The sequence below is a fragment of the Dipodomys merriami genome, unplaced genomic scaffold (genome assembly GCF_024711535.1).
Source record: "Dipodomys merriami isolate MVZ:Mamm:240054 unplaced genomic scaffold, mDipMer1.0.p SCAF_70, whole genome shotgun sequence".
Taxonomy (NCBI): Eukaryota; Metazoa; Chordata; class Mammalia; order Rodentia; family Heteromyidae; genus Dipodomys; species Dipodomys merriami.
In genome coordinates, this window is record NW_027206291.1 from 6,087,000 (window position 1) to 6,157,391 (window position 70,392).

General features: G+C 45.1%; 3 protein-coding genes and 1 pseudogene across 14 annotated transcripts; 2 read left to right on the forward strand and 2 right to left on the reverse strand.

The window, feature by feature from the left end:
- Positions 1-9,269: 9,269 nt before the first annotated feature.
- On the reverse strand, positions 9,270-20,635 carry LOC138817539 (patched domain-containing protein 3). The gene is made up of 4 exons (XM_070007991.1): positions 19,572-20,635; positions 18,270-18,391; positions 12,898-13,043; positions 9,270-11,233 (listed from the first exon to the last, which is right to left on the reverse strand). The coding sequence occupies exons 1-4, from the start codon at positions 20,562-20,564 to the stop codon at positions 9,738-9,740; spliced, it is 2,757 nt and encodes a 918-aa protein (XP_069864092.1). The 5' UTR covers positions 20,565-20,635; the 3' UTR covers positions 9,270-9,737.
- LOC138817560 (small ribosomal subunit protein eS8-like) lies at positions 14,171-17,084 on the forward strand (annotated as a pseudogene).
- A 6,990-nt stretch (positions 20,636-27,625) lies between the features above and the next one.
- On the forward strand, positions 27,626-33,238 carry Coprs (coordinator of PRMT5 and differentiation stimulator). Of its 5 annotated transcripts, none has more exons than XM_070007994.1 (4): positions 27,626-27,753; positions 28,413-28,471; positions 29,941-30,007; positions 32,874-32,892. In XM_070007994.1, exons 1-3 carry the CDS (start codon positions 27,655-27,657, stop codon positions 30,005-30,007), a joined length of 225 nt encoding a protein of 74 aa, XP_069864095.1. In that variant the 5' UTR covers positions 27,626-27,654; the 3' UTR covers positions 32,874-32,892. The 5 variants fall into 5 exon arrangements, 3 of the variants coding, with proteins under 3 accessions (XP_069864095.1, XP_069864094.1, XP_069864093.1); XM_070007993.1 differs by lacking the exon at positions 32,874-32,892 and adding an exon at positions 32,267-32,353; XR_011368893.1 differs by lacking the exons at positions 27,626-27,753; positions 32,874-32,892 and adding exons at positions 27,895-27,966; positions 32,267-32,353.
- Positions 33,239-34,796: 1,558 nt separating this feature from the next.
- Positions 34,797-54,207, reverse strand: Champ1 (chromosome alignment maintaining phosphoprotein 1). 8 transcript variants are annotated; one of them, XR_011368897.1, is made up of 6 exons: positions 54,121-54,207; positions 49,146-49,253; positions 41,522-43,981; positions 38,562-38,690; positions 37,759-37,813; positions 34,818-36,843 (listed from the first exon to the last, which is right to left on the reverse strand). XR_011368897.1 is itself a non-coding variant. In XM_070007995.1 (3 exons), exon 3 carries the CDS (start codon positions 43,930-43,932, stop codon positions 41,536-41,538), a length of 2,397 nt encoding a protein of 798 aa, XP_069864096.1. In that variant the 5' UTR covers positions 43,933-43,984; positions 49,146-49,253; positions 54,121-54,207; the 3' UTR covers positions 40,326-41,535. The 8 variants fall into 8 exon arrangements, 1 of the variants encoding a protein (XP_069864096.1); XR_011368894.1 differs by having other exon boundaries at positions 41,522-43,984; XR_011368898.1 differs by having other exon boundaries at positions 37,755-37,813; positions 41,522-43,984.
- Positions 54,208-70,392: the final 16,185 nt, after the last annotated feature.

Here is a 70,392-nt window from a genome sequence, read left to right on the forward strand (position 1 = left end):
CCACTTCTGGTTTTCTGGTGGTTAATTGGAGATAAGACTCTCATGGACTTTCCTGCCCTGGGCTGGCTTTGAACCATGATCCTCATATCTCAGCCTCCTGAAAAGCTAGGATTACAGGCATGAGCCACTGGTGCCTGGCTTCAAATTGCAATTACTATTCTTTTTTTTTTTTTTTTAATGGGAACTGCAAGGGCTCCTTTCTTTTTTTTTCTTTTTTTTATTGTAAAGATACTATACAGAGGGTTACAGTTACATGAGTGAGGTAATGAGTACACTTCCTCTTGAACATTGTTACCCCCTCCATTGTTTTCCCCCTACCATCCCCTCCCTCCCTCCCTTCCCCGAGGTTCTTTTTTTTTTTTTTTTTTGATTGTGATTAAGTGATTCCATAATTTCCGGAAATTCACAGTATTGTGGAATAATGATGCTCATTTAAAGTCACAAGTTCATTCTAACTTTCCTGGAGCAAATTGTCTATCACAGTCTGTAATATATAATGGTACTCACATGTTATATACCATATATGTGATCAGCAGCATGGGGATATTTAGTAGTGGTTCAACCAGATGAGTGGGAGTTCTTTGTTTCTTTTTTTTTTTTTTTTGTCGGCCGTGGGGCTTGAACTCTGGGCCTGGGCGCTGTCCCTCAGCTCTTCAGCTCAAGGCGAGCGCTCTACCACTTGAGCTACAGCGCCACTTCCGGTTTTCTGGTGGTTTATTGGAGATAGGAGTCTCACAGTCTCTCCTGCCCGGGCTGGCTTTGAACCGCGATCCTCAGATCTCAGCCTCCTGAGTAGCTAGGATTACAGGCGTGAGCCACCAGCGCCCGGCAGTTCTTTGTTTCTTAAGTCCTGTTAGTTTTGTCATATCACCTAACATGCAATTACTATTCTTATATTGACAGCCCGTGAAGTTGTAGATTTGGCAATGTTATTATTATTATTATTATTTTGCCACTTCTGGGGCTTGAACTCAGGGTCTAGACTCTGTCCTTGAGTCTCTCTGTGCTCAAGGCTAGCACTCTACCACTTGACCCACAGCGCCACTTCCAGCTTTTTTTGTGTATGTGGTACTGAGGAATCAAATGCAGGGCTTCATGCAAGCTAGGCAAGTGCTCTACCACTAAGCCACATTCCCAGCCCTGGCATTATTCTTATAATGTCAAATAACTTCAGCAGTCATTACCTGCAAAGCCTTAATCTCTGGCAATGCTAAAAATTATTCTCCTCATAAACATACAAATCTCTATAACTTGATATTCCAAAAGTCGTATGATCTGAAATTATTCTTCACCTACTAATTAATATGGAATGACTGTTCATCCTTACTCAGTATCATGAAAATTACTTTAAAAAATATATATTTCAATACTAATTCTATTTTAGTTATTATATAATTCTATATAATTATATCACATATAATTATAATCTATATAATATAATTATATATAATATATGTGATATAATTATACATAATATATAACGTGTTATATAATATATATAATTATATAACTTCTATATAATTATTCAGTTATTATATAATTCTATTCCTAGTTATTATTATAATACAACCATGGTATTCATTTCATTTTGTTTTATTTGAAGACACCCTAAATCTGACTATGATAATCATTTCCTGAGAATGGAGTCAGACAGAACAACTTAACCTGTGCACCTCAGCTTCAGGATGCCGTGACTCCATGTAGCCCATAGGACATGGTCTCCACATGTCTTCTATACCATGGGTCCTGAAGCAAGGAGAGCAGTGCACACATGCCTAGCATGCCCTCTGGTGGGAATCAGCCAGCGCCTACTGCATCCCAAGTCCTGAGGAGCGGATGGTGTGCATGTGCCTAGTGTGCCCTCTGGTTGGAAGCAGCACACGCTGCACCCTAGCTCCTGAGGATAGAGCCCATGCCTAGAGCACTGCCTGGCAGGAATCAGGGCAAATTGCACCCGGGTCCTGAGGAGGACCCTGCACACACCTAGTTCACCCTCTGGTGGGAATCAGGACTTCCTGCACCCTGGGCCCGGAGGAAAGGAAGCCAGTGGCCACACCTACAGTACCTTCTGGTGGGAATCAGCACTCTGCACCCTGGGTCCTGAGGAAAGGCAGTGTGCATGCCTAAAGCGCCCTCTGGCAGGAATCAGTACTCACTGCAACCTGGGGGCTGTGGAGAGGAGCATGGTGTGCATGGGCCTAGCACACCCTCTGGTGGGAAGCAGTACTCACTGCACCCCGAGTCCTGAGGAGGGCGATGTGTCAGAGCTACCCTAGGGAAATAACACATAAATGTACTGCTCTTTCCACATGCTCTCCAGACCATGGGCACCTCCCCCAAGGTCACCCAACAAGTTTTTATGGAAAGCAGGGCCCTTCACAGGACATAGCTACTACCAGGTGGTCACTTGAGTCTGTCTGGCATCCCTGGCCTCAGCTCTCTACCTCCTGGGACCAATGGGGAAATTAGGACAAGAAACAGAGGTATAACTTTCTGAAGCTGGTGAGCCTCTACCCTGCTGATGCTGGATCACAGGATCCCAGTGCTTGGGTCATCTGTACTTTGGAACAGCCAAGACATCCCTTGTAAACTCAGTGGGGAAAGTGACTCAGGAAGGTACGTGAAGAGGCTGTTCCAGCTGGTCATGGCATCTCATCTGTATCCACCGAGCCCAGGCTGGCCATTTAAAGGGGGAAGGGTAGAACAGGCAATGTATTCACACCCTTCTTAGAGAGGCCTAGGACAAAACCACAGGGGGAAAGAGAAGAAAGAGGCTGGGTGTCAGGATGCTAAAGGTAGGAACTCCTCCCCATGGGTCTGAGGGCTGACGAAGGGCCTCCTGCTCCATCAACATGAGGGCCTCTGAACAGTGTGAAGTGACTCTTTGCGGGATGCCCAGGCCCAGCAACAGCAGCAGGTGCTTTCATCCACTTTTCTCAATGTGCACATGAAGCAGCTGCCAAGTCAGAGTTCTAGAACTTTCAGGACAGCCTGCTTCCTGCCCAGAATGGGAGAGAGCCAAATGCCCTTTGAGTCCTCAAGCAGTCCATGCCTGCTGGGCCTCCAGGAGGACAGGCTGGCCTCACAGCCTCCTTGTAGGCTGTCCAAGTCAAGAAGGAGACGCTGCCGAGATGTGGCAGACAGTGCCTTATGCCATCCTTCTGAGTGCTTTCTTTGAGGGAGAAGGCAGGCCTACTGCAGCCAACATTCATTATCTGTCCAACATGTCTATGTAGACCATTGCTGAGCCCACTGAGTAAACCACAGCTCTCTTGCATTTTCAGTGATAATACACTTGGAATAGAGACCATAGGAGCTGTTGTGGCATTACATTGTTGCATTCCCAGTACCACCTCCTGTGGAGGCAAGAGGACTGCAAGTTCCAGTCCTCTCTGGGCTACGTAGTGAGTTAGAAGTCTGACCAGTCAACTTGACAAGACTGCTTCAGTTATGTAAAAAATGTTTGTAGCTCGGTGGCTGAGCACTTTGTCTAGCATGTGTGATGCCATGGATACCACTGCAGACAGACAGGCAGGCAGGCAGGCAGATAGATGATACACACGTACATTCCCTCTGATGGGAATCAGCATTCACTGCACCCCCGGTCTTGAGGAGAGGAGGACCACTGCACACCTAGAGCGCCCTCTGGCAGCAAACAGCACTCACTGCACCCCAGATCCTGAGGTTGGTGCACACACCTGGAGTACCATCTGGTGGCAATCAGCAGTCACTGCACCCCTGGTCCTACAGAGAGGAGGATGGTATGCCCTCTGGTGGATCCACGGGTCCTTAGGAAGACAGTGTGAAGTGCCTAGAGCACCCTCTGGCGGGAACCAGTACTGCACCCCCTGGTTTTGAGAGGACAGGTGAGCACGCCTAAAGCACCCTCTGATGGAAAGCAGCCCTCACTGAACCCCAGGTCCTGAGGAGGATGGTGTACACACCTAGAGCGCTCTCTGGTGGGAATCACTGCTCACTGCACCCTGGGTCCTGAAGAGAGGAGGATGGTGCCCATATCTGGAGCGCCCTCTGCTGGGAAGAGGCACTCACTGCACTCTGGGTCCTGAGGAGAAGAGCACGGTGCATGCTGCACTCTACAATAACTATTTTAAGAGCTGAAGTGATATCTAAAACTGTAACACAATCTGCATTGCATACTTTTACCATCTTCAAGATTCTGACATTGAAGCAAGTTTTGTTTTCCTCATTTTAACAGATACAGAAAGTGACGTTTTGAAAGATCACAAAGAGAAAGGAGAACTAAGAACTGCATGCTGCTCTTCTGACATCCCAGTGTCTTGACAAAGATAAGCAGGGTAAGACGAGCTTGTAACAAAGAAAGAGAAGACACTGGCATCAGAAAATGATTTCACTACTTATCTCAGGAGTTTTCTTTACCTCTTGTCAGCTACCAGCAAATGCCCCAGCATGAGAAGTGACCGGCACAGCACCTTGGGGTAACCCCTGACAGACTTCATCCTTCTGGGTATTTCTGACCGATCATGGCTGGAGCTCCGTCTTTGTGGTCCTCCTGGTGTCATACGTTCTGGCTGTGTTGGGAAACATTTCCATCATCCTGCTCTCCCGCCTGGATCCCCAACTCCACAGCCCTATGTACATCTTCCTCAGCCACCTGTCGTTCCTGGACCTCTGCTATACCACCACCATGGTACCCCCAGATACTGTTCAACATTGGCAGCTCCAAGAAGACCATCAGCTATGGAGGCTGCACAGTGCAGTGTGCAATTTTCCAATGGGGTGCACTGAATGCATTGTCTTGGCCACCATGGCTCTGGATCACTATGTGGCCATCTGTGAGCCCCTCCAGTATGCCATTATCATGCACCACTTTCTCTGCCAGCATCTGATGGCTGTGGCCTGGGCCCAGTGTTTTTGGCAACTCTCTTATTCAAGTGGTTCTGACTGTGGGCATCATGGGATAAACAACTTTTGTTGTTGGCTGTGGGACTTGAACTCTGGGCCTAGGCGCTGTCTCTGTACTTTTCAGCTCAAGGAGAGTGCTCTACTACTTGAGCCACAGCCCCACTTCTGGCTTTCTAGTGGTTTTTATTGGAGATAAGAATCTCATGGCCTTTCCTGCCCGGGCTGGTTTGAACCATGATCCTTAGACCTCAGCCTCCTGAATAGCTAGGATTACAGGCGTGAGCCACCGGTGCCCGGCTGATAAACAACATTTTCTGTGAGGTTGGTGGCCTTCTTTTCACTTGTCCCCCTAGTTCTCATCATAGCCCATGCTGTGTTCAGGATCCAGTGCTCCAAGGGAAGGCACAAGGCCTTTGGGACTTGTTCTTCCCACCTGGTCAGTCTCTCTCTTCTATGTATCTACCAATCAGCCCCCCTCCGGTTACTCCCAGGAGCAGGGCAAGTTTATTTCTCTTTTCTATTCCATAGTCACTCCACCCTGAATTCCTTCATACACCCTGAGCAATAAGGCTGTGAAAGGAACTCTCAGAAGACTTCTGGTAAGGATCTGGAGGCTCTGCGGATCCTGAAGATCTGAGGATGTGGCAATCGCCATCTATTCAAGAACATTGGGCAAGTGTATTATTTGCTCAGAAAAACTTATACTTACAGAATTAGTAGCTAAGCAGAAAGTATTTTGAGAGGCTTGAGAACCTCAAAAATCCTCTATCCCAACCATCTGACCCCCTCATATAATCACAGTGCCTGAGATTTGCAAGTTAAGGTGATTCTGAAACTGTAATTCCAATATGGCATATATTTTTATATATTTAAGTCACTCTGTTTATTAATTCACTTCTAATTTTCTGGCTCTTTTTTCTTTTTCCTATTTTTTCTTCTACCACTCCCCCTGAATTTGTCTCTTTTTAAGCTGCTTTCTTCCTTTTCAATTACTCCTACAGTTGAGTTATATGAAACTGAAACACACTTTTACACATTTTAGCCATAGATTTAAACTCTCCCTGAGTTTAATATGATGTTTTCAAAATATTATAAAAAAATGTATCTTTTGGGCTGGGAGGGTGGCTCAGTGGTAGAGCGTTTGCCTTGCATGCCTGGGTTCAATTCCTCAGCACCACATAAGCAAAAAGAAAAAAGCTGGAAGTAGCGCTGTGGCTCAAGTGGTAGAGCGCTAGCCTTGAGCTGAAAAGCTGAGGGACAGCGCACAGGCCCAGAGTTCAGGCCCCACAACTAGACCCCCCCCCAAAAAAAATGTATTTTTTTTCTCTTTTGTGATCAGAGATGACTTTTTTTTTCTCCTGAAATTCAAGTTTCCTCTTCCAGAAGTTTTTCTTTCCATTGACTGGGGACTATTTAGTGTAAATGTACCTATCTACATTCTCTTCTAAACAAATATACCTATTATAGAATTGAACATAGAAATTAGGTACAGTAAGGTAATAGCAACAGCCACCAATAATTTTTTTAAAGACAACCATAATAGCATGCCATAAGTTGTTTAAAATTTATACTATATATACACTGCAGTAGACAGCAGAGAAAAAGAAACTGAAAAGAACTGAAAAATAAAACTATTGGTAAGGGGAAAGTTACACATGAGTATATTCTAAATATCAGTAAAGAGACAAAACATAAAAACAAATGAAAATTGTAGAAACAAAAAGGACAATAACTGAAATACATACAAACAAGCTGCAGAAATTCAAAGGCACATTTCAGCAAACTATAGAAACAATCAGTAAACAAAGATGGACCAATAGAAACCAAAAAGTTGAAGAACAGACAAAAGCATTTCAGAAAAGTGATCAGTTGTAATGCCCTGTGGACACCATCAACCAGGGCAATATAGCAGTGCAGAAATACTGGGAGAGGAGAGGAAAGAGGGCAAGAAAACACTAAAGGAAATAATGGCATGAAATTTTCTGAGTTAATGAAGGACAATAAAAGAAGTACCCAAGAAACTCAACCTAAAAAACAGAGAAGATAAAGGAAACATACACCAAACACATGAAAATCACACAAAACAAATAAAAGATTTGACAAGCAAGAGCAAAGGGACCACCTGCAAGCAATCTTGAGTAAGGCTATGAGAAGACTTCATATCACAAACTTTCTTTGCTATCATGAAATAAGAAGTGTTGGCACATTGCAGGGTGCCAGATCCCAATGCCTGTAATCCTAGCAACTCAGGAGACCCTCAGGAAATCTGAGGATCACAGTTCAAAGCCAATCCAGACACAAAGGTTCCTGAGAATCTTATCATCAGTTGACCTCCAAGCCAGAAGTACATATGTGGCTCAACTGCTATAGCACTAGCCTTGGACAAAAAAAAGCTCAGGGATGACCAGGTGCCGTTGGTTCATGCCTGTAATCCTAGCTACTCAGAAGGCTGAGATCTGAGTATCACAGTTCAAAACCAGCCGAGGTAGGAAAGTCTGTGAGACTGTTATCTCCAATTAACCTCCAGAAAACCAGAAGTAAAGCTGAGGGTCAAAGTGGTAGAGTGCTAGCCTTGAGCAAAAAAGCTCAAGGACATGCCCAGGCACTGAGTTAAAGCCTCATGACCTATCAAAAAAATTCTCACTGCTGCACCCAGGCCCTGGACAGCATCTTCCTTGCAGACAAGGAACCTTAAATGCCATAGTGCAACCACTTATTAAAGGACTCAGAATATACGGTTTTACATATTGACATGGAAAGAGGATTGCTCTCTCTTGCTCACTTGGCTCTTTCTCACTCCCTGCCTCCCCCCCATTCCTCTCCCCTTGCCCCCGTCTCTCTCCCTCCCTCCTTCATTTTTTTGTGGTACAAAGTTTGAACCAGTGTGCTACCACCTGAGCCAAGCCCCCAACCCTTTTTGGTTTATTGTCTCAGATAAGTTCTTGACTCATTTTCCCCAACAGCCCTCAAATCTCAATCTTCCTGAAGTACACCTGTGGAATACCTGGGATTATAGCCTTTCACTACCATGCCAGGACTTTATACTTTCTGCTTTTTTTTTCTTTCCAGTAACAGAGTTTGAACTCAGGGCTTTCAGCCATCTGACAGCTCTCTTGCTCCTACATGGTAATCTGCCACTATGGGCACACCTACAGCCCAGCTTTTTGAAGGTTAATTGGAGATGGAGTCTCTCAGACTTTTCTGCCCAGGCTCACTTCCAAACACCATCCCTTTCAAATATCAACCTCCTGAGTTGATATTTGAAGGACTAAAGACATAAGCCACAGGCACCTGGCTTAAACACACATATCAACATATACTTTTAAAGCAAACATAAACACAAAGCCTAACTTCAAAGTGGCTGCCTTTGGCAGTTAGGTTAATTGAAATGGGAAGAGGGCTTCCATTTTCTCTGAATTCAAATTTTTTAGTACTAACATATATAGACCGAATGCCAAAGACAGGGTTATAGAAACAAAAACAAAAACAAAAAAAAACAAAACAAACACCTCAGGGATAGCACCCAAGCCCTGAGTTCAAGCCCAAAGAGCAGCACAAGAAAAAAAAAGAACATTGAGATATACCTTCCTGTCTAAATTATTGAGATATATCCAATCAAATTTGAGCTTAAATACCTTTTTATATTATTTCTAACTACCTTACTAATAATAGCAAAAGGAACTGTATCGTAATTCAACTAGGTATGTATTATGGGAAGAAAATGAAGCCCTGTCTTTATCTCTTAACAAATACAATAGTATGGGGTTCACTGACCTAAATGTAAAATTAAAACTATTAACACTTTGATAAAAAATGTAAATGGAGCTTTTCACAACCTTAAAGCTGTCAAAATATAAGACTAGAAAGTATTATTGAAAATATGATAAGCTGGGCACTGGTGGCTCACACCTGTAATCCTAGCTACTCAGGGGGCTAAGATCTGAGGATGGCAGTTTAAAACCAGCCCAGGCAGTATAGTCCCTATGAGACTTTTATCTCCAATTAACCACTCAAAAAACAGAAATGGAACTGTGGCTCAAAGTGATAGAGCATTAGTCTTGAGCAAAAGAGTTCAGGGACAGTGCTCAGGCCTTGAGTTTAAACCCCACAACTGACAAAAAAAATTTTAAGAACTTTTTAGAAAAGCTCAAACTGGGAAAATAAATAAGTTGTATTTTTACATCATAATGCATGTAGAAAGCATACTTAAAAATATTCTTCTATTATAGTATGAGTGACATATACTATTACTTGAATTTCTAGGAATAAATTCCCAATCATTAGAAAGTAACTGGAAAATTATACCATATACTGGCTCTAAGAGAAAATGATAAATATGACAATACTTTTTCATTTAGTAAAGGTAGTTTAATGTAAGACCAATTTTTTGAGCATATTTTTTAAAACAAGTAGAAGGATTTCTGAGTCATGGAAACATGTCTTAAAGATTAACAATTCTCTTTAAAAATTTTCTTTTTTATTATACATTGTGTGTTTATTCTTTTTATCAGTGTATATCAATTGTACAGAGTAACGGTTTTCATTGAGAAATTTTCACACGTTTATGATGTATCCTCCATTACCTTCTTTTAAAAAAATTTTAATTGATATTATAAAGGTGATGTACAGAGGGGTTACAATTACATAATCTATTACCTTCTTACTCCACCCTTCTCCTTCCCATTCTCATCAGTCTCCTTTCTCTTCCCCAGCAGTCCCTCTTTTATTTGCATGTCTCTTTTTTTTTCTGTTCCTCACAGTGCTCTCCCCTTTTTGTTAAACCAGACTGAATCAAGCAATAAACAATTCAATAACTGGTCTTTGATTTATTGATGGACATATTAAACAAATTATCAAAAAAAGGTTAAGAATACTGGAATAAAAATTAAACCATGAGCAGCTCCAAATAGCATAACAAGAAACATAATCTTAAAGAATGTCCTGAAGATGTACGCTTTAGCTGCAGCTAAAACACACACTCCTATTATTGTTGAGATGGCACTTTGTAGCACTGGATAACCTAACATATACAAAGCATCAGTTGCTTTTCCATTTACTGTGGTCTTGGAACTGGAAACAAATGCATAGGAGATGTGTGCAGAAAAATCAAAAGAAAATCCTATACAAATGACAAGATTAATCATGGATATGGAATCAAGATTAACTTTCCAGAATGCCATGAAACCTGTTACTCCCACAATCACAGAAGCAATGGCAAAAGTTACCCATATGGAGCACACCGGATGAGGAATTAACAGTAGGGAAACTATGAACATAGCTACTGATGCAACTATGACATTTCTAACAGTGTTTTCTAGTATGGCAGCAAACTGATCAAAGTATATGAATGCCTGGTTGTACACCATTAGGGGAACTTTACACTTGTCAGCTATGTCTCGTAATTGGAGTAACATTAGCTTCTTACTTTTGGAGGAAGAAACACTCATAACTTGAATGAAACCCCGGGAAGAAGTGATTTCATTTGATGAAGAAACATTAACATCATATGTAAAAATTGGAAATGTACTTAAAAAAACAGAAAGGTTGTCCATAAAAGTTTTCTTATTATTAATATCCTGACTGCTATTTTTCATATATTTTACATATTGCCGCAACCAAAACTCTGTGAGATTTTTATCTACATAGCTATTTTCTTCAAACTTTATCAGACATTTTTCTAATTCTTGCCTTACATCTTCATCCCAATAGTTAATACTTTCAGTAACAATAACCATAACCCTGGGACCATACTCTGAAAAATAATCTTGCTCTATGTTAAAATACGGTATGATATAGGAATCATCGCTTGCCAGATTTCGAAGGTCTAAACCCTCTTGCACATGGAAACACCCATATATGCTGCTTATGATGTACAAAATATATGTCAACACTACAAAAAGCTTGCACTTGGTGGTTGTGAGAAAAGGACCAAAATAGTCTCTAAAAAACAAATTCATTGGATGGTTATCAGCTCCATATTCATCAGGGACAGACCCAAGTGGGAAACAGCAGGTCTTTTTGAGTGAGGCATATTTGGGGTCTGGCTTTTTCACCCAGTGCAAGCATCCTACTTCTCTTCTTCCATCTAGAGCCATAACTGCCCCAAAACAGGTGATTTTGTAACAATAACAAAATACTAGGGTTGTTCCTGTATAGATGCAAAAGTACTGTACGGACCTGAAAGAGCTCATTATACCAGTATAGAAGGCGAGTACATTGGTGATGGTGGTAATTGTAATGGACACGGCCACCTTTGAATACACACTGGAAAGCCGTTCTCTTACGGTAACCAGGAGGCTGGTCTTCTGCCAGGCAGAAATCATGATAAACATGTCATCAACCCCAACTCCTGGGAAAATAAGAAACAAACTCATCATATATATTAATGTACATCAAGTGAATACATTGACCATTTTATTTTTCTATGTTAAGCCCTTACTTGTCTTCCCCAGTCTCTGCTTGAACACTGTCTTCCCTGTAATGTTCTCTCTGGTTGCTTCTAGATTCACAACAGAATTTGTCATTCCTTTCTCTGTTGTCAGTCTTTGCTCTGTACATGCTCCTATAATTTTACACATACCAAGACATACTCTAGTCCTCAGACGTTTTAGTAATTAGATCTGAAAACCAGGCTGATGGTTAGTTGAAACAGTATTAGCAGTATGTATCATTGATTCCACTAAATTCCATGAAAGATCACTTTTGTTCAGAAGTTCTTTCACGCTAATGTACAAACACATCCAGCCAAAATTCTCTTGCTTAAAATAAGCTGGATATATATACTTACAGTTAGTATCTGGCTATCTATGTGGTAAGATTTGAATGGTATCACATAGTTTATAGCATACACAGAGCTCATGCATGTTCACAAACATGGTTTTCTTACTGGCCTGTTTCTGAAACTTAGAATGTGATTATTCAAACTTCAATCTAGCAGGTTACATAAGGTATCAGCTCACTGCTCCAGAAGCTAGTAAGTACCCTGCTTCTTACTTTTTGTAGTGGTAGGGGTCAAACCCAAGTCTTCATACATGCTAGGCAAGTACTCTGCAACTGAGCTGTGCTGCCAGCCCTGAGTGCCCCTGAATCAGAAGCACTACCAAAATAAATCTTAAGAATCCTTGCAACAAAATAGAGGGACAAAGGGTAAACAAATGCAGCAGAGGTACTTATTCACTACACACTATGTTGAAAATAAACTAGGCAACTTGTAGGTGAGGGTGGGAGGGAAAAACTAGGAGAGCAAGGCCAAAGGGTGACATTGTCCAAAAAGAGATATACTCTACCTGATTTGTGTCACTGTAACCCAGTGCATATCACCTTTATAATAACAATTTTAAAAATTTTAAGAATCATATATGCCTGGTACTGATGGCTCACACCTGTAATCCTAACTACTCAGGAGGCTGAGATCTGAGTATCATGGTTCAAAGCCAGCCCAGGCAGGAAAGTATGTGAGACTCATCTCCATTAACCACTCAGAAAACCAGAAGTGGTGCTGTGGCTCAAGCAATAGAGTTCTAGCCTTGAGCTGAAGAGCTGAGGGACAGCACCCAGGCCCAGAGTTCAAGCCCCACGACTGACAAAAAAAAATTATATACTTCTGGCTTTTTCTGATTATGTGGTGCTGAGGAATCGAACTCAGGGCCTCATGCATATAAGGCAAGCACTCTACCAGTGAGCCACCTTCCCAGCCTGATTTCTCCATTTTTAACTTGCATCCTTGATTGAGAAGTCAAACACTGTTCTCATATTTTCAGTAATTTATATTTTGGGTTTATATATATCAACTGCTATCCATATTCCCTATTTATCTGCCCAAAAATGATGCTAGATTTTTTTCCAACTCTAAAGATACATAATTCATCTTGATTTTTCCTATTTACTATCTGAGATTCATGCTCCCTTTGGATCTATGCAGCTACCTACATAAAATGTATTTCCTTATCTACTCAGCACCTCTCTTCCCCCACACTCACATACATCGTACAGCCTCACATTTTATTTACTCACCTAGAATAAGAAACGGGGAATTGGCAACTATGATCACAAATGGCACACCAATGTGCAACATCAGGCCAAAGCCACTCACCACTGCCATGGCAACATTAAACACTCCAAAAACTGCAACTCCCATTTTGGTTCGTATACAGTTCAACCTGTAAATTTGGAATGAAAATAATCACAAAATCTGGGGTGGTGGCATACCTACTGAAATTCCACCAATTGATACCATTCTTTTTTTTTTTTTTTTTTTTTTTGGTCGGTCGTGGGGCTTGAACTCTGGGCCTGGGCGCTGTCCCTCAGCTCTTCAGCTCAAGGCGAGCGCTCTACCACTTGAGCTACAATGCCACTTCCGGTTTTCTGGTGGTTTATTGGAGATAGGAGTCTCATGGTCTCTCCTGCCCGGGCTGGCTTTGAACTGCGATCCTCAGATCTCAGCCTCCTGAGTAGCTAGGATTACAGGCGTGAGCCACCAGCACCCGGCTGATACCATTCTTTACTTGGATACCTACAGTCATAAGCCTTTGGACTAATAATGTATACGTGTGTCTGTTTGTCTGCTGGTATCTTGAAGCCTGCAAGCACTATACCATACCAACTGTCTAAAAAGAAAGAGGAGGAGGTAGGCTGGGAAGTGGTAGAGTGCTTGCCTTGCATGCATGAGGCTCTGGGTTTGATTCCTCAGCACCACATAAGCAGAAAAAGCTGGAAGCGGCCCTGTGGCTCAAGCTGTAGAGTGCTATCCTTGAGCTGAAGAGCTGAGGGACAGCACTCAGGCCCAGAGTTCAGGCCCCAGGACCAACAAAAAAAAAAAAAGAGAGAGAGAGAGAGAGAGAAGGAGGAGGAAGAGAAGGCGGCGGCAGAAGAGGAGGAAGGGGAGACAGAAAAGTAGGCAATCTGCGTATTTACTAAACTTTCTAGATGGTTCTTATGCAGCTAGCCAAGCACTACTCCACAGACTAATATTTCAGAATCATAAAGATTTACTGAAACTCTGCAGATGATTAATTTGATTAACTTTATATTGATAAGAAGAGGAATGTGGGCTGGGAAGGTGGCTCAGTGGTAGAGTGCTTGCCTTGCATGCCTGAGGCCCTGGGTTTGATTTCTCAACACCACATAAGCAAAAAGAAAAAAGCAGGAAGTGGCGCTGTGGCTCAAGTGGTAGAGTCCTTAGCCTTGAGCTGAAGAGCTGAGGGACAGTGCCCAGGCCCAGAGTTCAGGCCCCACGACCGGACCCCCCCCCCAAAAAAAGAGGAATGTGAGTTGGAATGCAGCAGTAATGGAGGGTGTCTTGATCCATTTTCTGTTCCTTAGCAAAATCCCTGAGGCTGGTAATTTGTAAAGAAACATAGTAGATGACATCATGGTAGGGGAGGAAGAGAGAGAGAAAGAGAGAGAGAGAAAGAGAGAGAGAGGAAGAAGAAGAAGGAGGAGGAGGAGGAGGGGGAAGAGGAAGAAGAGGAGGAGGAGGAGAAGGAAGGAAGAGAAGGAGAAGGAGGAGGAGGAGGAAGAGAAGGAGGAGGAAAGAGCGCTCAAGCAAGTCAGGAAAAGACTCAGAAGCCAAATTTCCTTAAAAAAAAAAAACAAAAAACAAACTTGTCACAGAAACTAACCAGGTCCCATGAGACCTATATTAATCCCTTCTGAAAGCTACAACCCAAAAACCTAACCATTTTACAAGCAGGCCCCATTTCATAGAATTTCATCACCTCTTAACACTATCACACCAGACCAACCTTGTTGCACACAAACAGTTGGGGACGCATTCTTATCCAGTTATCTTTCTACCCTACCTGTGATCCTTATTTAGCCATAATCACAGTATTATATAGCTCCTACAGTTCAAAGCTAGTATAATGTATACTGTGTTATGTAAAGTTTTTGTCTGTTACTCTTGTTCAGATTTTCACTTCATTTTAAATCACGTTTATGTCTATAACAATTTATGCATTTCACCTGTTATTGTTTATTAGCATACAGTTGTTCACAGCATTATTATTGTTCATAGTATTATTATCATAATTATGTCTCCCCTTTCATATCTGTTTATTTCCATCTGACCTCCTCTTTGTTTCTCTATACCAAATGTTGGGTTGGTTAAATGTTGTTGTTTAACTAGTCTACTTTATTTATCTCTTCTTGTACATTTTATTAGCACACAGCATGCCAAGTTTCACTGTTGTCTTTCTGCACATGCTCAGAATATACCCCTTTTTTACCCTACCTTTCTCAATCTCCCTTTAAGCATCTTTCTTACAATTTATTTTTAGTGGGCTTCATTAAGGCTTTTTCCCACATGCATTTAATGTCCTTTTCCCTCTTTTTCCCCCCTCCCACATCCCAATGACTCTCCCTTACAATGGACCCCCTCATTTGTGTTTGTGCCATTTTTTAAATCTAGACTATGCGTATCAGAGAATTCATGCAATATTTGTCTTTTTGAGTCTAACTTATTTTGCTTAACATGATGATCTCTATTTTTATTCATCTTCCTGCAAATGTCATTATTTCATTCTTCTTTATGGCTAAATAATAATTTTTTGTATGTATATTACATTTTCTTCATACACTCGGCTATTGAGAGGTACCCAGACTTATTTTAAACTTCACCATTGTCAATTATGTCACAATAAACACAAGTGTACAGAAAAATCTACTCTGTGCTGATACAACAGAGTACTATAATTTTAAATGTTTTAGTTTTGAGGAGCCTTCTATTGATTTACACAGTAGACAAACTGATTTACATTCCCAACAAAAATGTAAAGCCCCCCCCCTTGTCCCCACATCTTTTCAGCATTTGTTTTCTTTTTTTTCTTTTTTTGTATGCATGAGCGCGCGTGCGTGCGTGCGTGCGTGCGTGCGTGCGTGCGTGCGAGCGTGTGTGTGTGTGTGTGTGTGTGTGTGTGTGTGTGTGTGTGTGTGTACTGGAGCTTGAATTCAGGGCCTGGGCATTGTCCTTTAGCTTTTTCATTCAGAGCTATTTTTCTTCCACTCAAACCACAGTTCCACTTCTAGTGATTTGGTGGTTAGTGGAAGATAAAGAGTCTTGTGGACTTTACTGCTCAGACTGGCTTTAAACCATGATCCTAGGATCTCAGCTTTCTAAGTAGCAAGGGTTATAGGCACAAATATTAGTTTTATTTCTATACATGTGTTCAATCCAAAAGAGAAGAAATTTCATCTAAATAACTCTAAAAGAATAAAATATATAGGAATTCAACCAAGAAAGTGAAAGAAACTGAAGACCAAAATAAACATAAAGCTCTTTTAGTTAAGAAGAGTTATTATTGCTTAAAAATGGGCAATCCTGCACAAAATAATCTACATTTTCAACTTGGTCTCTGACCCCTCTCTCAAAATTCCAACTGCCTTTTTATTCAGAAATGAAAGTCACTGAAGCGGGTGAACTTCGGCCAAGTCCCAGTGGCTCAAGCTTGCATCCCTGCTCCATATACAGGCATCTCTCAAGATAACTGGCACAAGCACCGCAAAACCGGGGACAAAAGGAAGCCCTACCAAAGAAGTGGAAATATAAGCTGGGATGCCCTGCCACCAACACTAAGATTGGCCCACATTGCATATATACAGCCTGAGTTACAGGTGACAACAAGAAATACTGTGCTCTGAGGCTAGATGTGAGCAACTTTCCCTGGGGCTCTGAGTATAAAACAAGGATCACTGATGTCCTCTGCAATGCATCCAGTAACAAGCTGCTGGTGAAGAATTGCATTGTGCTCATGGACAGAACACTGTACTGGCTGTGGTATGAATCCTACTATACATGGCCCTTGGGCCGCAAGAAGGGGGCAAGCTGACTCCTGAAGAGGAAGAGATTTTTTTTTTTTTTTTTTTTGGTCGGTTGTGGGGCCTGAACTCTGGGCCTGGGCGCTGTCCCTCAGCTCTTCAGCTCAAGGCTAACGCTCTACCACTTGAGCTACAGCGCCACTTCCGGTTTTCTGGTGGTTTATTGGAGATACGAGTCTCACGGTCTCTCCTGCCCGGGGTTGGCTTTGAACCGCGATAAGAGGAAGAGATTTTAAACAAAAGCAATCCAAGAAAATTCACAAGAAATACGATGACAGGGAAAAGAATGCCAAAATCAAGCCAGTGTGGCCCAGCAGATGGCGATGCTAGAAGGCAAGAAGCTGTAATTCTATCTGAGGAAGATCAAGGCCTGGAAAGGCAAATAACATCGTCTACCATTCTCCCGCCCACCAAAAAAAAAATGAAATGAAAGAGTCAGCACTCAAAATCATATGGAGTTGCAAGAAGCCCTAACTGGACAAAAAATAATTTAGAAAAAGAACAAAATATGAGCACTCAATACTAGTCAGACATAAGAAGGAATGAAGCTCTGATACATGTTCCAACATGGATACTGAAAGCATGCTGAGTGGATTAAGCTAGCTACAAAAGGACAAGTTTCTAGAATAGGTAAGTAAATATGGATAGAAATTGATTAAAGGGGCTGGGAAGGGGGCTCAGTGGTAGAGTGTTTGCCTAGCATACATGAAACCCTGGGTTTGATTCTTCAGTACCATATAAACAAAAAAAGCCAGAAGTGGCACTGTGGCTCAAGTGGTAGAGCGCTAGTCTTGAGCAAAAGAAGTTCAGGGGCAGTGTCCAGGCCCTGAGTTCAAGCCCCAGGACTGGAAAAAAGTAAAAAGAAATTGATGAAAGCTTCACTAGGACTGAGGGAGAGGATTTTGAGGGTTAAAACAGTTATATAGCTTCACAACAGTGTAGGCATGAAAGCACTGAATTTATACTTAAAAAGTATAATGTGCTAGCCAGGCACCAGCGACTCACGCCTGTCATCCTACTCAGGAGGCTGAGATCTGAGGATTGCAGTTCAAAGACAGGAATGTCCATGAGACTCTTTATTTCACCTTGACTCACTTTGAGCTGAAGAGGGCAAGGACAGACAGCACCCAGGCCCAGAGTTCAAGCCCCATGACCAAAAAAAAAAAAAAAAGTATAATGTTAATTACATTATACTTATAATCTATTAATTACATTATACTTAAGAGTTATGTATATGTATTATGTACATATATGCATATTAAACACAATTTGTACTCACCTACAGTCTATCACAATTTTTTGGCACCATAAGAAGTGAAAATGTGAGGGGCTGGGAAGGTGGCTCAGTGGTAGAGCGCTTGCCTTGCATGCCTGAGGCCCTGGGTTCAATTCCTCAGCACCACATAAGCAAAAAGAAAAAAGCCAGAAGTGGAGCTGTGGCTCAAGTGGTAGAGCGCTAGCCTTGAGCTGAAGAGCTGAGGGACAGCACCCAGGCCCAGAGTTCAGGCCCCACAACCGGACCCCCCCCCCAAAAAAAAAAAAAAGAACAAGTGAAAATGTGAAACTCTTACCTGAAACATGATATGATTGCAAACAGTATGATTAAAACATATGCCATGTGAAACAAGGGGATCACTGTCATAGAAGTTGCCTCAAATTCCAGCTGTCTGGAAAGTGATGTAAAGTAGACCACCTGCAACAAACAAAGTTAGGAAAATAGTTTTCAATTCCAGTAATTGTTATGTTACACATTGTCTTGAAACACTTCAACTTATCAACAGAAACATGTTAAAAAAATGAAATATCGGGGTTGGGAAGGTGGCTCAGTTGTAGAATGCTTGCCTTGTATGCATGAGGCCCTGGGTTCAATTCCTCAGCACCATATAAACAGAAAAAGCCAGAAGTGGTGCTGTAGCTCAAACGGTAGAGCACTAGCCTTGATCTGAAGAGCTGAGGGACAGTGCCCAGGCCCAGAGTTCAGGCCCCAAAACTGACAAAAAAAAAAAAAAAAAGGAATATCAAGACTTGTGGAATTTTGGAACAGAGAAAAGTATGTAGGTCTGCTTCTTCTCACAAAATCTGTGCTGTACTTTGAAAGTTCTTTCAAAACCAAAAGTTGAAAATTAACACACCAGAATTAGATTTTACATGAAACTGAAAATTAATAACTGTGGAACTCGTGGCTTTCCTAAATTTTTAACTGATTGACATTTTAGTATTTTAATTGCATAAATATCATTTCACGATGGCCTGGTCTCCTCCATGGACTTTTTGCAGTAGCTCTTGCATTCCTCAGGTTTATTTATGACTATTAATAGTGTTGCTAGCTCCAAAATTTTTTTTGTCAGTTGTGGGGCCTGAACTCTGAGCCTGGGCACTGTCAGCTCTTCAGCTCAAGGAGAGCACTCTACCACTTGAGCCACGGCGCAACTTCCTGCTTATGTGGTGCTGAGGAATCGAACCAGGGCCTCCTGCGTGCGAGGCAATTTCTTAGCAGGTGTTGTGTCTCACACTACACAGGGCCTGCCTATAACTGGCCTGGCCCGGCTGCCTGGGGTCTGTGTCGGGTGGGTTGGTGGCAGGGCTCGGCCATTTCAGAGCCACTTGGTTAGAAATCAAATCCTGCTTCAGCAAGGAGCCGCTCTGCACGGATGTCTACGTCGCAGGTTTGGGTTTGCGCAGCGGCTTCGTGACACAGTCCCCGTCCGTTGTAGAAAGGTGGGCCGACTGCCAAGCACCACGCGAACGGCGGCTCGTGCCAGGTGCCGTCAAGTAGTTAGGGCGCCCTGGTCCCCTGTCCCGTGGCACCTTGTCCTCGCGGCCCCCCACCTCCAGTACCCCGCGGTCGCCCCCGAGCCTGACCCCGCATGCACCTTAATTGTCTGCAAGGCCAGTCTGCTCTGGAGGTCGTCAAACTGATCAAGGAAGTGCACCAGCCAGGCCTTGCTGCGCTGGTTCTGCTCGGGCTCCTCGGTCTGCAGGAAGTACAGTAGGTGCATGGCCTTGGATGCCACCAGCCGCCGGCTCGGGCCCAGCCACTCGCCCAGGGTGTTGCCTCCAAAGAAGCCAGCCAGGAAGATGGGGTGGCCTGAGAGGTCGAGGACGGGGAAGGTGACGCGGCCCAGGTCCAGAGCGGGGTTCCGCTGCCACAGGTACAGCAGCGGGTTGGGCGGAACGCAACCGGCCTTGAACTTGGCGCACACCTCGTGGTAGCGGACCTGGGAGCCGTTCTCCACTGCCGCCCGCAGGCCACGCACAGCCTGGTCCAGCCGGCTCACCTCCGCGAAGACCTCGGCGTCCAGCAGCGAGTCCGCGTCGCTCACCACCAGCACCGAGGCGAAGTTGGTCTCAGTGCTCATGCGGGAGGCGGAGAAGCGCCGCGCGTCGTCGGTGGAGAAGTGGGCCTGCACGAAGCGCCGTTCGGCCTTGGCGGGGCCGCCCACCGGCGTGTACTGCTCCTCCAGATTCTCCTCCTCTTCGGGCAGGAAGGCGAAGCCCGAGCCCAGCGCGGCCGTCAGTGCCATGGGCGCCAGCAGGAAGGCCCAGGGGTGCGTGGCCACGGCGCGGCCCAGCCGGCCGAACGAGCGCGAGAGCGGCCGCTCCACGCAGCTCGTGTGGCAGCGGCGGCGGCGCGGCGCCTCGCGCTCGGCGGGTGCCTCCTGCCCCAGCGGCTGCGGCCGCTCCGACGGCGGCCCCAGGGCCTCCGGCGCCGGCGCCCGGCGCTCTCGCTCCTCCGCGGGCCTGCGCGCCGGGGTCGTCGGCGGCGACGTGGGCCGCCCGCCCTCCTCCGGCTCCGACCCCGCCTCCGACCCCGCCGCCGCCTCGGGTGGCTCCCGTGGCGCCACCTTGGACGACCTGCGGCTCATCTCCCGGCCCCGACGGCGCCCGCACGCGTGCCGCCAGTCGAGGGCGCCCGGCAAGGCACCGACGCTGGCTCCGCAACCGACGCCCGGCCGGCGCCGCTCGCGCCAGGAGCCCGGCGGCGGGGGCAACTGTCGGCGCGCGCGGGCGGGCGGCGGCCCAACGGCGCCGGCCTCGCCAGGCCCCGCCGGCCACCCGCGTCCCCAAGCGCGGACCCAGCCCCGACGTCGCCTCTCCCCAGCGCTCCCGCCCGTCCTGTCCCCGCGGGACGTGGGCTCCGCGGTTCACTTGCGTCTCTCGGGCCTGAGGTCAGCGCGTCCGCCCAGCTGCCGGCTGGGGCGCGGGCACCGCGTGCGGGAGCGGTGGGGAAGAAAGAAGACACCAAACCCCGGCGGTTCCGCTAGAAACCCACCGAGCTCGCCCAGCCTACGGAGCCGAGCCCAGGACGGGAGGAGCACAACGCCCGCGAGAGCGGCGAACTCGGAGGTCCGAGGCTGGAGGGATGGGGCCTGCCTCCTCACACTATCCCCAGCCCTAACCGGCCACTCGGTCCGAGAGGTCCCTGGGTCCCAGGACCGCCCACACCCCGGGTCCCGTCTGGGTCCCAGGATCCTCCCTCCCCCCCCCCCCCCAAGCGCCCAGCTCTCGGCGCTTCCCACACACTTGGTGCGGTGTGACCGCCTATCATCCAAGTCGGTGCGCCAGCGGCAGCAAGGTGGTCTCCGCTCTGCTCACGTGGTCTCACTAGGGTGGTCTCCGCTCTGCTCACGTGGCCTCACGTCCACACTAGGGTCGCTGATTCCACAGGCCAGCCACACGGGTGTTGTGGATCTTCTTTGGATTTGGATCTTCTTTCTTTTTTACCTGAGTGCTCCCTAGTCAGCCTCCAAAGCTGTATTTAACAAATACGAAGAACGTCCACATCGTCCTTTCTTACAAGAAAAACTCAGTCTTTCACAATGCGTGTCATGTTGACTGTGATTTTTCCCGTTTTCTATTGTTTCAAAGTGGTTTTCTTAATTTATTGCTTGTAGTGTACTTTTATCATGAAAAGATGTTTGCTTTTGTCAAATGTTTTTTCTAATTGAAATTATTGTACCCTTTTTTACTTCCTATTAATGGAATGTATTGTGTTGATAAATTTACTTGTACATCGAACTATTCTTGCATTCCAGAAATAAATCCTACGTGGTCATGGTTTATCATTCTTTCAGCATATTGCTGATTCCATTGACTAGTATTCTGCTGACTTTTTTTCATCCTTGTTCAGAAGGGCAAGTTTCTGTAATTTTCTTGCAGTTTTTATCGGCTCTGGCATTAGGGTACAATCCCTAGATTACAGTAAGAAATTTTCCCTCTTCAGTATTTCAGAAGAGCTTGAGAAGAGTTGGTTCTTTTTCATATGTCATCGTCGTTACAGGGCTTTTCTTGTTAGTAGATGGTATGGTTTGGTTCGATAGTACTGGCGATTGAACTCCAAGCCTTGAACTTGTTAGGCAGGTGCTTTTGAGCCATGCCCCTAGCTTTTTTGCTTTGGCCATTTTTCAAGGTAGTATTTTGCTGTACGTTTGGTGGGACCCCCTAAGCTGTAATCTGCCTACTTGCGCTACTCTGTGTTGTTTGGGGATGGCAGCCATTATGCTTATTCCTACTTAAGTTAACAGGTACATAGCACCATGGCCAGCCATTGGTTAAGAAGGAGCCTCTATTATGCCCAGGTTGGCCTTGAACCATGATCCCCTGATCTCCTAAGTAGCTAGGATTGCAGGATGGTTCACCCATCTTTTGGTAGAGGTTTCTGATTACAGGTTCAATCTCTTCACTGGTGATATATTTATTCAAATTTTGTATTTCCTTATGGTTTAGTGTTGGTAGATTTTGCATTTGTCTTTCCATTTTTCATAATTAGTGAATATTTGTTAATTTCGTTGATCTTTTTAAAGAAAAACTGTTCCATTGAGTTAACTTTTTTTCTATGCTTTATTGGACTGATTTATGTTCTGATCTTTATTATGCCTTCCCTTCTACTAGCTTTGAATTAATTTTCTAGTTCCTTTAAATTATCAAGTTAGGCTGTTTAATTTGAAAACTTTCTTTCAGTGTGTGTGTGTGTGTGTGTGTGTGTGTGTGTGTGTGTGTGTGTGTGTGTGTGTGTGTGTGTGTGTGTGTGTGTGTGTGTGTGTGTGTGTGTGTGTGTGTGTGTGCGCGCTGTAGAGCTTGTACTCAGGGTCTGTGGGCTGTCCCTGAGCTTTTTTCCTCAATGGTATAGCAATCTACTACTTAAGCCACAGCTCCACTTCTTTTTTGTAGTTTAGTGGAGATGAGTCTCATAGACTTTCCTGCCCAGGATAGCTCCAAGTAGCTAGGATCACAGGAATGAGCCACCAGTGCCAAGCGCTTTTTTTTTTTTTTTGTCAGCTGTAGGGCTTGAACTCTGGCCTGGGCACTGTCCCTGAGCTCCTCAGCTCAAGGCAAGCACTCTACCATTTGAGCCACAGTACCACTTCCTGTTTTCTAGTGGTTAATTGGATTAAGAGTCTCACAGACTTTCCTGCCAGGGCTAGCTTTGAACCATGATCCTCAGATCTCAGCCTCCTGAGTAGCTAGGATTACAGATGTGTGCCATTGGTGCGTGGCACTTGGAACATCTTATACAATTGCATTATCTAATAATATTTATTCCAAGGCATATACAATTAAAAACAAAGTAAAAAAAGAAATGTTTAGCGAGTGAGAAAAAGGGTGACATTGTCCAAAAAGAAATGCACTCTTTACCTGAATTATGTAACTGTAATCGCTCTATACATAACCTTTATTTTTTTATTTTTATTTTTGTCTGTAATGGGGCTTGAACTCTGGGTCTAGGCACTGTCCCTCAGCTCTTAAGCTCAAAGCTAGCGCTCTACCACTTGAGCCACATCACCTCTTCCAGTTTGCTGAGTGGTTTATTGGAGATAAGTATCTCACAGACTTTTCTGCCCAACCTGGCCTCCTGAGTAGCTAGGATTACGGGTATGAGCCACCAACACCTGGCTATATCACCTTTATAATAACAGTAAAAACAAAATTTTAAAACCTGTTCTGAGGCCAGGCACTAGTGGCACATGCCTGTAATCCTAGCTACTCAGGAGGCTGAGATCTGAGGATCTCAGCTCAAAGTCAGCCCAGGCAGGAAAGTCATGAGAGACTCTTATCTCCAGTAAACTGCATACTCAGAAAAAGCCAGAAATGGTTCTGTGGTTCAAGTCATAGAGCACTTGTCTTGAGTTCAAAGACACGCAGGGACCGTGCTCAGAGACTTGAGTTCCAGCTGCAGACTGGTAAAACAAAGACAAATGTTCTAAGAAAATTAAAAAAAAGAAAAATATGTGTAGTACTCATTTTGTGCGGGAACAAAGGGAGGATGTGGGGATGTAGTTCAGGACTGGAAAAAAAAAGTTGTTACTGTGATCAGCAGGGAAGGAAGCACCTGGGTATCAGTGAATGTTATTCTTTTAAGAAGATTAAGACAGTATACAGCTGGGCATCCAGTGGCACATCTGCAATCCTAGCTACTCAGGAGGCTGAGATGGAGGTTCATGGTTCAAAGCCAGCCGGGGCAGGAAAGTCCATGAGACTCTTATCTCCAATAAACCACTAAAAAACTGGAAGTGGTGCTGTGGCTCAAGCCACAGAGCTCGCCTTGGGCTGAACAGCTGAGGGATAGCACCCAAGCCCAGAGTTCAAGCCCCATGACCGACAAAAAAACCCCAAAAGACAGTAAGGCTGGGAAGGTGGCTCAGTGGTAGAGCACTTGCCTTGAGCTGAAGAGCTGAACTACAGCGCCGAGGCCCAGAGTTCAGGCCCCACGACCAACCAAAAAAATAATAATAATCACAATGTTTGGGTTAGGAAGGTGGCTCAGTGGTAGAGTGCTTGCCTTGCATGCCTGAGGCCCTGGGTTCGATTCCTCAGCACCACATAAGCAAAAAGAAAAAAGCTGGAAGTGGTGCTGTGGCTCAAGTGGTAGAGCGCTAGCCTTGAGGGACAGCGTCCAGGCCCAGAGTTCAGGCCCCACGACTGGACCCCCCCCAAAAAAAACAAAACAACAACAAAGACAGTATAAAAATGTCAGTCTTGGGGCTGGGAAAGTGGCTCAGTGGTAGAGTGCTTGCCTTGCATGCACGAGGCCCTACGTTCGATTCCTCAGCACCACATAAGCAGAAAAAAAAAGTCAGAAGTAGCACTCTGGCTCAAGTGGTAGAGTGCTAGCCTTGAGCTGAAGAGCTGAGGGACAGCGCCCAGGCCCAGGGTTCAGGCCCCATGACCGGACCCCAAAAATAAATAAATAAATAAATAAATAAATGTCAGTCTTAAGGTCTGCACATTGTCAGGTCCAGCAATAACACAAGAACAGGATGGGTCAAAGCTGTGCAGTAGGGCCTTAGTGGGGAGGAAAGAATGGTGTACTGGAGCAAGTCATTCTGGAAGCAGGAGAGAGTATTATTTGAAATATGTCCTTAACATTATGATGTCACTAGGAAAAGTTATCAGTGATTTTTTTTACTTTTTTTTTCTTTTGTTGGTCATGGGGCTTGAACTCTGGGCTTGGACACTGTCCTTGAGCTTTTCAGCTCAAGGTGAGCACTATACCACTTGAGCCACAGCACCACTTCTGGTTTTCTAATGGTTTATTGGTGATAAGAGTCTCACAGACTTTTCTGGTGACGAGTCTCACAGACTTTTCCGGGCTGGCTTTGAATGGCGATCCTCAGATCTCAGCCTCCTTAGTAGCTAGGATTACAGGCATGAGTCACCAGTGCCCAGCTCTGATTTTTTTACTTTTATAAATATATTTGCTGACATTAAAGTGTTAAAGCATAACATTCTATCATAAAAATGAGTCATTAACTTAATGTACTCATACCCTATGGTTAGACCTTGTCATTTTTTAATTTTTCCTGTTTATACCTAGGTATTTATGATTCTTGTCAATCTTTGGTCACATTCATGGCAAGTAGGAGACAGTATATTCACTGAGTCAAAGGATATGAAAGAGACTATTGATACATATTGCTGATTTGTTCCTTCTTCCAAGCTTTATAAGAAAGTGACAACACCTTTGCCTGCACTGTCATTTTTTATTTTAGCCATGTTAATAAGTAAAAAAAATGATATATCATTAATTTTTTGTCTGTCTCTCACTTGTTGCAAATAATTTCAATCCCTGAATCTCTTTTGTGGTGTTTTTGATGTCCAGAGCATTTTTATGTGTTTGATGTCTGTTTAATGTGTTGTTGTCAGTTGTGGGGCTTTGTACACTGGGCCTGGGCACTATCCCTCAGCTCTTCAGCTCAAGGTGGGTGCTCTTCCACTTGAGCCTAAGTGCCACTTCCAGTTTTCTGGTGGTTTATTGGAGATAAGAGTCTCATGGACTTTACTTCTCAGGCTGGCTTTTAACCGAGATCCTTAGATCTCAGCCTCCTGAGTAGCTGACAGGTGTGAACCACTGACACCTGCTTAATGTGTTTATTTTTTTTAAGGCTTTCAAAATTCTTCCTTTTACACAGGACCTGAGTTCATGCCCCATGACAAAAAAAATTTTTTTAAAGCTCCCCCCAAAATTTTCCTGCCAGGCTCCACTGTCAGGCAGCAAAGTCCGTGAGACTTATCCCTAATTAACCACCAGCACTGTGGTTCAGGTGGTAGAGGGCTGGCCTTGAACTGAAAACCCCAGGGATAGCTCCCAGACCCAAAGTTGAAAACCCACGATACGCCAAAAAAACAAACTTTTCCTCTTATTGAAGATAACATTGTTCCCCCCGCCAAAGTTAACTAATTTTTCTAACCTTACTTGGCGAGTCATTTTTGCCTATGAATTCAGTACTTTTTTGCCTACCATATTCAGTGCCTATTGAATCCGATGCATAAAGTGAGAGGGAGATAGTTATTTTGTGCTTTTGGACTCTGAGTGTTGTTTGCTTCTCGTTCCTTGTAAGAGAATGTTGCCTGTTTCCTCACAAGCTGCTTAAGGGGTTCACTTTTCTAAGTCTTACCTGGAATTCTTGTTTTAGCAAAGAGATGTGTTACCCACAGGGTAGGGAGAGGAGCGGAGGCCCCTTCGTGGCGACCCGTGCTGGCGGTCTCATCCTGTATCGGTTCCCAGTGCGGGTGATGAAAATGCACCTGACTGGCGCTGGCTTCTGAGGTGACAATTGCCGCGGCGTGTGGCACTTCACGTCTAAAGGAAAGCGGAGTCTCAGGCGGGCATTCCAGTCTCGGTGGGCGCGGCCACCGCACGCAGGACGGCACCAGCGGCAGACCGCCTGGGCAGCGCCTGGTCCGCGGAACCGAGTGGGCACCAACGGGTCGCGGTCCGCGGAGGGAGGACCCGCTGCCGGCGTGGGGCGCCACCCGATTCTCCACGGCCACCGGGAGGAGGTGAGGGCTGCGGCCGAGCAGGGAGCCAGGCTCTCCCGGAGCTTCCGAGGCCTCGGCGGCCGTGCGGGATGGGCAGCGGCGACCCGAGCTCGGCTGGGGCCGCGCAGGCCCTCCGCCCTCCGGGGCCTCTGCCATCGGGCCGGCGCCGTCCCCGCCCCCTCCTCCTCCCCGCCCTGGCCCCGGCCTCCATCCACTGCATACTGGCTCTCACCCTCTGTCCCGGCTTCCAGCACGTTCCGGGAGTCGACGGGCCTGGTAGACTGTCGGTCCACTTGCACCTTCGTTCTCGGAAGCCCAGGGCAGGTGCAGGGCGACTGTGGTCGGAGCTTCCCTGGCTCTGACAGGTCCGGAGGGAGCCTGAGGAGCTGGAGCTGAGGCTCCGCCAGCCCGGCCGGGGGCGGGAAGAGGGCGGTGACGCCTGCCGTCTCACGCCGGGCTGCGATCTGCCAGAGCGTCTCGGGTACCCTGGCCCCGGCTGTCCGGAGGCGGGTGGGCGGGGGTGTGTGTTCTGACCCCGCCCCCCGGTCCCCTCAGGCCCCGCCCCTCCTGGCCCCGCCCCCAGCCCGCCAGCGCCCCCGCTGATTGGCCCCTCCGTTTGTCCGCGTGAGCTGGCGGCCCGGCCCGCGCGTCACGTGGTCGAGCAGCGTCCGTGGCGCCGGGCGGTGGGAGCCCGGCATGGATCCTCTAGCGAGCGGGACCCTGGCGCCGAGAGTCGCGGGGCCGCCTCCGGGCGCCCCGCTGCCCAGCGCGAGGGCGTCTCTCCCCGGGCTGGAGGTGAGCGCCGCGGGGCCGGGTGCGGCCATCGCCGGAGGCCCGGCGCGGAAAGGGGCGGGGCGGGGGCCGCCGGAACGCGCAGCGCTGATGGGGCGCGTGCCCGGGCGGGTAACGGCTGCCGGCCCGGGGCGGGCGGGCGGGCAGGGAGGGCTGCAGTACCGGCGGCTCGGCGGACAGCAGGTGGAGCCTGGGAGGCGAGGACGGGCCTCGGAGGTCAGCTGTGCGGGTAGTGGGAGCCCAAGGCCGCCCTTGACGTGGGGCTTCCAGAAACTTCTTTCCCTCCGCCTGCCCGGGCGTCGCCTTGTCCGGCCGGCCGAGGCGCCTCGGGGAGGGCACTCGCCCGGAGCGGAGCGACGTCGCCGGGGGCTCGTGGGACAGTGGCCGCGCGGCGCAGGGCTGCGCCGGGTGTCCGTGACCGGTGACGAGGTTGGAGTGGCCCGGCCTGGCCCGCGTCCAGCCCGTGGACGGCACCTCGGGCCGGGCGGTGGCGGGACGGCTGCAGAGGCTTTGAGGCCCGCAGTGCTTCTTCCCTGTTAGGCCGGGCAAGGTGTGTGTGTGTGGGGGGGCGGGGTCGGGGCCTTCCGGCGGGCAGCTCAACAGGGGGTGACGCGGTGACCGGTGTTAATTAGCGCAGTGAACTTGATGCTTTCTTCGCGCAGACTGTGAAAAGCAGTGGGTTCCATTCTATTCCATACACGATCGTACTCCCTCTTAACAGGTGAGCGCAAACCCAAGACATAGTACACTCCTGTCCCCCGCTGCCCATCTTCCCTAAATGCTTGGTTACCAGCGCTCTGCAAGGCAGAGCCGGCACTCCCGGTCCCCAGAGAGGGTGGCAGACAAAAAACTGATGTGTAAATGGTGAACATTTCTCCATGCATTGGAGAGGGCTTGGAGGCCACAGGGCTTTAGGGTGTTTAAGTAATGGGCAGAGAAGTATATGGTTGACTATGGGGTATGCAAGTACTTCAGCATTTAGCTTTGCAGAGCAACTAAAGGCCCATCACTCTCATATTTAGTGAGGAGACAGACTTTGCTCGTTGTGGACTAGATATAAAGATAAGCAACTTTAAAGTCAAAAATAAAATGATGAACCAGATGCTGGTGGTTCACACCTGTCACCTAGCTATTCAGGAGGCTGAGATCTGAGGATCGAGGTTCAAAGCCAGCTCAGGCGGGAAAGTCCATGAGACTCTGATCTCCAATAAACCACCAGAAAACCGGAAGTGGTGCTGTGGCTCATGTGGTAGAGCTAGCCTTGAGCTGAAGAGCTGAGGGACAGCGCAGAGGCCAGGCCCAGAGTTCATGCCCCACAACTGGCAAAAGAAAAAAAAAGCCAGCAACTAACTGGAGAAACAGCACCAACTCTATAGCTGAGAAAAGAAATGGATGATGGTTTTTTTTGGTCGGATCGTGGGGCCTGAACTCTGGGCCTGGGCACTGTCCCTCAGCCCTTCAGCTCAAGGCTAGCACTCTACCACTTGAGCCACAGTGCCACTTCCAGCTTTTTTTTTCTGCTTATGTGGTGCTGAGGAATCGAACCCAGGGCCTCATGCATGCAAGGCAAGCACTCTACCACTGAGCCACCTTCCCAGCCTGGTTAAGTTTTATAAGCTTAGTCAAAAGGCTTCACAGTGCAGGAATTCCAGGCTTTGAGGATAGGGTGCTGCCCTAGCTGGCACTGGAATCTCTAAGCTTGGAAAAGAGGTCCTGTAACTCAAATCTCTGAAAAGACCCAGTGACAAGGCTGTGTAAATGTTGGTAAAGCTGGCTTCTGACTTACATTGGGCACTACAGGAAGGCACTCTCTCTGCATTGATGGAGAACTGTTGCTGGCAAAGCAGAAATGTGGGGTGCAGGATCCCAGCTTTGCACCATCAAGGGCCATACAGAATAGTGGATATGGGGGCTGAGAAGGTGGCTCAGTGGTAGAGCGTTTGCCTTGCATGCCTAAGGTCCTGGGTTCGATTCCTCAGCACCACATAAGTAAAAAGAAAAAAGCCAGAAGTGGCACCATGGCTCAAGTGGTAGAGCGCTAGCCTTAAGCTGAAGAGCTGCGGGACAGTGCCCAGGCCCCACAACCGGACCCAAAAAAAAAAAAAAAAGAATAATGGATATGGGTCAATGGCTTTCTGTTGAGTATGTTCCAGATACCCAAGTTGCTGGTAATTATTTCTTCTTCCACAGGCTGGCTTTGCCACAGATTACCATTGTGGTCAGAAGAGAGAGAATGAAACCACCACGGATCAACTAGGCAAGTAACTAGTGAGTTGGGTGGTTGGGAAGAGATGGGAGAGGCAAAAAGAGAATCCTTATGTCCTTGGGCACCTTTTTTTCTCTGGACAGCCTCTTGATGCTGAGTTCTCTCTGTCCAGTGCTTCAACAGATCCCTTGTTTAGAAGCTCTACTGGATTTTCCTCGAGGAAGTCCAAGACTTTTCTTAAATCTAGATCCACCCCTTCTATTGAGAGAAACAGCTTTTAACAGTGAAGAGTAGAGACTTTGGAGTTAGGCATAATTGTTTTTAGTCAGAGTCCAGACTTGATTTTTGTCAATTTGCCTTTATCTTTTAAATCGGCTGATAATGCCTATTTCCTAGGGATTTTCTGAGGATTGAATGAGAGGATCTTGACCAAAACTGTCTGATGCATTACTCTCTAAGCCACTGATGCTATGTAAATTTAAGCTCTGTACTCAAGAGAAATTAAGCTCTGTAGTTATGCTGGTCACTTTTTTTTTTTTTTTGGTCGGTTGTGGGGCTTGAACTCTGGGCCTGGGCACTGTCCCTGAGCTCTTCAGCTCAAGGCTAGTGCTCTACCTCTTGAGCCACAGTGCCACTTCCAGTTTTCTGGTGGTTTATTGGAGATAAAAGTCTCATGGACTTTCCTGCCCAGGCTTGTGTTGAACTACAATCCTCAGATCTCAGCCTCCTGAGTAGCTAGGATGACAGGCGTGAGCCACCACACCTGGCTGCTGGTCACATTTTGTGGGTGGCTAATAATGTTGAATAGCACAGAATATAGAATATTGTCCTTGTAGAAAGCTGTATTGGACAGTGTTGGTTTAGAATGGGTAATCAGTGCAGCTAACACTGCATACTCATTGTGTGTTAACCACAGCTCTTGCTAAGTGTTTCTTTTTCCTTTTCCTTTGATCTAAATTTCACTGCATCCATTTTGCAGATGAAGAAATGGAGACATAGAATAAAAAACATTTTTCAGTTGAGGTAAAGGACACATAAATTTGCCGCTTGGCTATTTTAAAGCATGTCATTTTATGGCACATTAGCACAATGACACTGTGTACAAAACTATCACCACTACCTAGTTTTAGAATGCTTTCATCACCCAAAGGAAATCCTGTACCTATTAAGTAGTCATCCCCTTCTTGAACCATAACCAGTAATCTCCTTCTGTCGCTTAATTTACCTGTTCTGCCTAGTTAACTGTAAATAGTTCAGCTTCTTTTGACTCAGCGTATTTTCAAGGTTCATTCATGTTGCAGGGTAAATCAGCATTTCATTCTTTTTTGTCTGACAAATCCATTGGATGTAGCAAATTTCATCAATCATTCCTCCACTGATGGACATTCAATATGGTCTGCCTTTTGGTGACTGAATAGTGTTTCCATGAACATCCTTGTTTTGCTTAATACTGCTTTTAGTTCTTTATTTAGGAGTGGAACTGCTGAATCATAAGGTAATTCTGTGTTTCAGTTATTGAGGAATAGGTTAAGTAAATTTCAACTGAGTTACATATTTAGTAACTGACAGACCAGAACCTAAGCAGAAACAGAATCTATCCCTATACTCTAAAACTGTTAGTTCATTGCTTATCGCTATTGTTAGTATAGTGTTAGATGTTTAACAACTGATTCCTTTCCTACCTCCCAACTGGTATCACATAGCACTCTGCTCGGATGTCCATTATCCTTCCTAGGCTTTCTTCCATTGAAAGATCTTTTGGCAGTGTGCCTTCTGGCTTTCCCAATGTTGAGATGGGAGGAACATGGAGGCTGCCCATTGTGATTGGATGGGCCCTGCCCTTTTCTCTGCAAAACCATTCATTTCATCTGCACTTACCTCTCATGTTCTTAGAAGCCTTCAAAGGGAAGAACTGAAGAGCAAAATGCAACACAGGCCTGGATTGTAAAAGTCTAACATCTGTCAGAGGCCCTTGGGCACAGTGATGTGTAAACCACCTAAAAATGTCAGCCATACTTGGCTTGCTGTTGAACTATTAGGACCTGGCAATTTGTGGCCTTGTTTAAGACAAAGTATCTTACTGAAAAATTATCTACTTCTAAAAACATAAACCAAACATTTTCTTAAGTGCTCAGGTAACTCACACACTCTGTATACTTGTTTTAAATTATCTCCCTAGCAAGTCAACCAAATGTTTTCCAAGCACAGAGCAGGCCTTTACTGCTTTATCAGTTTTAAGACCTTCCTCCTGTTGATTTCTTAGCCAGTGGAGCCCAAAGCACCCATAGTGATATTTGTACCCATGGCAAGGGCACACACTGTGGAGAGGAAGGCTTTGCTGAGGAGGCTGATGGGGAACTGAAGGCCTGGGAGCTATCAGAAGAAACACGCTGTCCACCCAGGGAACAGACTGCTGATCTTTTTAATGAAGACTGGGACTTGGAGTTGAAAGCAGATCAAGGGAATCCTTATGGTAGGTATGGAATTTCTGGGGTCCTGAGCCAGAGCTTCTCAGACAAGTCCTGAAGGCAAATAATTTGGAAGAGGGAGCCATGTGTATGAACTCACCCTCATACTCATCCCAGGTCTGAAGTATCTATGATAGCTTCTTTTTCATATTGAAGATTTAAAAAAATTGACTCCACAATATACTACATGAAAAACAATTTTACTCCTCTAAAAACCTTTGAGCTGAGAGGCTGCAGATATAGGTGCTCTGACATCCACTTGCTTCCTCACTGCTGAGAACCACAAACAGGTGATTCAGAGTAATCATGTCTGCAATTTGTGAATATGTATCTACAGTCATACACAGCACGTGTCATTACACAAAAGTTTTGCCCCCTAGCTTTTTTTTTTTAAGCAACCTGTTCATCTTCTATCCTTCCTTCAACCTTTCTTTTGAAATTGCCTGCAGATGCTGATGATATCCAGGGGAGCATTTCTCAAGAGATCAAACCATGGGTGCGCTGTGCCCCACAAGGAGACATGGTCTATGATCCCAGTTGGCACCACCCACCTCCACTGATACCCCATTATTCAAAAATGGTCTTTGAAACAGGACAGTTTGATGATGCTGAAGACTGAAAGCAGCAATGCACTTTCTACCTTGTGTGGACTGGGGTCCTCCAGCTCAAGATCTCTTCCTGTCTTTGAAGTGTTTGAGTTGGCTACACAGACAAGGTCCATTGTTTTCCCCAGTTCTGTTGTTGTTTTAATGCACTCCTTGGAATGTGTATTCACATCTTTGTTAGTTGTCGTCTTTATAAATAAAGGTAAAAAAGTCACTATGCTTTGTCTGCTTTTCTTCCATTTAATTATGTGCTTCTGAGCAGAGCCTTATTCCTCATTTAGAGCCCCACAACTATATTGTAAGGACTACCATATTTAAAGATCTGAAAAGACTCTGAAAGAAGAAAAATCTTAGTTTTGTTCTTCTGTATATCTGGAATTCCAGTCCAGGAGATTTTGGTGAATTTATGGTTGTTTCTATTCCCATTGATGGAAAAACTGAACATTTAGTTTACAAGGGCTTTATATAGGCTGGGAAAATAAAAAGCAAGTAAGCCAACAATATAATCCTTAATTGGTATAAAATTGTTTTTCATCTTTTAACCCTCAAAATTACATGAAGTCACTTTTACCTTTTCTCTTTTTTGTGTGGTAGGGCTTGAACTCAGGGCCTACATGCTGTCCCTGGGCTCTCTTGTTCAAGGCTAGCATTACACCACTTTGAACTTCAGCACCATTTCCAATTTTCCAGTGGTGAACTGGAGATAAGTGTCCCATGGACTTTCCTACCTGGGCTGGCTTTGAAATGTGATCCTCAGATCTCAGCCTCCTGAATAGCTAGGATTACAGGTGTGAGCCATCAGCACCTGGCTGGTTTTTTTGTTTGTTTTAGTGCTGGTCCTCAGTGCCTGGGTACTGTCTCTGAGCTTTTTCATTCAAGGCTAGCACTCTATCAGTTGAGTCACAGCTCACTTCCAGCTTTTTTGGTGAAGAAAAATAAAACTTGGTTAGTATTTGGTTTTTGACCCAAGTAGTCCAGGCTAGCACTGAACTCATAATCCTTCCTCCACCTGTGTTGGGATTAAAAGCTATGTGGCTCAGAAATTTTTATTCTGATATTTCTTTCAAATAGTAAATTTCCAAGAAAGGAACTACTGACCAAACCTTGGGAGGTAAGACAGTAAAGACATATTCATCAACTTTGTCTGGATAAAATTCCTATGTGCACTTGTTTTCTCTCACCCCTTTTCCCCACACAAGCAGGTAGTTGCTTCCTGTTCATCACCTAGGCATGGGCATGCCACAGGATTGAGGAGAGTAAGACATTTTTTTTCTGGCTTTTTCAATTGATTAACTGGTTAGAGGCAGAGGAATTTTGTGCTTGCTGAAGAAATCTGAAGAAGAGGGCTGAAGGCATGACTTAGCAGGAGCATCTGCCTAGCAAGTGTGGGGCCCTGAGTTCAAATCTAGGTACCACAATTTAAAAAAAAAGTAAAAATAGAGCATTTTCTCTAGACACCTTGAGAGAGATGGGGATACTGAGAGCAGACCTAGAGGTCAGTCATTGAACAGTACTAAATGTTGATGTCTCAGGCAGTTGGGACCATTTGCCAAAGAGGTTCATGCCTTGATGGTCAAGGGCCTGTAGGATGTAGATGGGCTGTAGGACAGATACTGTATGAACTGATTCCTATCCACTCTGCCTCACTGCATGAATCCCTGGGACAATTCTGAGGATACAAGAACTCCAGACAGCAAGATGAGAACTTGAGTTTGAAAACTTGAGTAGACTTCTCCAACTCTTGGGATGCAAGAGATACCCCTGGATGTGAACAAGTTACTGTGGGGGCATAGGTCATTACCTATGCACAGCTGATGTACTGGAGGGTTCCTCATCAATCCATCGGTACTAAGAGTACTGATAAGTGTTTCTATCTTCTATCTTGAATAAAACTTGCAATTCTGTATTGATTTGTGCCATTTACAATTTGTGGGGAGGAGGACTGGAGACAGCTCATGGCCTTGCTCCAGCTATGCATGTACTCTTATCACTGACCTGCACCTCAGCATGGGTTATTTTTGACAGCTCCCACGTTTCTATTGTCTTTAGGAAATTGTGTAGGGTAAACCCTTTCACCTCATCCCTTAGTTTGGTACCATGTTCATAGTGACAACCTGGTCATCATGAGACCCCAGCAAGCTAAGAGGGTTTTTAAGCTTTACTCCTAGACACACATGTACCTAAGCCAAGAGAAGCCTCTTGTGAGAGCTTTCTTCCCCATCTTAGAAACTGAAATAGAGACCATAGACTCTCACTCTTCATGCACAGAAGCAACTGACTAGATGACCAAGTCCAGCTTCCCTGATAAATTTTAACTTGCCGTCCTGAGAGACAGAAGCAGTGTGTCAGCTTGGTAAACATTTTGGCATTGCATTGTCTGTCCTTAGTCTGTCAAGCATTTGGATTCTGCTTCCTAGCTCTATGAGAAAATGGATCTAGAGGAATGTGAATTTGTGTGCATACTCACATATGAGTATGCAAGACCAAGGAAAACCACTAGGAAAAATGGCAAAATTGAAGGGTAAGACAAAGGCAAAAGGCAGCACTGGGCCCCACTTTGTTAACTAGGAAAGCCAAAGCTTTGGGAAACAATGGCTTCCCTGCTCTCAGCAGTTTCTATTAGCTGGTTCCTAGCCTAAGCACAATTCAGTGGACTTCAGGGTACCAAAACTTATTGGACTGTTCCAGGATTTTACTTGCTGGTGGCCTTGGAGGAAAATATGGTCATGGTTTCTTTGAAGAAGATATTTCTATTTACCTCACAGTGTTCTCTGATCCTTCTCCCCATTGAGAGAAATTATCTCAGAAAGTATGCTTCCACTCTGACAATTACTCTTATAGCTCTCCTTTTATTTATTTAGTTTTGCTGGTCCTGGGGTTTGAACTCTGGACCTGAGTGCTGTCCTGGGCTCCTTTTGCTCAAGGCTAACACTCTACCACTTGAGCCACAGCACCACTTCCGGCTTTTTTCTTTTTGCTTATGCAGTGCTGAGGAATCGAACCCAGGGCCTCATGCATGCAAGGCAAGCGCTCTACCACTGAGCCACCTTTCCAGCCCCTTTTATTTTTTTCTTAAAAGGAAGTTTTTTATTTCAAAATCAATCTCTGAAATGTTTTCATAGTGGTTGAAGAAATGTGGCAGACAAAAGAGACAATAATTGGCACCTTGAATTTCTCCTGGCTGTAATCTGTGGCTACATTCCACTCACTTCTAACGGGTAGCAGTAAAACCCAGCATGACCCACAGGGAAAACAAAGAGGCCTTAAAGAAGATGCAAAGATTGTTTAAGGGCTATTTTCCTGTTAGGTGGTCTCTTGCGGGTTTGATAAACTCATCTGTGAATCTCAGGATTACTCCAGATTTTAGAGATAAATTTTCTCAGAAAAAGTTATCATGAAACCCATCACTGGGGTCATCACTGTTACTCCAACACCCACCCACCTTCAAGGACTGGCACTTTGTAAGAATTCAATATATGTGTGCTGACCTCACAGTGTGTGTATATGCAAAGAAAGGTAAAATGCGTTGTGCGCGTTCCTCTGTAGATTTATATGCCCGTATACTCAGGATGAACAGGGGGAAGGCCTGTTCTTGCTCTCAGGGAGGGAGTAACACACAAGTAGACTTGTGTCTGTCTTTTCTTCTCTTAAGAGGTTACTTGTGATTGGATTCAGGGTCCACTGGAGTAGTTCAGGATGGTCTCAAGATCATTTCTAGAAAGATCCTTTTTCCAAATAAGGTCTCACTCAAAGGTCCTGGGATTAGGCAGTGCATACAATTTTAGGAGGGATACTATCCAACACATTCCAGCCTCTATAGATGACAAAACAGAGCAACATTGTGATCATCTTGCCATTGACCAAGCCCTACCAGGAACCCTCCCCACTCAGCCTCCCAAATGGGGTGGTAGGTTTTCAATGACACACTGAGCAGATGGCCTTTTTTTTTTTTTTTAAGCCAGAAGACAAGGCCCTAGGAACCTCCTCCAGCCTATCTTACCCTGGGGCACTGTTAGGGCTCTTATATAGCAACCTGGATGGGGCAAATGGTGCAATCCAATGAGATAGAATCCCTTTTCTTCCCCTAGTATGCTACTACACTAGTGCATCATAGATTCTAGTAGGAACTGCTTTCAGGAACTAAGAGCCCAGTTGCTAGTGATATAGCCCAGATGGCAGGTATTCTTACCCTCAACAAGAAAAATTGACTGTTTTGTGTTCTAGTTTTGTACCATTACTGGGCTTTGAACTCAAGGTCTGGGCACTGTTCCTTAGCTTCTTTGCCCATCACTTAAGCCACAGCTCTTCCAGCTTTTTGGTGATTAGCTGGAGATAGGAGTCTCACAGACTTTCCTGCCCCAGATGCCTTTGACCACAATACTTACATCTCAGCCTCTTAAGTAGCTGGGACTGCAGGTTACAGTCACTGCTGCCTAGCTTTTTTCTCCTTTCTTTCACTGGTAACTTATTTTACCTACCACTTTCTCTGTATTATTATTCTGTTAGGTCTCTCTGGGAGAACAGCCCCTTTCCCCCTTCTTCTCCACTGGCCTGAAACCATTAATCACCTGTCAATCACCTGACTGTGAGACAGCAAAGGACCCCAGGCTCTGAGGTCATTTCCTGAGCCACCCTGGTCCCGCCTCCCCTATAGACTGACTCCACATGAGGCCCTCAATGTGATGTCCTTCCCTCCCACCCACCCTCCCCAGCCCCCATCTCCACCTGCCTCCATCTCTTGCAGGCCCGCAGTTTGCTCTCCCGGCAATAAACTCCTTTTCTACCTGAAAAAGGGAGAAAAGAGAGTGAGGGCCTCGTGTCAAGCCAGTGTCTATAGGGGAGGGAGGGAGGCAGGGCCAGGGCAGCTCAGGAGTGACCTGAGCCCAGGGTTTCTGCTGACTGGCTGGCAGGCAGGCAGGTGGAGAAGAGGCAGGAGGGCCGTCCTCAGGGCAGATCTTACACTCTTCACTGCCTTTCTGCAGTCCCTGGCATCGTATTTTTAAGACTTTATTTATTTATTTACTTACTGAGGAACCAAACCCAGGGCCTCATGTATGCAAGGCAAGTGCTCTACCACCCTAGCCCTCCAAGACTTTTAAAGGGTCACTTTATGTAAATACATCTTACCCTCTTCAAACTAGCCAATTACGAGCAGAGTGTGGACTTGAACTCAACCAATCCAAGCAGAAGGGCAGGGCCTACTATGTTAGGGATAAATAGGGAGCAACCTGCCTGCTCTGTGTGCTTGCTTGTCAAACTTTTGGCTGATTACAAACCCTTCTACAGAAGTAAATTCTGGTGGGAGGGACAAGATGGAAAAACTGGGAAAGAGTGAAGGGGTGGCACTATTCAAAAGAAATGTATTCATTGTCTGACAAGAAACTGTAACCCCTCTGTACATCACAACAACAACAACATAAACCTACTTCCCTATGACCCAGACATATTACTACTGGGCAACTGCCCAGAACATCACAAGCCAGGAATACTTAAGAACACATGCATATCCACATACATTGTTGTACTACTCACAATAGCCAAGTTATGGAAACAGCCCAGATGCCCTGCAACAGATGAGTTGATCCAAAAAATGTGGTAACTATCCATGGTGGAATATTGCACAGCTATTACATTATGTCATTTGCAGGGAAATGGATGAACCTAGAACAAGTCATGTTAAGTGAGGCAAGCCAAGCTCAGACACAAACAGCACGTTTTCTTCTCTCATATGTGGAAATTAGATCTAAAGTACACCAGGACATAATGAATTATATAGGACTCTAGGCATTCACACACAGTGAGACCAAAGGGGAGGAACACAAAGGAGCAATGCCTATATGTCTCTCATAAAAAAATACGGAAACAAGATCAAGGAAATAGAAGCAGGAGGTTTTGTTGTTTTTGTTTTCTTTTTTATCTTGTGTGTTCATTTATCTGTCTCTGAAAGGGCAAAAGAGGGAGGGCACAGAAATGGAGGAAAAAGGGTAAACAAATGTAGCAGACATTGTTGAATATGAACTGTAACTTGTGGGTGGAAACAGGAGGGAAAAACTGGGAGACAGCAAGGGAAGGGGCAACATTGTCTAAAAAGAAATGTACTTTTTACCTATGTAATGTAACCCCTCTGAACATAACTTTTTTTTCAAAGTAAGAAAGAGAAATAACCACCAGAAGTAAACTTTGCCTTGCTGAGACAATTGTTTTCACATCTATCCTGACTCAGGTGGTTCTTGGAGAGTAACACTTTCCAGTAGGAAAAATGGTTCAACTAAACAGGGTTTTAAGGTTCTGAGGCCACAGGGTTTTAAGGTTCTGAGGCCAAATAGCTTCTGTCTCAATTCTGGCAAGGCATCAGAATCTCCATCACACCTGAAATGAAGCAAGCACTGGGCTCAACGAATCTTGTACAATCTAGTGTGTAGAGATATCCTACACACCATTTGATTACAGAGCTCAAAGAAAACACAGCTCAGAAATGATGTTCAATGCAAAATGGAAACAGAAAGGGTTGAGCCCAATGCTGTAGCTCACGCCTGTAATCCTAGCTACTCAGGAGGCTGAGATTGAGGATTGCAATTTGAAGACAGCCAAGGCAGGAAAGTATGTGAGACTTTCTCTGATCTCCACTAAACTACAAGAACAGCTGGACATAAAACTTTGTCTCAAGTGGTAGAATGGCTAGCCTTGAGCACAAAAGCTCAGAGACAGCACCCAGGACCATAATTCAAGTCCCAGGATTGGAGGGGGAAAAAGTCAAGAACTAGTGGAAACAGAAAAATGGAATTTGGATATTATACAATGAAAATTACTGTGATGGCTTATTTTGCTGGTCAACTTCGTTGAATGCTAATAGTAAAGCAGACTGTTTTTGTGAGGGCATTTCCAGAAACCATTTGGATCACAATGGCTCTGATTTGGTCAATGGTTTTAATCTACTGACAGAGTCAAACTATGGATAGATTACTGGGAGGTGATGGAACTGTGGGAAGGTGGGGCCTGGCTGGAGGAAGTGGGTCTTTGGGAATGTCCCTTTAAGGAGTGTATCTTGGCCCTGCCTCCTTCCTGTGATCTCTTTGGATGCCATGAGCTTTCCATCTCCTGGCACTTCCTTCATAGTGTTTCAGCCTTGTCACAGGGATAAACACAATAGTGCCAGCTGGCCATAGACAGAAACCTCTGAAACCATCAACCGTAATTAAACCTTTCATCCTTTCAATTGTTTTGCTTATGTATTTGCCACAGCAACAAGAGTCTGACTATTGCAATTACACATAAGAAATCACATGAAGACACTGCTGACATAAAAGCCTTTTTAATTTGGTTGGTAACACATTTGACTAAATAGTTTAGAATAAAATAATCCATGAACAGGTCTGAGGTATTTACAGTGACAAAACCATGGAAAACAAAATTGAAACAGTTCTCAAAACAGAAATGTCCACTTGTTTTGTTTTGAGATAGGGCTACACTATGCTACTCAGGATGGTCTTTGAACTACTGATCTCAAACAATCCTTACACTCAGACTCCTGAGTAGCTGGATTACAGATATGCACCACCATGCCTGGTTCTGTTTATAAAACGTTTTACTACGGATCTGGAAGACTTTCAGCTCCTACCCATTGCCCTGGGCTTAAACCTCAATAGGGGCACGTAAGGTTCAGGATTAGGAAGTATAAACTCTTAACACATTTGACAACTTAAAGATCATCTGTTAGGGTGAGCTGGCAGGAAAGTGAAGGGCAAGACACCACATGGAAGACTCTCCTGGAAATAATGAAGGACAAAAGCAACCTCCCAATACACTATCCTTCTCTTCACCTCCTATAGAGGACTGCAGACCACCTTCAAGACTTACTCAACTTTCCTAGTTGGCAGAAAATCAGTGACCCTGAGGACTGACTACACCTTTCCATGATATCAAAGCTAATAAACACCTAGAAACTGTTAAAAAAATTTATAAACTAATTTGACATGATCAAACAAAATAACTCATATTTGAAAATACATTCAGTAAAGGGAAGAACTTTTTCTTTTCCAAATTTACTTTTCATGCCTAATGCTTATGCATTTCACCTAATAATTTTTTTTTCTTTTTAGGTACAAGGGATTGAACCCAGGGTCTCACACAGGCTAGGAAAACTACTGAGCTCTCCACTTAATAATATCTATTATCTGAAATCAGTTTCACATACATTTTAACTGGGTGTTTACAACTTGTTCTTATTTACTAAATGGAATATCTACTCCTTTGCATTACTATTCAAATATACTTAAATAAGAAACATTATCCATCTGGAATACCCAGTACAAATTTATTGACTTACAAGATAAGACACATAAACAGGTAACATGAAAAAAAAAATAACCAAATGCTTCCTTTGCAACACTAGAGACATTCAACACGTACACCATGAACATCACCATATACTGATCCAACTAGGCTAATGAACTATGTCAGTCAGCAAATGACACTGCAGAACAAATACTCACGCTGTCCTTAAAAATCAGATCTGCTGAGACTCCAGTGGTGAATCAAGAGCTTCCATCAGCTTCTTATTTGCCTCTTCATTATGCCGGCTTTGACAATGAGTTAAATGTTTCTTAAAGCCTCTTGGGAAATTTGACTCAAAATTACAACGTGGACATTTAAGCAAACTCTGCCCATGGGCTGCTACGTGATTTTTAAGGAGAGATTCCAAAAGAAATGCCTTCCCACAAATTGTGCACTTGTATGGACTGTGGACATTATGCTTATTAACCAAGTGATGCAAAACAGCACCTTTTTTCATAGCACGACAGCAACAGATTTTGCAATAATACTTCCCTTTTCCACGCTTCATATACTTTGCAATCTCCTCTTCAGAGATGAATGCTTCTTTTTCTTCGGTGAACTGCAGCACATGTTTTGATTGTTCCGGACTAGTCATATCCATTTTGTGCTCTTTGCTAAAATCAATGGATTCTACATCCACCTGTTCTTGATCACTGCTTGATTCCTGGCCCTTAATGTCTATAGTGTCCAAGTCTGTTCTGATGTATTCACTGCTGCTAAGTTCAGCATCTGAGTTCTCTTGGCTGTCTTTCTTGAGCTTCTTAGAGGAAGGAAATAAGGCATCTTCTAAGAGTTTCTTAGGTGTAGCCAGAAGTTCTTCCTGAACCAAAGCATCACATTTTTCCTCATCTCCAGCATCTAGCTGTAGCTCATCTCCAAGCTCTGCTGCCTTCTGAGACTCTGAGAACATGGCAGGTTTGGGGAGTTCAGGGAAAAGGGCATGCTTCCGGGTCTCAGGGAAAAGTGCTCGTTTCCGTGGCTCAGGAGAAACAGGTGGCACTACTTTGGTGGACTCAGAAAACAGTGAAGATTTCCTAAGGTCAGCATCGATAGAGAGGACAGGCTTCCAGATATCTGATGTCACTTTGGGAGGCTCAGATGGCCCAGAAGGACCCAATTTCCTGGCATCAGGGAAGACAGATTTCTGAGGTTCTATGCTAAAGGAAGGCTTCCAGAGGTCTGGTGAGCCACCACGGGAACTTTTCTGGTCAGAAAAATCAAGAGAGGCAGCTTTCCGTTGGTCAGGTGAAAGCTTCCAAAGATCTGGTGACCCTGAGGGTTTCCTGAGCTCTGGAGACCCTGCTGGGCTGTGGATATCTGGGGAGAGTGGTGGGCCTGGTCTACGAAGCTCAGGAGACACAGAGGGAACTGCCTTCCAATGTTCAGGTGACAAGGTGGAGGCTGTCTTTCGGAGCTCTGGTGGGCCAGACTTCCATGACTCTGGAGATGTGGGAGGAGTTTTCCAGGAACCAGGTGAAACTGATGATGACTTCCAGGATGCAGGGGATACAGATGGAGTTGGTTTCCAAGGTCCAGGTGACACAGAAGGAATTGGCTTCCAAGGTCCAGGAGACATAGATGAAGCAGGCTTAGTTGGCTTCCAAGGTCCTGGTGATACCGAAGGACTGGATTTCCAAGGCCTTGGGGACCCAGGTGTCCCTGGCTTCCAGGAACCTGGGGACACAGCTGGGGCTGGTCTACGTGGCTCCGGGGAAATGGCAGAGAATGGCTTCCAAGGTTCAGGGGATTCTGAAGGTGATGGTTTCCTTGGTTCAGGAGAGGCAGACCTGGCTGGCTTCCGAGACTCTGGAGATGCAGTTGGGGATGGCCCCCAAGGTTCAGGTGAAACAGCCAGGACTGGTGACTCTGGAGAAGAGGCTGAAGGGGGAGGACCAGTATCTGCAAAAGGAGAGTGCTTCTGAGCCTTGGGGCTCACATGAGCAGCCTTCACTGGCTCAGGAGACATGGGAGTAGGCTTCTGTGGCTCTGGAGAAGGGACAAGGCCAGGCTTCTGCACTTCAGAAACCACAGAGGCTGGTTTTGGAAGTTCAGAGGAAAGAGACGTTTTCAGTGGCTCAGAAGGAACAAGGCCAGGCTTCTGAGGCTCCAGAAGAATAGGAGGGGCAGGTTTTGGTGACTCTGGAGACAATCCAGGACTAAGTTTCTGTGCTTCCATGGAGAAGGCAGACACAGACTTTGGTTCTGTGGGGCTAGAGGGTATGTTCTGATTCTCAGGAGGAGATGGGCTTTTCACAGGATCTGCTTCTTTGTTCAACTGGTTTTTTGGTTTATCAGTCCATGTCTCTGGGGCCGCATGTTTGGAGGTGATATGATAATACACATTGGAGTACATCTTGCTGGTGAAGAAGCACTTATGGCAGTGAAAGAGCTTTGCACTCTTCTGGTAAAATATCATTTTACCTAACCCCCCAGTGTCCATGTCATCACAGAATTCAGGGTGGATAGTACCCATGTGGATCTGCACATTCTCATAATCAGTGCCTCGGAACCCACAGTGGTCACACTCCAGGCGTGCTGAAGGTCTACGCGGTTCCGGCAACACCTCCATCTTCTTTCTTTACGACACAGACAACTGTGTACTCTACAGTCTTGCAACACTGCTGCAAAAAGTAGAAGTGAGTTGCTTTATGGAATGTGATTTTGAACGAAGCGTTCTTCTACTCCACGCTATGAAGGCGTCCATTCCAAGAGTCTACAATGTTATATGCTTTATTAAACATCTCTAAAAGATTTATGAAGCTGGTGCCAGCAGCTCATGCCTGTAATCCTAACTACTCAGAGGCAGCTGACATCTGGGAATCAAGGTTCAAAATCAATGGGAGAGGGGGTATGGCTCAGGTGGTAGAGTGCCAGACAATAAGCAAAAGTATCAGATACCCAGTGCAAGTCCCAGTCTGGGGTAGGGAAGCCAACAAGGGCAGAAAAGTCTGTGAGTCTTATCTCCAATTAACCACCAAAATCCTGGAAGTAGAGTTATGGCTCAAGTGGTAGAGTGCTAGCCTTGAGCTGAAGAGCTGAGGGATAGTGTTTCAGGCCTAGAGTTCAAGCCCCATGACCAAAAACAACAAAAGAAATTAAATCTTGCTTCCAAAAGGTATTTTTTTGTTAATCTGATGCCGATTTGGTTTAGTATCAATATTTCTGTACTGTTTTATTTAATCCATTCATTTACTGTTTAGAATGCTTTAGGGCTTTTGGAATGGCTAGATGAGTCCTCTACCAACAGAACTACACCCCTAGCCGGGAGCCAGTGGCTCACGCCTATAATCCTAGCTACTCAGGAAGCTGAGATCTGAGGATCGTGGTTCAAAGCCAGCCTGGGCAGGAAAGGCTGTGAAACTCTTATCTCCAACAAACCACCAGAAAACCCGAAGTGGCACTGTAGCTCAAGCACTAGCCTTGAGCTGAAGAGCTGAGGGACAGTGCTCAGGCCCAGAGTTCAAGCCCCAGACTGACAAAAAACAAACAACAACAACAAAAAAAAACTACACTTCTATTTATTCTAACGAGGTACTTAAATTTAACATAGCACTTTGTAATGTAATGTGCTACCTGTGCTGGCTGGGGAGGTAAAAGGATATAGAGAAACGGACAGAAACTATCAGAAGGACCTCCCTGGTAAGAGATCTCTGCAGAGATGTAGAATTAACTTCACGTAGGTGGAACCACTATCTATCTCACCACACTTTTTTTTGTCTGCAAAAAGCTTTATTTTCGTTTGGTCCAAGGCTTGAAAGGGTTCCAGGAAGGTTGGTTGGGAAGTTGCCCAGTGGCTGGCTGGAGGAGAGAGGCTCAAGCTGAAACCCTGATGTTAAGCTTTGCAGAGATGGCTGGCTCCACAAATGTTTAAACTGCTTCTCTTTAAAATATTAACCATTTCTCTTATTAACCCTACATCTTTTTTCTTAATGGTCCTAAGGTTCCTATGTCACTTTTCTTATAAAGTGTTGGTTTATATTGTTCATTTTTTCTAATCACTGCTACATTTTTTTTTTTTAACGTAAGAAATAAGCAAGCTGGGCACTGGTGGCTCATACCTATAATCCTAGCTGCTAAGAAGACTGAGATCTGAGTTTCACAGTTTCAAGTCAGCCTGGGCAGGAACATCCAAGAGACTCTTATCTCCAATTAGCTACCCCAAAAAGCCAGAAATGGAGCTGTGGTTCCTGTGGTAGAGTGCTAACCCTGAGCATGAAAGCTCAGGGACAGCACCCAGGCCCTGTGTTAGGTGCCAGAATTCTCTCCCCCCCCTCTCTCTTTCTCTCCCTCTCTCTCTCACAAACACACAGAGCCTTTTTTTTTTCTTTCTTTAGATCTGAGACCAGGATTCAAACTTGATTTCTGCCATTTTCAGTCACTGGCTAGTGCTCTACCAATTGAGCCATACCTCCAACCCCACGTCTTTTTATTGAAAGTATTTTCTCAGGTTCTTTTCTCTTAACTTTATAGTCCCCTCCTCCCCCACTCCTCCTCCTTTTCTGCTCAGTCATGAGGCTTCAACTCAGGGCCTGGGCGCTGTTTCTGAGCTTTTTTTCTGCTCAAGCCTAGGGCTCTACCATTTTGAGCCACAGTTCCACTTTGTTTATTGGTGGTTAATTGTAGCTAAGTTTCATGGCCTTTCCTGCCTGGGTTGGCTTCAAACTACAATCTTCAGATCTCAACCTCCTCTAAGTAGTTAGTATTACAGGCATGAGCCACCAGCACCTGGCTTATTATAGCATTATTTTAAACCACATATGGTTTACATAAAAAATTTAACTTAAGACTGTTCTCATTACACTATAGGTTTTAAATTATGCCTTTTCTTGTTCTTATTTTTTTGAGCCAGGGTCTTGCTAACTACATAGCACAGGCTAGCCTCAATTCACAATCCTCTAGTCTCAGACTCTCAAGTGCTGGGATAATAGTTGTGCACCACTATGCCTGATCTAAATTATGCTTTATCACTGTTTTTAATCATCAATAAGTTGTCCCTAATCTAATTATGATGACTTCATTCTTTTTTATATCTGTAACCGCGCCCCCACCTCAACTTTTTCCTGCGGTGCTAGGAATGGAATCCAGGGCCCTGTGCAGGCTAGGCAAGCCCTCTCCTACTGGAGCTACATCTCCAGCCTATAAAGGACTTGCACCTCCAACCCACTTAGCATGAAGAGGTCCCAATCCAACCTAGTTTTTCATCCCCAAATCAAATATTAAATCACACTGATTACACAACTCTTTTCTTCACTTTATATGTAAATTCCATTTAGTATTTATGTAATTTCCAACTCCTTTCTCAGGTTCTTCTGTTTTTTTTTTTTACCATTTCACTATTTATTTTTCATCACTTCCAACTTCCATTCTGGCATGCCATTCTCAGCATGAAATCCAGAAACTGATAAAACAAAATTTGGAACTAATACAAAGTGAGAAGAGCGTAAAATCTTTGCTTATTAATAGTCAGGAAGAGTGGTATGAGTCCACAGACTCAGCTACTTGGAAAGCTGGGATAACAGATCACACAAACCTAGGAGTTCAAATCAGTCAGGGCAACGTAACAAAATCCTGTCTCTAAAAATGAAAAGAAATGCCTTCTCATTAAGTGACAACCCATTGCTCACCAAAAGTGTCAAGTGCTGATGAGAGCATGTGTCACGCTCTGTGTTACTGGTAATGGTGAAGAGACATTCTCCCCATGGGTTGCTCCTCAGAGAACAGCATACTTCATTAATCTCATAAACACCAATAGAAGACTTAATAGCTCTTATAAGTTCCTTTCAAAAAATGTTGCTGTTGACATTATTGCTTTCTATTACCTCTATCAGTGATGTCTTTGATTTTAGTCAAAAACTAAAAAGGAGATAGACCACTGAAAAAATAACTTTGTTAGAATACTTACCTCCTAGCCAGGCACCGTGGCTCATGCCTATAATCCTAGCTACTCAGGAGGCTGAGATCTGAGGATCATGGTTCAAAGCCAGCCCAGGCAGAACAGTCTGTGAGACTCTGATCTCCAATAAATCACTAGAAAACTGAAAGTGGCGCTGTGGCTCAAGAGGTAGAGTGCTCGCCTTGAGCTCAAGAGCACAGGAACAGCGTTCAAGGCCCAGAGTTCAAGCCCCACGACGACAAAAAAAAAAAAAAAAGAATACTTAACCCCTGAACTGGTGGACAATTATACATCCTTTTAGAAAATTGCTTTTAGGACTAAAAAGAATATAAAATACAGTAATTTAGTTTAACACAGTAATTTAATATTAGAAAAATTTCTGAAAATGATCTTAACTGACAAATGTGAAAAATATGTAAAAATAATGGATTAATCATCTCACAGCCCAAAGTTCAATAAAACTAGAAGACTTTAGAGAAAAACAGATCTTCCTAATAGTCCCATCTGGCTCTAATCGGTAACAGTAAACAGCCAAGGGTTGCTCAGAGTAAAGAGCCATTATACTGGGGCTGGGATGGTGGCTCAGTGGTAGAGCGCTTGCCTTGCATGCCTGAGGCCCTGGGTTCGATTCCTCAGCACCACATAAGCAAAAAGAAAAAAGCCAGAAGTGGCGTTGTGGCTCAAGTGGTAGAGCGCTAGCCTTGAGCTGAAGAGCTGAGGGACAGTGCTCAGGCCCAGAGTTCAGGCCCCATGACCGGACCCAAGAAAAAAAAAAAAAGAGCCATCATACTAAATACCATGTGGGCAAAAAACAGCTAAATATAAAAGCATACACACCCTTTTTCCTCTACCCATCACCAACTCTCCCAACCAATTGTAAAGTTCCACTCACATGTCTGCCTCTCACCAAGTTTAAAGTTGAAAAACTTTAAAAAAAGTTTTTCAAACCAAGCAACAGTTGATCACACCTGAAATCCTAGTTACTCAGAGGCTAAGATCTGAGGATCCCAGTTCAAAGTGAGCAGGAAAGTCCATGAGACTCTTTTCTCCAATAAACTACCAAAAACAGTTGGAAGTAGAGCTATGACTCAAGTGGTAGAGCACTTTAGTACTTTAGCAAAAGCAGCTTAGGAGCAATGCCCATGCAATGCAGTCAAACCAAAGGACTGGCATGCACACAAAAACAAGTTCTTCAAAGAATGCTATAGAACCTACTCTTCATATCCCACATTATACCACAGACATATATATCAAGCTCTTCAGCTCAAGGCTAGCGCTCTACCACTTGAGCTACAGCGCCACTTTGGGTCTTCTGGTGGTTTATTGGAGATGATAGTTTCACAGACTTTCCTGCCTGGGCTGGCTTTGAACCTCAATCCTCAGATCTCAGCCTCCTAAGTATCTAGGATTACAGGCATGAACCACAAGCACCCAGATTACATTGTTGTTTTTTTGTGGTAGGTCATGGGGCTTGAACCTGGGGTCTGGGCCACTGTCCCTGAGCTCAAGACTAGTGCTCTATCATTTTGAGCCACAGCTCCACTCCCAGTTTTCTAGTGGTTAACTGGAGATGAGTCTCACAGGTTTTCCTGCCTGGGTTGGCTTGGAACCGCGATCCTCAGATCTTGCCTCCTGAGTAGTTAGGACCACAGGTGCAAGCCTCCATTTCTGGCCAGTATATGTTTTTATAGAGTTCTTCCCCAACAACTCCAAACACTTTCCAAAAATTCTCTCATGATAAAATCGTCTACTTAAAAAGTAGAAAATATTAAGGCAAATAAACAGCATATGCAAAGATGTTAGTAGAATACTGCTTTATAAATCCTAGAACAATAGTTTCAGAGTTGCAAAGAAACAAAGCGCTGCATGCCTTCCCCTGATAGACTTACCAGCTGTCTTCCTAGACACTTTAAAAGTAGTCTTCAAAGGGCAAACAGCCTACATGGCTTTTTGATGAACCCACAAAAAACAGACGATAGGACAAAAAGAAGTTGAATCTGAAAAAAAAAAAGGAAAGGTAATCAAAAGTATATGCTTGAAGTCAGAAAATGGTGGCTTATGCCTATAATCCTAGCTTCTCAGAAGGCTGAAATCAGAGGACTGAGGTTCAAACCTAGCCCAGTCAGAGAAGTCCATGGGCCTCTTACTCTAATTAACTAGCAAAAAGCCAGAAGTGGACATGTGGCTCAAGTGGAAAAGTATCATCCTTGAGAGAAAAAGCCTAGTGAGAGATCAAGGCCCTGAGTTTAAGGCCCAGTACACACATATACACAAAAAGTGATCGAGCTAAGTGCTGGTGGCTCACGCCTAAAATCCTAGCTACTCAGGAGGCTGAGATCTGAGGGTCATGGTTCAAAGACAGCCCAGGCAGAAAAGTCGCCATGAGACTCCAATTAACTACTCAAAAAAAACCCAGAAGTGGCACTGTGGCTCAAAGTGGGAGTACTAGACTTGAGCAAAAGAGCTCATACACAGTGCCCAGGCCCGAAGTTCAAGGCCCACAACCAACAGAGAGAGACAGACAGACAGAGAAAGAGAGAGAGAGAGAGAGAGACAGACAGACAGACAGACAGACAGACAGACAGACAAAGACAGGAAGGAAAGAAAGGAGGGAGGGAGGAATGAATTACATGCCAATGATAACCCTGACCCTTACAGTAGTATCCTTATATCTTCTCTCATCATGTGGAACCCTCCAACAGTGCTCCAGTTATTACTAGGTCCAACCCATTAAGCTTGAACCTTTATTAAAACAGTATCAGAACAGTAGATGCTCTCCACTCCCTGGGACATTGTTCTCGTTTAATTTCACATGACAACCTACTACAGATCATGTCATGTGTAGAACCAGAACTTTCTCAAACTCACCATCTAACTTCAATTTATGTTGTCCCATGTCTTATATCATTTTTTTTTTTTTTTGGGTCCGGTCGTGGGGCCTGAACTCTGGGCCTGGGTGCTGTCCCTCAGCTCTTCAGCTCAAGGCTAGCACTCTACCACTTGAGCCACAGCACCACTTCCGGCTTTTTTCTTTTTGCTTATGTGGTGCTGAGGAATCGAACCCAGGGCCTCAGGCATGCAAGGCAAGCGCTCTACCACTGAGCCACATTCCCAGCCCCTTATATCATTTTTTTTTTTGTGCTGGTCTTGGGGTCTGAACTCAGGGCCTGGGCACTGTCCCTGAGCTTTCTTGGTGAAGGCTAGCACTCTACCACTTGAGCCACAGCTCCACTTCTGTTTTTTGATAGTTAACTAGAGATAAGCATCTCCCAAACTTTCCTGCCAAATTGGCTTTGAATTGCAATCCTTAGATCTCAGTCTCATGAGTACCTAGGATTACAGGTGTGAGCCACAATTTTGACAAGCATTTAACAACTGTTGGTGTGACTACATACTGTAAAAACAGCTGACATTCTGTTGATTATCAATTACTAACAAGTGATTGTGGAAGGAACAACACAAAGGTGAAAAAGAAGACGATTCTGGCAGGAGACAGATGGTAGAGTTCTGACCCAGAGAAGGTTCTTAAGGACCTGCTTCAGTGACTGCTTAGGACTGTTCTCTCTGTGTGTGCATTTCAAAAAATCAAAGCATGATTTAGTTGATTTGTTGACAAACACAGGCTAGGACAAACTAGCCAGGCATAACTACTGCCAGTATATATCTGAAATATCTATCAGCCCCTCCTTCATTCTCTTGTCATTGCTTTAATTCTAAACTCCTTCTCCAAAGCCCACTCATGGTGCTGCTAGCAGAGTCCTCTCTAAACCCAAAAGGCTGAGGTAACTTGTCTGAACATTCTTTAAAGTCTCCCAGACATCTGCAGAATAAAATCAGAGCATAACATATAAAGTTCTTCATTGACTGCATCGTCAAGTTGCTGACTCCTGTAATTCCCTGATTCTTCAAGCTTCTAGGCCTTTCTAGAACACAATTCCTCTTCTTTACATTCATCTTGCAATCTAGCCATCGAGAAATTTCTTTCATCCTTCTGAGTTTTTTTTTAAATGCAGAGTCCGATTTCCCACTCCTTTCTACTCTGTCATATGCACACTTCCAGTGTAACTGACGTTACCCTGTAGGCATGAAGTCTGACTCCACACCAAATCATACCTCTCACCCCACAGATGATCCAACCATTTATTCACTCTTGTAACCCCTGTGCATCTCTGGTACCCAAATGTGTGCTCAGAAAACATTTGCTCAGTCATACTCTTGTTTCCTGAAGACTAGAACCAGTCTCAGATTAAAAGTTTAAAAACTAGAGAAGACTAGTGTGCACACTGCCTGTCAGTTAACTTTAATAAAACTCCAACTCATAGTTCAGCAAACTCAAGACTGATGTTAAATACCCTGCCAAAGATTAGGCAAATGACCAGCATCTGACAGAGGACAGGAAAAAGTTCTGCTCTCTACTCAGGTTCTTTTTACATATCATGATCAAACTGACACAGCAGAATTTATTAAGATTGTGAAAATCCAGCACAAGAGGCCAAAACTAACAAAATGAGCCTTATCAAATATTTAGACTCCATGTATCAATTTAATACATATTTCTCCCATATTCTGCTCCAGATACTCTGTTTCCAGCTCTGGTGAGCACTTTAAAAACATCTCTAGCCAGGTGCTGGTGGCTCACACCTGCAATCCTAGCTACACAGGAGGCTGAGATCTGAGGATCATGATTCAAAGCTAGCTGGGGCAGGAAATTCCCCGTGAGACTCATGTCCAATTAACCACCCCAAAACCAGAAGTGGCGCTGAGGCTCAAGTTGGTAGAGTGCTAGTTTTGCGCTAAAGGGACAGTATGCAGGCCAAGTTCAATACCCACAACCTACCCAAAACTAAATAATCTCTAGTAAAACTAGGGAAGATTTGAGCAGTATCATCACGACAGTAAGCACTATTAAAAAAAAAAAAGCGGGGGGGGGGGGGGGGAGGAAGTCAACTGTGAATACAGAATTTAATTTCACGGTGAAATAACATGTTCCTGAATAAACAGGTAGAAAATAGCAAAGCAGATTCCAGCTCAACACTTGTAGTGCCAGTAATAAGTAGAGGACTAAAAAGGTCCTCAGAGGAATGGAATCCGACCTCTTCATTTTACCACTGAGAAAACATGTTGAAGGAAAGAAGCAACTTGTCAAAGATAGCAGCAACTCAGTCTGGAAACTGGGGGTGGGAAATGTCCTGATTCTCAACCTCTGCTGTAACACAATGTTGTCTTTCCTACCCTGTCTAAACTACCCAGGCTGACATTACAGACTCCAGTCGAGAATCCAGCTTCCAGACAGGGGCTAGTGACTGTGGTTTTGTTTTAGCTTTAAGTTTTTAACAATTAAAAAAAAAATCAGCGTTCATACACATCTGTAAAAATAAATCAATAGCTCAAATCAGGGCTGGGAATGTTAGCTTAGTGGTAAAGTGCTTGCCTAGGGTTGGCATAAACAGAAAAGGCAGGAAGTGGCACAGTGGCTCAAGTGCTAAAGTGCTAGCCTTGAGTAAAAGCAGCTCAGGGACAGTGACCAGGCCCTGAGTTCAAGAGCCAGGACTGGGGGAAAGGGAGTGGACTAGCAAAAGGTAACTCAACAGCTCAGATTAATAGAAACTCTTCTCATACTACTCTCTACCACAACAGACTGCATTTTGCCACCATCCAGTAAGTACTATGCTATGCTATGTGGCAAATCTCAAATTCATCTCATTCACTATCTTCCTTGAGGTTAACTACCACTAATCATCTTTTAAATCGCATTCTGATGTATATCCAAGATGTAGAGCATGTTTACATGCTAGTTGGACTCGTTGTCTGTATGCATAAAAGCTGTTGTTCTTCCCCTCTATCAAGCTGTTTTGTTGTTTTTTTTTTTTTTCTTGGTCCGGTCGTAGGGCCTGAACTCTGGGCCTGGGCGCTGTCCCTCAGCTCTTCAGCTCAAGGCTAGCACTCTACCACTTGAGCCACTGTGCCATTTCCAGCTTTTCGGCTTATGTAGTGCTGAGGAATCGAACCCAGGGCCTCAGCATGCAAGGCAAGCGCTCTACCACTGAGCCACCTTCCCAGCCCCCATCTAGCTTTTTTAAAGTTACTTTTGAAGTTTTATTTTAAAGTAAGAGTTGCACAGGAAGAACACAGCGCTCCCAGTTGTTCCATACCCCTCCCTCTCGATCACTACCTCTTAACACTAGGTAGCGGCGGTGCCTTTGCGGTAAGGGATGAAGTGACTTTGTTTTCAGGCGTCACCCAAGCGCTCGAGCACGGAACTACAGTCTCGGTCGTCGTAGCGGTCCATCTGTGCTCGGGGCCGCGGTTCAGGCCTCACGCTTCCCCGGGACTCGCACTAAAGCGCAATCACCGAGTCCCAGATCTCCGCCCTGAAATGCTGTGCTCCGGGCGGCGGCTCCTCTTCCTCCCCGGCTGGACGCGCGGGATCCCAGGGGGAGCCCGAGTGAGACGGGGCGGAGCTGGCGAGCGGCACCCCCTAGGATCCCGCCCTCCCCGCTCTCCCAGCCCCGCGTTCGGCCCTCGGGCCGGGCGACCGCCCCGCGCTCCCCGGCGCCGCCCCGCGCCTCGCGGCCGAGCCCGGCGCGGCCCGACTCGAGCGACCCGAGGCCCGGCCCACCTGGGAGGGGCCGCTCCCTGAACGCCGCAGGCTCCTAGGAAAGGGACAGCCAGCGCTCACGCCCGCCGCCCGACGGACCTCGCTCGCGGAACGCCACAGCGGCGCGGCGGCGGCGGCGGCGGCGGCGCGAAGCGCGAGAAGCGGGCAGCAGGCGGCGAGAGCGGCCCGCGGCCCTGAATGGACGCCCGGCCGGGCGCACAAAAGGCACCGCGCCGCCCACCCCCGCCCGGCCGCCCACTCCTCACCGTCCGACGCCGCGTCCGGGGGCGGGGACGGCAGAAGCCAGGGTTGAAGCGACCGCCGGAATGGCGGCACGACGCCGGGCCTGCCGGAAGTGCTGCGCCCCCGCCCCGGAAGTGCTGCGCGCGCTCTGTCCCGTCACAGCCTCCACGCGCGCAGCGGCTTCAACCCAAGGTTCCGCGGCTGCGGGCGGAGCCTGCGGCTGTGCGGCCGGGGCCATTTCTCCCCGTCACCCCACCGCCTCCCTGTTCCCCCGTTTTGCTATCACCGGAAGAGACTGCCGTCTAGGTCTGGGTCGCGCACTGGTTTTCCTTCAGCCTCAGTCCTTGAACTACGGGAGTGCGGTTCTTCTACGCGAGCGTCAACACGTCTACCGAAGCTCTGCGCTGTCTCTTGTGGTGTGACGGAATGAACTCCGGACGCCACGCACGCGGACGCACGATCAAACCTCACATTTAGGCATGTGATCCACTTTGAACCAGTTTTCACCTACGATACTGTGCTAAAGAGCTTTCCGTGTGCGTCGTTTTCATGGCACAGTCTGTTGAAGAGACATCCTTTCCCCCCACTGAATGGTCTTGGAACCCTTGGGAAAATCGTTTAAGCATACACTCCGGGGCTGGGAAGGTGGCTCAGCGGTACAGTGCTTGCCTCCCATGCACGAGGTCATGGGTTCTGTTCCTCAGCACCACATAAGCAGGAAGTGACGCTGTGGCTCAAGTGGTAGAGCGTTAGCCTTGAGCTGAACAGCTGAGGGACAGCGCCCAGGCCCAGAGTACAAACCCCACGTTAGCCTTGAGCTGAACAGCTGAGGGACAGCGCCCAGGCCCAGAGTACAAACCCCACGACTGACCAAAAAAAAAAGTTTATTTCTGAGCTGTCTATTCTATTCCATTGTTATTCATGTCTGTCCATGTGCCAGTACCATATTATTACTTTAGTTTGCAGTTTCAGAATCAGAGCAAGCTTGCCCTTAAGCTTTAGTCTTTTAAGACTATTTTGGCACTGGTGGCTGACACCTGTAATTCTAATCAGAAGGCTGAGATCTGAGGATTAAGGTTCAAAGCCTACAAGTAGGAAACTCCATGAGACTCTTATTGTAAGGTCCATTCCTGGACAGCGAACAGACCTCACCCAGTACCTGCCTTACCTAGGCAACTGGGACACCTGGAAGAGTCACAGCTGCATCAGCTGAGGTCACATCTTAATCTGATGTGGCCACACCTTTCTCCCACCTGATCCCACTTCCCTTTACATGGACACACCTTTCCCTGACCCCTACCCTATATAAGGCCTAACCCAGGGCCAGACGCCCTCTTTTGCCAGCCTCGTGGAGTGCCAACCTTGCCTGGTCCCAGCAGGTCTACTGAATAAACCTACCCCTTACCTGAATACCACATGCGTGGTGCTGTTCTTACTCGGCCACCTCTTTTTAAAAAACCTAACGCTTATCTCCAAGTAACCACCTGAAAATCAGAAGTGGATCCCTGGCTCAAAGTGATAGGAACAATAGCCTTGAGCAGAAAAGCTCAGGGAAAGCACCCAGGCCCTAAGTTCAAGCCCCAGGATCTAAAATACACACACACACACAAAATTATATGACACTTTTAAGATACTTTGAGACACCTTTGTAGCTTTTAGGATAAATTTTTCCATTTGGGGGAACAAATCACAATTTTGGCAAGAAATTGTAATGAATCTGTTGGTTTGGGAAGTTTTGATGGTTTGACAATATTATCATCTTCAAACTCATGAGCATAGGATGCATAGCCTATGTATACATGCATTAATTTTAATTAAATAAATTTAATAATTTAATAAAAGTAAACATTAAGTTGGTAATTTAATGGGGCTGGAAATGTGATTTAGTGGTAGAGTGCTTGCCTTGCATGCATGAAGCCCTGGGTTCAATTCCTCAGTACCACATAAACAGAAAAAGCCATAAGGGGCGCTGTGGCTCAAGTGGTAGAGTGCTAGCCTTGAGCAAAAGAAGTTCAGGGACAGTACCCAGACCCTAAGTTCAAGTCACAGGACTGGCCACAAATTTTTTTAAAAAATTATTGAATTTATAAACTAAATTTAATTTAAAATTAATTTGTTTCAGCAGTGATTTATAGTTTTTCGGTTTCGTTTTTTTGGTTGGTAGTGGGGCTTGAACTCTAGGCCTGGGTGAAATCCCTGAGTTCTTCATCTCAAGGCTAGCACTCTACTACTGGAGCCACAGCGCCACTTCTGGTTTCCTGGTGGTTAGTTTCCTGCCCAGGCTGGCTTTGAACCATGATCTCAGATCTCAGCCTCCTGAGTAGCTAGGATTACAAGCGTGAGCCACCATCACCTGGCAATTTATAGTTTTTTAGTTCATTGGAGGTACGAGTTTTCTAGTAAATTGGAGGCACTTCCTGCCTGGGCTGGCTTTGAAGTGGGATCCTCAGAGGTGTCTGCACAGAGCCTGCATGGCCCGGGACAGACCTTACAATTAGATTTGCTGGTATTTTGCTAGGAATTTCTGAATCAGTGTCCATTCCATGAGGACTTTAGATACTGGTCTGTACTTGAGCCACTTTCACTCATTGGCTAGCACACTACCAACTATGAGAAAAACTATCTTTTCTATCAAAGTGTGTTCTTAGAAGTCCCAGCTTTGGCTTGGTGGCATGGCTCTGGTTTAGAAAAAGAACTGCTTTGATATATGGGAAGATTATTGAAATGTAATGTTTTGTCTTTTAAACTAGTTTCTTTTCAAGATGGAATTAAGATGTGTATTTTGAGATTAACCTTATTTCAAAGATATTCAAACTAGACAATTGTGAGCAGATTGTGGACCAGAGCTCAACCAATCCGAGAAGAGGGGCAGGACCTGCTGCACAAGACATAAACAGGGCACAGACGGCCTTGGTCTGTGTGCTTGCTACCAGGCTTCCGTCTGGTGGTGCAGCCTTCTGCAGAAGTAAACTTTACCTTACCAAATCAATTCTTTATTTTCATGTCTATTGTTGTGAGTGGTTCTTGGAGAGCATATTTATAACACAACTGAGTCATACCTCCAACCCTAAAATAGACAGCAAAGATGCTCTTCAAACAAACAAAAAAAATCTGTTGTGCCAATCTCTGTATTTTTTTTAATCTTTTTTTTTTTTTTTTGGTCATGGGACTTGAACTGTGGGCCTGGGCACTGTCCCTGAGCTCTTCAGCTCAAGGGGAGTGTTCTAACACTTGAGCCACAGTGCCACTTCCAGTTTTCTGGTGGTAAATAGGGTATAAGAGTCTCACAGACTTTCCTGCCTGGGCTGGCCTCAGACTGTGATCCTCATATCTCAGCCTCTTGAGTATCCAATTTCTGATAAAGCATCATTTTGTTGTCTGCATAGCTCTCCCTTTTGTTCCCAACAATTCTGTCTCCTTTTATGGTTTGTAGATGTTTTTGGACTAAAAAAAAAATTGTAATGTTGCTCAGAGTAAATACAACAATACAAGCTTTTACCTAACATTTTAAATGAAATTTTAGGTCTCTCTCATGTCTTTTTGTATATAATCTATAGGTAATATCTTTCTGGTTGTCATGAAAATTACCATTAACACCCTAACGCTGTAACAGTGTAACTTGGATTTTTATCAGCTTACCTTAAAAAACACTGCTCATCAACTTGTGGGCAAGGATGGAAGGAGGAAAATGGGGGAAAGCAAAAGAAGTGGTGCCATTGTTAAAGAAGCATCATACTCACTTCCTGACTCAGGGAATTGTAACCCCTTTGTACAAGCCCTTAGTAATAACAATTAAAAAAAACGTTGCTCAGCTCCATACCCTCTTTTGGTGTTGATCACAAAATTACATCTTTGTACATTGTGTGCTCCCAAACAAAAACTAACAATTCTTTGGACTACACAGTCTCTTAAGTTATATATAAAACCAAATGTTAGCTGGCACCAGCTACTTGAGAGACCGAAAGCAGAGAATGTACAATTCTACCCTTGAGACTCTGTGAAATGATAAACAGGGTGTGACTCAAGTTGTAGAACATCAACAAAGAACAGGCAAGCCAAGCAGGGGAAAAATATGGACCAGAGTTAGACTACTACTACTTTTCAGAATTGTTGTTTTAAATGTATTAGCCTCTTAAGTAGTATAGGAAATGTAGTTACAAATTGTTACAATAATTTTATAATTATATTAGCTCTTGTATCTCCCTTTACAAAGATAGTTAATTCTGTTTGGATTCAAGCATCTGGTAGGTGCTGAATAAGCACTGAACTGGCTGAATTAATGAGTGAAGAGCTCCCTGAAGATCAAGTGACCACAGGGACAGCTTCACTACCAGCTTATGGTCAAAGGCAGCCCTCCTTCCAATAGCACTCTTGTGAAGGGGCAGCAGAGGGCACTGTGCTTCCGCCACCCAGGGTCACAACAAAGTAAAAGCGGTGAGCCTGGAAACCAGCTGTCCCTGGATATGGGTGGTGGCCAGGAACTGGTGGGACTGACTTCGTGCTGCCTGACATCCTGTATGAGGTCTGTAGCCAGGTGCCCACTCTCTGCAAAGACTTGCACCACTTGACCACTTGAACTGAGGTGAGCCAGACAAAGCTAAGAACCTACAGTCGTAAAGCTTAAGGGAAACACAGGTGCCTAAAGCTTGAGGTGAAGTCAGACCCATCTGTCACTATCTGTTGTGTGCAGGTGTGTGCCCGTGAACTGGGGTGTATGAAGGGGCCATCCTCGTGGCATCTCTGTCACAAGCATGGGACAGCATAAAGCATTCTAACGAACAGTCCCAGGGCATCGAACATCTATCTAACTAACCATGGATCAAGGATACCAATTGATTGCTAGTAGAAAACATAAGCTAAATTTTAAAAAGTCAAGAATATTTGGCTTTTCTTCTCCTAGCTAAGACAATTGGGGATTTCATCAAACCGCTGTGTTATGAAGAGCAACTTATATTGCCCTGAAAATATTAGTGTTGGACCCTATGCTAGTGTCCCCTCCAGTGAACAGTAGTGTATGCCACAGGTCTGGTAATAGCACCCCTTTGTGCTGCAACCACAGAAGTTAAGGCCTGGGTCCTAGGAAAACAGTGCAAGTGCTGCTCTTGTGCCCATGAAGCCTTCCTGTCCCCCAAGCTGGAACAAGGCAGCTTTCCTTGGTGCTGGCACACTTCATCTTGACTGACTTCTTTGGTGCATCAGGAACTCCTACTTTGTATGAATTCTGCAGTGTGGAATTTTTATTTTATGTTGTTGTTGTTGGTCATGGGACTTAAACTCAGGACCTAGGTGCTGTCCCTGAGTAATTTTTGCTAAAGGTTAGTAGTGCTCTACCACTTTGAGCCACAGCTCTACCTCTGTTTTTGTTTTTGCCTGTCCTGGGGCTTGAACTCAGGCCCTAGGCCTGAACTGGGGCAGGTGAGAAATTGGTGTAGCTTATAAAATGTACACAATAAATGCAGTGTTATTCTAGGGGCTGTAGTGGGGTCCAACAGCTTTTGCTGTCATTCAGCTCTCCAGTGGGTGAAGAGGATATTGCCCTGGTCCAACTCAGAATGCCTCTGCAAGCTTCATCTCAAGACACTACCATACTGGTTCCACCCATCCAAAAGTTGAGTCAGATCCTGTCTTTATCCAAAATGTTGACATTTTGTCAGAAATTTTTGCATTAATTTAGGGTTTTGTCTGTGTGTACATGTACACACACACACACACACACACACACACACACACGTGCAGGAGTACTGAGAGTTCAACTCAAGAGTCTTGTACTCTTGCTTGGCTTTTTCCACTTAAGGCTGACACTCTACCACTTGAGCTGGAAGTGGAGACTTTACCTTTTTGGTAGTTAAATGGAAATGAATCTCAGGATTTTTCTGCCTGGGCTAGCTTTAAGCTTCAATCCTCAGATTTCAGTCTCTTATGTAACTAGGATTACAGGCTTGAGCTACCAGTGCCCAGCTAATTTTGAATTTCTAAATGGTGTTAAACTATTATTTATCTATACTGGAGGATTTTGGCACCCCAGGGCAACAAGCTTTATCTCAACTTGTTTCCTGGGCTCTTTCTCCTTGGCCCTCTTGGTGGATCTACATCACAATTGACTGTGCACTATTTGAGCAGATCATCTGGAAGTCATGGATGGTTTCTCTTCACTTGGAACAAGAAACAACTCTCCCAAGAGAATCGAGACGACACCACAGAGACTTCTTACTGGACAAGAAACAGCATAGCAAGTATTGGGTTGGCAACACAGACTGGCTGACCAAGTTTGAGACACAGCTTCAAAGTCTCCCTGCACACAGGCATCCCGGGCTGCTCCTTCCTCCCCTTTCTTCTGGTGCTAGATGCCTGAGGGTGGTGAGTAGATAAAGGAGCCCAGGCTATTCAGCTGTGGTTTGCATACCAGGGGATAGCGGCCCCCAGGGTGAAGCCAACTGAGAGCCACTGAACTATGAGAGCCTCTAGGCTCTTGCCCTGAGGTAGCTGGCATATTTGAGCACCTGCTAAGTGCAGGAGTGGCTTCAGGTCTTAGGACAAAACAAAACAACTATTGCAGCCTGCAATAGTGCCCCAGCATGGCAGGGCAGAGGGACAGTGTGACCAGCACTGAAGGTGGCTGGCAAGGCAGACCAGTCTGGGTCTGAAACAGTTTTGCAGGTAGGCTGCCACCAGACAAAGGGCAGAGCAGGCCTGGCGAAGCCTCTTTGCTTGTGGCATGGTGGAGGGGGGGTGGTGAGGGAGCTGCCTGACTTCAGGAGATACACACCTCTGCATGGTCTACATCAGCATCAGGCTGGAGTTGTTCCTGCTGTTCCTGTTTGAGTCAAGGGCAATGTAGTGTATCAGGTGATAAAGCATGGCACTGCTAACCGGAGAAAGGCGGAGGGAGCCAGGGTGCATGGTGATGTCTAGGCCCAGCTTGCAGGCTGGTGGCTCTGCCATATGGCCTGGTTCCTCACGGCTTGAGATATAATTCCATGGTTCTATAAGCCACAGGCTTAGATCCTAGTTAGTAGAGCTATTAAGACAGGTTTGGACCCTAGGTCTTTGACCTAATTAATTGATCCTGTGATAAATTAATAATATGCCTAGTTGAAGGAAGTATATCACCTAAACTGCCTTGGAAAGACACACCCTGTCTCTGGCCTGCTAGCCTCTCAGCCTCTCCCAGTCCCTGACCTTCCCACCTCTCAACTTCCAGCTACAAAGAGGTGAACAGCAGTACTTTCTCACATCCTCCTGCTGCCAAATGTGCCTCACCATAGGTATGAGACAACAAAGCATGATTTCTCTAAAATTGTGAACCAAAATAACTCTTTCCTCCTTTAAGTGGATACACCAGGCCTTTGTCATTGGGAGGAAATGGCTGAGTGGTGCAGCTGTTCAGGTCTTCTCTGCTGAGATCCCGACCACATGCTCCCCAGCAGCTCGCCAACACCAGAGCCTTGCCAGCAATGCAAGTTTTCACTTGTGCACTTTGCCAACATGAGGTTGTTGAAGAAGGAAAACTCACAGTGCACACCTACAGGTTCTTGGAGCATTCTTCCTCACATGTACCCCTTTTTCTGATCATCAAAGGCTTAGGTCTGTGAACTTACTTTAATCTAGAAATCAATTGAAAGGACGCCTCTTCTCGTTCAGTTGCTCATTCAAGGTTTTAGCTTTGCACAGCAAACAGGATCCTGGTGGGCAGTCGATCCATTTTGCCCCAGGTACTTGGAGATAATTCCAAAGATCCCAGAACCAGGCAATTCTAATGGCTATGTTAATCTGGGTAGATTTGAGTCAACTCTTAAATTTCCCTTCTCCATTTAAATCAGGGTGTCAGTGTCAGAAGCTGCTGCATCAATGCTCCACAGATTTAGCTACTTAAAAGAACAGAAATGCAGTCTGGTGCTAGTGGCTCATGCCTATAATCCTAACTACTCAGGAGGCTGAGATCTGAGAATCATGGTTCAAAGCTAGCCCAGGCAGAAAAGTCCATGAGACTCTTATCTCCAATTAGCCACCAGAAAACCACAAGTGGTGCTGATGCTCAAAGTGATAGAGTGCTAGTCTTAAGCAGAAAAAGCTCAGGGACAGCACCCAGCACTCAGGCCGAGTTTATGCCCCATGACTGGCACCAAAAAAAAAAAAAAAAAGGAAAAACAAAGAAAGTACATAATTTATTCTAGTATGCCATCCCCAGAAGTCTCTAAAGCCTGATGGGCAAGTTGCAATCTCAGCCCCATGTGCAAGGGCCCTCAGTTTAGACACATAATGTCCTCTATTTTGCCAATAGCTTTTGTCTTTATACAAAAGACTAACAATCTGTATAAGTTTTAACATTTTAAACATCACTACTTTGAGGGTCTGATGGAAGTTAATATAGACTGTTCCATAGAAAAGTACACGATATCCTATTACAATATTGTGGATATTAATTTGTAGAACCCTTAGGTGACCACAGAATGTCACTACTCACCCCAATATAGACTTGGGCTAAGACTCTCCAATTCAAAGTAAAGATTCCAGTAACCTGACCATTTAGAACTTAGAGTTCCTTAGAAGTGAAAGGAGACTAACCCTGTGGTAGGAGGGCCTTTCCAGTTCCCCACAGCTGTATGTTCCCTGCTAGGACAGGTACTTAGGTAAGAATAAAGGAGTGAGTTAAGGTGAGGACAAAAGCTATGTTTTTGAAGAATCACTGTCTTATTAGTGGGAATATGGCCTATTTATTTATTTTTGAAACACTAACTCAGGGCCTTGTAGCTACTAGGCAAATGTTCTATTGCCTGAATTGTGCCTCCAGTTTGATTTTTTTTCTTAGAGCAGGTGAGGGTGAGTTTACCTCATAATAAAGTAGTGTCTGTCTGTCTCTCTGAAATTTAGGGGAAATACAGAAAATGTTTGGTAAAGAAGTATTATTCTTTGAATCTGTGCCAGGGAAAATTTGATTTGTTGGTTCGGATGCCTGGCCACATAACCATATAGATATTCTCTCCTCTTGATTTGGATGATGTTGGACAGCTGTCAAAAACCTGCAAGAATTCCAAAAGGTAAGCCCTCAAAATGTTTTCTATTAGTGAGTATCACTTAGAATTTCAAGAAGGAAAAGAAAACTAACTTTAGAGCAGGAGTGCAGCTCAGTGGTAGTGTTTGTTTAGCATGTATAACAGCCCTCAATTCAATCCTTATAATGAAAAGAGTAAAAATAAGAGTAAAATAAGTTTTAAAAAAATTGGAGCTGGGCACCAGTGGCTCACATCTGTAATCCTACTTAGGAGGCTAAGATCTGATGATCATGGTTTGAAGCTAGCCCAGGCAGGAACGTTCCTGAGACTTTTTTTTTGGTTGGCCATGGGGCTTGAACTCTCAGCCTGGGCGCTGTCCCTCAGCTCAAGGCGAGCGCTCTACCACTTGAGCTACAGCGCCACTTCCGGTTTTCTGGTGGTTTATTGGAGATAGGAGTCTCACGGTTTCTCCTGCCCGGGCTGGCTTTGAACCTTGATCCTCAGATCTCAGCCTCCTGAGTAGCTAGGATTATAGGCGTGAGCCACTAGCGCCCGGCTCATTCCTGAGACTCTTATCTCCAGTTAACCACCAGAAAATCAGAAGTGGTGCTGTGGCTCAAGTGGCAGAGCACTAGACTTGAGTTGAAGAGCACAGGGACATGGCCTAGGCCCAGAGTTCAAGACCCATAACTGACCAAAAAAAAAAAAAAAGAGCAAAAAATTTAATTTCATATGACAAATTTTAAACACATAACCAAAAAGACTGATTTTTTTTCCCCCTGTTGGTTGTGGGGCCTGAACTCTGGGCCTGGTCACTGTCCCTCAGCTCTTCAGCTTAAGGCTAGTGCTCTACCACTTGAGCCACTGTGCCACTTCCGGCTTTTTCTGTTTATGTGGTGCATCAAACCCAGGGCCTCATGCTTGCAAGGCAAGCACTCTACCACTGAGCCACCTTCCCAGCCCCTGATTAATTTTTCTTATCAGTTATGGGACTTGAACTCTGGACCTGAACACTGTCCATCAGCTCTTCAGCTCAAGGCTAGCCCTCTACCACTTGAGCCATAGCACCATTTCTGGTTTTCTGGTGGTTTATTGGAGACAAGAGTTTTTTGGCTTTTTCCTATCCAGAGTGGCTTTGAACCTCAACCCTTAGATCTCAGCCTTCTGAGTAGCTAGGATTACAGGTGTGGGCCACCAGCACCCAGCTCCCTTATTAATTTTTATGAAGAAAAATTAGTAGAATGAAATAGCACTGTGGATTTATTTTTACTTAAAGAACAAATAAAAACCTGTCCATTTGTAAAACACAAAGTTAATATGAGTGGGAAGAAAAAAATATTACTTATAGCAACAACAAGCCTATTATCCTGAATTTCAAAATAACCTGAGGTGGCTGGCTATTTAAGAGGTAGAGATCTTGAGGATAGTGGTGAGAGGGCTTTCTGGGCATAAGGTTCACAACCAATAGAATGTTCATCTTAGCCAAAATACATAGATAAATAATTACATGGTAGCATATGCTTGTCACTCCAGCTATGCACTTATGCATGTACACACACATACACACAGCCAAAAGGGCTAGGTATGGCTCAGGTGGTAGAATGTCAGATACAAGGCCATGAGTTCAAACCCCAATACCACCACCAAAAAAAGTAAAAGAGAAAAGCCACCAGGAATTCCAAATGCAGATTTCCCCCATCCTTCAACGGAGCTGTGGTAAGAGAGTATCAGGGAAGTCTGGGGGAAGAATAGCTTCTCGGGCTCCTTATAGTATACTTATTTCAGACATACGTCCTCATTTGGTAACAACTAGGTTGTGAATTCATTCAGAAATAGAATAGTTATCTTTTTATATCCAACTTGCTTCAGATTTGAAAGAAAACACAATTAAAAGGCTAAAAATAATCATTCCTCATTTAGTGCTTTGGTATACTTTTCTTAAAAGCTTAAATATTAAACAAACAAAAACTTCGTTGAATATTAAGTGACTTAACTGCTAAATTACACAGCTAATACTCAACCGTTTGCCACAAAACACTTTATTTGTAAGATAAACCGTGGTTTATGGTAAGTTTTCTTGTTTAAGAATCGGTAAGTTTGCCAGGCGCTGGTGGCTCAAGCCTGTAATCCTAGCTACTTAGGAGGCTGAGATCTGAGGATCTCGGTTCAAAGCCAGCCTGGCCAGGAAAGTCCATGAGATTCTTATCTCCAGTAAACTACTTGAAAACTGGAAGTGGCGCTGTGCTCAAGTGGTTAGAGTGCTCGCCTTGAGCTGAAGAGCTCAGGGATAGCGCTCAGGCCAAGAGTTCAAGCCCCACAACCGACGCCCCCCCCCCCAAAAAAAAGAACCGGTAAGTTGCAAGGTGCTTTCTCACTCGTTCCTCCGTCATCGGGCAAGAGCCACCCAGCTCCCTACCACAGGGCATATCTTGGGCATAACCAGTAATTGACAGACTCACTTCCCGGCTTCACGAAGTTTACCAGCGGGCGACTAGCCCAAGCTCCACATAAATGGGGAAAAGTGTTATGGAAGGGTGCCTGACCTAGCCAGGGATAGAAGCAGCCTTCTTGAGAGTGCTGTGATGGGAGCAGCTGGCCAGAGTGTAAATGGAGGAACTGGTATTGAAGGGAGGCTGAAAACTTGGTAGGCTCAGACCCTAGGAAAGACCCCAACCTGGACAATTCCTATGTGAGCTCTAAAGGGGAGAAGGGTACTACACAGAAAGAAGGATGGCAGGTACCACTGCTTTTGTTCCTGTGGCCTGAGCATCTGCAAGGAAGGTTGCCTCATTACCTTTAGACATATGTACGGCAACAGAGTGAAGAGGTGCGTGGACAGATGCAGAGGTCAGAAGATAACATGGTTGCTGAGAACACAACTGGAGATGCTGGCTCAGGCCACTGGAAGATGTAGTGCCACCTGGGAAGGGATGTTAAGACAGGGAAGCTGTCACTGACTGCTGTTCGGTGTGAACAGGGACACTTACAAGAGGACTAAGGCTACCCCCAGAGGATAAACTGTGGGGCAGAGGGAGGCTGTGGGAAAACCAACTCCTAGGATCCACATGAATGGAAAAGGAAGATTACACCGCAAGGAAGTCTGAGGGAATAAACTTGAAAACTGCAACAAAAGGAAAACTGCTACACTCAGGATCCAGTATATGCAACCAGCTTGTGAGCCATTACTCATGGGTCTACATCTTCCCATAGATTTTCTATAATACACATGCATGTATGTGTCTATACACCCTGAAAGTTGACTGCAAGCTTACTCTGCACTTTGAACTTCCTCTTACATGTGGCACTTGAATGTCAGAATTCCATGATGTGGAATTAGTACAGCTTAACCATTCCATGATGGACAATTTAGGTTGTTTCTGTCCTTTCTTCTTTACAGCAAGACTGTGATGATTACTTTTCTGTCTGAGCAGGTCTATCTGTAGGATGTAGGGTTAGAGGTGAAGAACATCCCCATTTTGCATTTGGGTAGACATGTTCATTCATATCTCCTTTTAATGCCAGCAGAAATGGTCCAAGAGAAGAAGGGGTAAAGGCCAGGACCTTCCTACCCAACTCCCTGAGACTGCCCACCTCTGCTCAGATCGACACAACCTGCCACACACAGGACTTCAAGTACACAGTTGTGGGGCCTGGAAGTCCGGGTGCCAGACAATCTGGTTCCTAGCAAGAATCTCCTGGCCGGCAGACATCTTTTCACTGTGTCCTCACAGGGTAAAGAGGTGCTTTGATCTCTTCTTATAAGAACATGAGTCTGTGACACCAGGACCTACCATCCTGGCCACAGGTAACATGAATCAGTTTCCCAGATGAGCCCTCACTGAGGTAAGAGTGACATATATGCATTTTGGAATGAGGGCATAATTCAATCTAAGAAAGGCCCAACCTCTCTATACCTAGGTTGACACAAGAACCTCCTGTGAAACCTGTCATTCCATGTTTTTGATTCTGGGAATTATGGACCTACGTGATGCCCATTCTTGACTGCGGACAATCACACTTAGCAGATTGTTCTTGACTGGTTCTGGACCCTTTGTTCTGGAAGTCTCTAGAGCAAAGACCTGGTAGACATGAGCACCTAACCTTCAAGGGTTCCACTCAGAGGCTACTAAACTCTACCCCTCAGGCTAAACAAGGCTTGTTCATAACTTTATTGGAACATAGCCCTACCTGTTTGTTTATAGCAACTCTTCTGCATGAGAATAATTAAAGATGACTAAAATGGCAGGCACTGGTGGCTCATATCTGTAATCTTAGCTACTCAGAAGGCTGAGATCTGAGATTTGTGGTTTAAAGTCCGTAAGTCTCTTCTCTCCAGTTAACTACCAAAAAGCCAGAATTGGAGCTGTAGCTCAAATAGAGTGCTACCCTAAAGCATAAAAGCTCAGAGACAGCACCCGGGCCCTGAGTTCAAGCCTCAAGATTGGTGCGTGCACGCACGCACGCGCACACACACACACACACACACACACACACACACACACACACACACACAAAAGGATAACTAAAATGTATCACGGCTATGCTATTTTTCTAAGGGTGGATTAGCTATGTTACAATTCACAGAGACCTCTGTCTCTTTTGTGATACAAGGCTTATTTACACGTGTGTCTTTCTTTTAGATGTGCAACAGTGAAGAGTTCTGGGAGAAATTTAGAAACTTTACATGGGAAACAAATTGTTGACACTAAGGAGATTGGGGTAGTTACATTCAAGAAGCTTCTAGCTTTCCACCAAAATGCAACCCAGCATAAATATGGCAAGAGAAGGCAGTCAGCATTTTTCTGAGCTTAACTGAAGGGGCAAGATAAAAAGATGAAGATTGAAACTGAAATTTCACACAATAGTCACTACCATTTGACCTCACCTATATCTTAGAACTGTTTCTGAGGGGTACATTTAGTTGAGTGACAATGACCCAAAGATAGCCCCATATCCTGTACCTAAGTCATCCTGTCCCCAGTAAACACCATGGTTACAGACCACAGCACATTTGTCCAAGGGAGTGGAACTATTTTCATCTAGGCAGTGGCCACACTGTACACGGAGGAGCAGCAGAAACTGTGGGTTCTACATTGAGTAAGGACTGTCAGAACGGCTAAGCATGCAGATGTGGCAGGCTCAGTTGCTGTGGCAGTGGTCCAAAGGCCATGAGGTGGAGGTAGGTAGAGGGAGGAGGGTGTCAGGGAGATGCATCCCCACATACCATCTGCTTGTGGACATATAAATCCCAGAGTGGATGTTATTCTGACAACACACTAAAAAGGGCTTAGAATTCACAGACGCAGTATGAATTTTCTCACATTTGTATTTTTCTACCTTCCAATGATATCACTTTCTGTTTTGGCTAAATGATAAGTACCAGTGAGGGCAAATCTATAAAAATTCTGACTTGCAGTTGGCATGTCTCTCTAGCATTTATTGAAGTCACACGAGAGACATTCATTCCTATGGACTCCTGTCCCTGTGCCAGCCTACAGGCTGAGAGCAGTCACTGTGCCATTCCTTCTTTTCAAGGCCAGCCCCTGGTGATGGTTCACCTTCAAGCTGCTCAGGCTTCAGCCCCTTAGTGGGGCCTACCACAAGCAAGTTTGGAGGTAAGCTAGCGCCTCTACAGGCCCATCAGTACTCCTGCAGGACGAAAAGGCAGGTCACACTCCCCAGGGATGGCAATACAAGTGAGCTAACATATACTGCTATAGCCTATGATATAGCCTGCCAAGGAGAATCAGTCCTGTGGCTAAACATCAATCCTTTTCTGTCAGAAAAAGAAAATCATCCCCTTTCACTGCTTTCTGAGGCAAAGGCCAGGAAGAGGAAGACTGCTGGTATTTTAAATAACTTGATGGGAAACACAAGTTAGAATCTGTGAAAATGCCACTACTCAAGCCATGAACTCTATGGACGAAGCATGAGGACATGGCATGGGACAGAACCTAGACCTCAGAAGTCTGAAGACGGATTATTTAGCACTTGAAAGGCACAACACCCAGACCTGAAGGGACTGGGTTTTAGATCTAAGAACAAAACCAGCTTCTGGTAATAAACAGCTGACCCTTGGTATCAGGAGGTTCCACATCTGCAGGTTCAACTAACTGCAGATTGAAACTATTTGGGGAAGAAAACTGCACCTGTACCAAAAACCTAGTTTTCATTTTTATTATTCCCTGAACAATACAAGGAGAGACTACTTACACTGTTTGCATTGTGTAAGTAATCCAGAAATGTTAAAATTCTATACAGGAAGGTGTGTGGGAGTCCCATGCAGATTGTACAGAATGCACTTAAGCACCAAACTTTGATACCTGTGGATCCTGGCATGGAGGAGCAATGATTCCTACCTTGAATCTGGCAGTGCCCCTTCATAAACACCACCTATAAATACTACCTATTACTTTACTATATTGGAAGTAGGACAAAAACAATGACTAAATTAAGGATATGAAGATCAACAGCCAGAACTGAGACTCAACTAGCAACAGTGGGACAGTGAAATCTCTGGACAGGCCAGCCTGGAAATTTACAACCTAGGAGTAGGCTTCCTACTCAATATCCTTTCGGCAAGATACTTATAGGCAGCTTCTTTCCCTTGTGAGAAGTCCAGCTAATAATAAAAGTAGAGAAGGTTCAGGGGCCCTGGTTGGAATCCCTGAAGCAGAGACAGGAATGCAGGGCCAATGCACACCCTCCAGGGGACACACAGGTAAGCATCCTGAGCCACCCACTGAAGTGGTGCCACAAAAAAGGTCAGGTAGCCCAGAGGAGCTGACGAACAACCTCTCCAGTGTTCCAGAGGTCCAGAAGTCACTAAGGTCTCCAGATGCACCTGCACAGCCAGATGTAGCACCCAGCTAAAGCCCATGTTTCACAGTAAGCAAAATCCTTTTCCTGGTGAAAAGCAAGTTGTTATCTGAGAGGAGGAGGAGCAGATTTCATCCTGGGTTTACTTCCAGGTTTGGTGTGCACTAGGGGAGCAATAATGCTTTAGAAAAGCTGGGCACCAATGACTCATGCCTGTAATCCTAGCTACTCAGGAGGCTGAGAGCTGAGAATCAGAGTTCAAAACCAGCACAGGTAGGAAAGTCTCTGAGACTTTTATCTCCAATAAACAACCAAAAAGATATAAGTGGAGCTGTGTCTCAAATGGTAGAATACTAGCCTTGAGTAAACAAAAGCTCAAGGACAGTGCCCAGGTCCCAAATTCAAGCCCCAGGATGGCACCCTTCCACCCCTCTCTCCCCCACAAAAAAAGCTGTAGAAGACTCTGACCTACAAAAAGTAAGG

Bases quoted from the DNA above. Each gene is read 5' to 3' on its own strand.
- LOC138817539 (XM_070007991.1), bottom strand. From the start codon at position 20,564: ATGAGCCGCAGGTCGTCCAAGGTGGCGCCACGGGAGCCACCCGAGGCG. The intron at 18,392-19,571 runs GTGCATGCGGGG...TGTTTGTTGCAG, and splicing joins TGGCCTTGCAGACAATTAAG to GTGGTCTACTTTACATCACT. The intron at 13,044-18,269 runs GTAAGAGTTTCA...CCAAATTTACAG, and splicing joins GCAATCATATCATGTTTCAG to GTTGAACTGTATACGAACCA.
- Coprs (XM_070007992.1), top strand. From the start codon at position 27,655: ATGGATCCTCTAGCGAGCGGGACCCTGGCGCCGAGAGTCGCGGGGCCG. The intron at 27,754-29,940 runs GTGAGCGCCGCG...CTTCTTCCACAG, and splicing joins CGTCTCTCCCCGGGCTGGAG to GCTGGCTTTGCCACAGATTA. The intron at 30,008-32,873 runs GCAAGTAACTAG...AATTGCCTGCAG, and splicing joins AACCACCACGGATCAACTAG to ATGCTGATGATATCCAGGGG.
- Champ1 (XM_070007995.1), bottom strand. From the start codon at position 43,932: ATGGAGGTGTTGCCGGAACCGCGTAGACCTTCAGCACGCCTGGAGTGT.